Genomic DNA, 70,222 nt, shown 5'->3' on the forward strand with positions numbered 1-70,222 from the left:
CTGGGCTGGGTGCAAAGAGTCCTTCTCCTGCTGCCAAGGGTAGAAGTGACTGTGGACTTTCAGGCATTGTATTAGCAGGGATGTCTCAGGAGGGGACTGGGGGACATGTCTGCTCTGCCCCGAGCCACAAGCTTCTCTGGAAAGGAGGACGAGAACTCACTGCGAACTTCAGACACGTAGATGCCACCACAACCTACCAAGTCGGGGTTGTGGAAGGGGATTGGGAACAGAGAGAAGAAAACAAGCGCGCCCTGAAGCGCTCCACGCCTGGGCCTGGAGCTAGCACCAGGGCTGCGCGAGAGCCCGCACCGCGTTGCCAACGAAGCACGAAGGGCACAGATGTGCGACGCCCCGACCAGCTCGTCGCTCGAGGATTTCTGAGGGTGGAGGGAGGCCGAGACACACAGGACAAGTTCTGTCCATGAAAGAGCCCCATTCCCAGGACTAAGTTCCTAGTATAAAGTATAGCTATGTCTCTGCTTACCCCTCCCGGACCTTTTAAAGGAAAATAAAGAAAACGGAGTTCACTTAGTAGAGAGAGCATCATCTTCGGGGCTGCCCAAGGAGGGGAAAGAACTTTACCCCTTGGGATACAAGCAGCACCAGCTCGTGAGTGACACCAGAGCAACATCAAATACACACACACAGAGTAAACACTGAGGCATCCACGTGTCCTCAGCAGCACCCCTGTGTCTGTCCCAGGAAGGCAGACAGCGCTTTCCATCCATACGAAGCCCAGACAGCAAAGCTCAGGTAAGGACTAGTGGCATCCAGCGTTACGAGTGGTCATTTAAAGCCCTTAAAACCTCACTGACAAGAACTCCCGTGCTCAGGCAAACCTGAGCACCCTTAGGTCAGCCTGCGCTTCCTGCTGTCTTCCCAGCAAAAGGCTGCCTCTAGCTCCCCATTCTCCCGAGCCTGCAATTAATCACCGCTGCCCAGCCCAGCGGCGCGCATCACAGCTGCGGGACAAGCACCCTGCTCCCCCCTAGGGACCTGATGCCATGTGAAAGAGGAATCGCGTGAAACAGCTGAGACAGCAAGCGCTGCGCCTTTCACACAGCTCTACAGCAGCGTTCTCTTCCCAGCACCGTCAGAGCGCGTAAGGACAAGAGGGAGTACCGTCCCTCCGCCCCCAGCTCCTTTTGTGCTTCGTGGGGCTGATGGCGGAAGAGAGGAAAAGTATTGAAGGTGGATGTTACAATCCGAGATTAATCACACAATATCAGGCTGCTCCCTCACAAAATTCATTAGCAAGGGTTTTTTAGCAGAGCGCGGCTCTGCTTAGCTCCCTTCCATCTCCTGGGGCTTAATATAATTCTAGTAAAATCTTAATAGGAAGGGGAAAGCCTAGAATAGCTAATCCTCTAGCAAATCACTGGAGTAGAGGACAACTACACCTAGGCTGAAGGGGAGGAAAAAAAAAAATGGCATTCAAGTTTATTTCAGGCATTGAGAATATAAAGTGTGTAGCTTCAGCACATACAGCAACTCCTCCCTTTCCTCTCAGCGTGCTTCCCGCAGCAAGTGTCAGTGGGACACGCAACTCCGGGACTTGCCACGACTGCTGTGGGACACCCGCCCTTAACAGAGGAGCAGCTTCTAAAACACGTCTTCAAATTGCCCCTTGGCCAGGGAAAACATGAGAGGCCTGTTTAGAGAGAAGGCGGCAGCCCGAGCCAGCGAAGGTTCGCAGCCTCTGGAATTCTTTCTCTCCTGGTGTCCCACGAGGCTGCCTGTTCCGAGGATGCTGGTGACCAGCCCCGTTCTGCTCCCGTGCTCACAAGCTCTTGTCAGGGGGCATCTCGCAAAGCTCAGGAACCAGCGCCAGGGAAACGGGCAGAGCCGAGATGGCTGTCAGCTCCGGTCGGAGGAGAACATCTCAGCAAGGTACTCAAGGGCACAGATGTAGGTCAGGGAAATGCGCTCGCACAGTGCAGCTACAGCACGGGACTCCGAGCAGAGCAGAGTTCAAATGCAGTTCAGACTCAGAAATAGAAAAAAAAACAACGACCAAATTTTCCGACGTTCTGACACAGACAGAACAAATGTCAGGCTTGTGTTCATGACTTGACAATGGCACTTTTCTCAATTGTTGCAGAAATGCAGCAAAAGGCTCCCATAGCAGGAGCAGCGTGATGGCAGCAGACGGTAGCAAACCACTCATATCTCCCTCTCTTCAGAGCACGGACACCCGTACACCAGCCAGGCTTACTGAGCCTTGTCTACACACCTCCGTAGAGAGCTGATGTACTTGTGGGGGGGGAAAAAATACCTAGGGCTGCTCTCAGAGCAGCTGCACCTGGCTGGAGAAAGCCAAGAACACGTTGTGGGCTGTACAGTCCCAACAGACACACGGGGACCTGGGAAGCAGCAGCTCCTGCTGCAGCTCAGCAGCGTCTGAGGGGCCACCCGCACCCTGAGCGGAGCCTTCTGCTACAGCCAGTGCCCGTTGCTCCACCTCAGTTCAAATCACCTTTTGTGATCCGGGGAGCGCGTGCAGTTATTCCACAATGCTACACTAGAGGAAGAAAAACTCTCAGGCTGGAACTCCTAGTGCTTCAGCACTCAGAAACCATGCTCCAGAGCTTTTAGTCCCTCGCAGCGTCCCACCGCAGGCTGGCTCTGCGGCCATCCTCCAGGAGACTCCAGCGCAGAGAAGACAAAAGGCAGCAGCCAGCCTCCAGCAGGTGTAGCCACACCACAAGGGAAGCGCCAGTGCTCGTCAGCCAACCCACTCCACAGCTGTGACTTACCCTAAGCGTCAACTCAAATTTAAGCAGGTGCAGCTGTGAACCGCACCTACTACACCGCTGTAACACAAAGGCTACCCTGGGTCTGTGAAGAAGTGACAAGAGAGCGATGCCATACAGAGATGTGAGCAAGGAGGTATGTCACAGGCAGGATCTGTCGGGGAAAAAAAGATGAGAAATACCTCTGCTGGAGCTTACACCCTATAAAGTTAAATATATGGGAATAGCAGGCTCGGACAGGCCCTGGGTTCCCACAGGCCCACGTCACTGGGACACGCCAGAATAACGTCGAATGGCTGAGGAGGATTTGGAGTTTGTGCCTCTCCAGCAGGACAGGCCATACAGACTAACACAGTCAATGGGATTTCAGCAAAGGGGTCCTTTAATACAGCTGCTTCTGCCTTATTTAAACCACTTTTTTTTTCCCTAGTGCACTTTAAAACCATGAAATCCAAGGCAGACTGAGGCAGTACCCCCTCCCTTGCACCAATGGACACATTTCAACACATGATTCCACCAAACATTTGCCTAAAAAGCCCTCCCCGGCTTTCTCCCGTGCCCACTTCCCCGCACATGCTGGTCTGAAGCCTGCAGACTTCTCACACTGGCGTTCCTTTGGGGAAAGGCAGCAGCGGGTTGCCGGCAGCCCCTTTGCTTGCTTCGGCCCCCTCCGTTTTCAGCCATTCCATCTTCTGTTTGTGTTGCTGCACAGCATCAGCGACCCGGGCATCGATCATGGCCTCCGTAAGAACACCGTCCTCTGACGCATAAGCTGCAGCCTGGAGAGGCAAAGGCAGAAGAGATATAAGGTAGTGATGGCAATTCCTAGGATCAGTGAAGAGCTGAGACTGGGAACCCTCTTTTGTTTTCTTCTCCAGGCGTGTTCGCCCCCACTCTAGCTAGCACAACACCCGGTCTTGTTCTCCGTCAGCGGCGGTGCCCAGAGCGACCTGCAGGACAGCTAGGACTCCGCCGATGGGCGTTTTGCAGATGACAACACAAGCAGCCGTACCCTCCACGGAAGGGAAGGATGCTGAGGCTGTTAGCTGCACCCATCTCCAAGGTAACAAAGCAACTCCAAGCTGCAGATTTCTAAATCTGGGTACTCCCCGTGCAGGCGCTCCCGCAAGCGACTCGGTATACGGCTCTTGTGCAGCCATGCTAGCCAGCGAGCTTGACTCTAACGAGGGTGGGACCCAGCTTCTCCCATCCATGCTGCCTGCCCCAAACAGCCCCAACCTTCCGTCTGCCCCCCTCTCCTTCCACAGAGCTATCACATCATGGATTGCCACATGCCAACCCTTCCGTCTGCAGGACGTTCCCCAGGACCCCAGTTAGGAACATAAACTCCGGCCCTCATACAGGCTGAGGTGTGCTTCTAAGGCATTACATACGTAAATCTTTAACGGTGCAAAACATCAATTAAACCAAGCGACGAGGTTTACTGCAAAGGCATCGTGGAAAGAAATTACAGCGTGACCATTGTAGGCACCCACTGTCCAATGATGAAGACGGGAGAGAAGACAAACCCCAGTTTGCACTGGTCAGTATCACCACAGCGCTGACTAGCCCAGACCTGCCTATTGGATTACGGCTACCTCACTGCAGGAGGAATAACGATTTCGAGAAGTGGACAAGAGGTTACCCAAGCTGTTTTTCAGCCTCCTCTAGCCTACTTCCCAGCCCTTACTCGGCAGCCCTTTTGGGGGAACCGGTTAGGTCACAAGAGGTCTCACTGCACAAGCCACACGTAACCACAGAGCTGGCAGGCACTGGCTTTTACTGCAAGGAGCATCAAAACAGATCCATCCCCGTGCAAAACATCTGTAATCCTTCCTCAAGGCAGAAGTGACAAGTTCGGCTAACGCTCATACTTCAAGTTAAGAGTAAACACCGGCCGCAGGCACGGAGCGCGGGGGAATGGAAGGTCTGTAAATAGAGAATTCACTTTGCATAAAGGCACTGGTGCTCCGCATTCAGCGAGGGAGCGGGAGGCACCCTGAACACAGCGAGGCGGTTACTTCCCACCGACACCAGAAGAGCACTGCTGCCACAACCTGCCGCTGCCACGAACACCGCCACAACACGTACCGGGAACGTGTGCTGCGACCTGCCTTCTCTCAGCACGGCACCAGGGGCATGGTGGAAAGGGTCTGCGCAGCTCCAGCACCCTCTCCGACTCACCCCCGTAGCCCACCCACCCGCCTTGTTATTTATTTGTTTGCAGGACACGACCCGGGACTTAAAGCTAAAAGGAGCCAGCGTCCTTTTGTCAGTGCAGCCCTCCGGCCAGGAGGCTTTGGTGTTTTAAAAGGGAGTAAACGCTTTCCTGGGATGCGCGAATAGAGAGGATGTCTTCCCTTCCTCCCTGCCACCACACAGACCATAAATTCAACTGTGGAAACTCCTGCAAAGCTGTGCAGTTCACGCTCTGTTGATTTTCTCAATGACTTTCTATTTATAGCAAGCCTCAGGCCCCGGCTGTCAAGAAAGCAAATGGGGGAAGCAGCTGTCCCTTCTGGGAGTAGCTTGCACACACACAAAAATGGTACTGAGCTTCATTTGTATTCATACCTCTGCCTTCCGCATGGACACATTTTAACCCATTTTCTCCAGTGCAACTATTCGTGTTTTATAACTCAAATCCAATTACGAAATAATCTGAAAACAAAGCGTTTGGGGAGGAAGCAGAGGGATGGTGCACAGACGACAAGTCCAGCCTAGATGATCTAATGTTTAATTTCAGCCAAGAACTGTGGTTTATTTTAACTTGGCCAAACTAATCTGTATCCTTTGAATCCCATTTATAAAGAAAACAGCCTGCTCAAAAAAACCCCAAAACCACACAATCACACCCTCACTGATAACGTCCTTATAAGTAATTCCACTTCAGTATGGAAACATTAAATCCTTCCTGTAACTTGGTCAGGCAGATGATTTTTTTTTTTTATTATTTTTTAAATATAAACAAGGTTCAAGGAGCAAAAAGGCATTTTGGCAACAAGGGCAAGGAAATGTCAGGAAGCTCACCTCTGCCGTTAACACTGGGACATAAAACTCCTGGGAATTCTCTCAAAGTGTTGCCAAAACAATTTTCCAGGGATTACAGCTTGGAATAGTGAAAGGTTGCTTTTTTGGCATTTTATCTAAAACACATCAGTGGGTTTAAGTCCAGGGAGCAGAACTACAAAGTCTGCACGTTACTAGAAACGGATCTAAAGGGAATTTTTAAGTGTGTAAATGCATCTAAGCCACGCTATACTCATCAAGGATTAGAGATGAGGAATGGAAAAGCACAAGGACAAAAGGGAATGCTCAGTCTTCTGCAGAAGAGATTAAAATGGATTTCTAGCAGGCAGACTATTAGCTGTGCCAGACAGCAATATTTTTCCCAGCGCTAGAGGTTACACCCTCGGGTTTTCTGCATCTTATTTTTTCCGTTTGGTAGATTCAGGACAAACGGAGCCAGACTGAAACAACAGAGAACTAGAACTTCACGTAAACGACAGCCAACCAATTTCAAGCCCAGCTTATAGCGGAATTAAGCCTACGAACGCTGCAGCTATCGCTCAGGCTTCTAGTTTAACTGAGATGGTTTTGTTAAAAGCAATATTGGCAGAGCGCTCCAAAACAACAACGCAGAGCCGACAGCAATGATGGTTTCTCCTCCTACTGCTTCAGAACTTCAGTTTTCCCCAAACTGTCACTGAGGTTCAAGTTCTGGCCACGAGAGGTGACCCCAGGCAAGCCAAGGAGAGCTGATGAGGACCCATCTCAAAACTCCATCAAGTCCATGATAAATACCTTCTCTGTCCATCCCCTCCAGCCCTTCTGCAGGTTGAGGGATGGAAGCAGGAGTACCCATGCAGATCCCTCACTGCCTTTCCTAGCACTGCTGGTGCTTCGTGGGTGATTTAATCAGGTTCCATCACACAGAGGTTAGGACTGGAATTGCAAACACCGAGGCTTCAGTCAGCTTGAGGTAGCAGGACCGATCAATGCTTCACCATAGATTAAGCCTGCCTTCCTGGTCCCTCTGCTGTCCAGACACTGGTTTTGTTCCAAGACATGTCTACAGAGGTATAACACACACAGACAGCAACACCGCAAGTGACTGTCGGAGGAACAAGCTAATTAAGAAAATACATATATACAAAGCTGAGGTGAATTAAGTGACAGGCACATTGCAGTTAAGCCTACACTTTGAGGATTAGCTCCAAGTCACATCACGGCGCTATGCGAAACAGCTGAAAACAGAAGGCAAGCAACATGCTCCCATCCAGCTCTGTGCTCCAGCACTCACAACCAGTGGTTTTCGCTAGGGCTTTGTGCTGTAGTCCTCCCCAGAACGGGTCAATTGGATTTATTAAACAGAGACCTTAGGCATATTGCATTTCAGCAGCTGTTGTGACGAGCCTATCTAGAAAAGTGTTGGAAGCTTAAGCATCTCAAGACATAGCTGTTTCAAGCCTGCTTTGAGGACTTCTAAGGAGCACCAGGCTCACGACATCTGCTGTTTACCAGCTCTGCAAGGTGTTACTAAGATCAGAAACAGAACCATTAAGAGATACCTCATTTTTCCCTTTTCTTGGCTCTTCCTGCCCTTCATCTTCTCAACTTGTACATTACCTCAAACTCTTCCTGCCTGTGTTAACTTGGCATAATGCTTCAGGTGGAGAGAGGGGGGAAAAAAAAGAAAAAGGCAACCGCAAGTAGGGAACCGAGTAGGAAGTGCGGACGTTCACCTTAACTAGAGTCACAGAAGAAGCTCCCTAAATCCTCAGGTCAAGCCCTTTTGCAGCTTCCTTATAGCTCCACACATCCAAGGCGGAGAAAATTGTAGCTTGCAAACTGATTAAAATTCCAGTGTGTGTTCATAAAGGCGCTGCTCACATCAGGCTCTTTCCCACATCAGCCTTCTTTGTCACGCAGAATTGTGAATCAAAAGTTCAGTCATACAGGAGTTTAAAAGACCAACAGTTGCAGAGTTAAGTCTCTTCTGTAGTATATAACCACCTCAGAGCTGCTGCCTCCAGCTGAGGAAAGTCTGAGAAGCGTTTTCTTGAGGCAGTTACGCTGGTCCGTACAGCCCCTGCCTACCCCGATCCACCTCCTCAGAGGTGCCAGGACGTAGCTATGCAGTTAACTTGTCTTGCCAAGCTATTTTTGGTTCTGATCAGCTCCCTGACCCAGTTCACAGCAGAGCCGTACAGAGAGGCGTACCGGCGCGACGGAAAGGACAGCAGAAAGGCAGGAATATGAGGCAGGACTAACACTGCCAGAAATGCTTGTCAAACTGCAGCCTTAATCCCTCCTTGATAGGGGCAAGTGTTCTATCAGCTACAAAGCTACCGATAACAAGCCATCTGTTAGTGCTGAACAGGCCCCCAAACACCCATACCATTCAAGAGATCACAGACTGGTTTGGGTGGGAAGGGACCTTAAAGCCCATCCAGTCCCACCCCGGCCCTGGGCAGGGACAATCCCCCTGGGCAACCTGGGCCAGGGGCTCACCGCCCTCACAGCAAAGAATTTCTTCCTAATAGCCAAGCTAAATCTCCCCTCTTTCAGTCTGAAACCGTTACCCCTCGTCCCATCATTACACTCCCTGATAAAGAGTCCCTCCATATCTTTCCTGTAAGCTCCCTTTAGGGACTGGAAGGCCACTGTAAGGTCTCCCTGGAGATCTTGGGTTAAGATCAACTTGGGTTCAGACTATGTAACACACCTGCTTACAAGACAGGCTTCTAACCACAGCTACTGAAGTGCCATAGGCTAAGATTTACATAGGCTAAGAAAAAGGCAGGGGTTAACAAGTCTTGCCACAGCCAAAACTCAGTGGGCCATATCCAGCATCAATGCAGGCCGCTGTAAAGCTCCACTCAGTTACTGCTCCAAACTCCTTGACCCAGTGACTGAAAAAGAGCCCGACGGTAGCACTTAGGTTCAACAGCTCCCAGGGTGGTGTTTAATACAGAAATCTTCCCCCTTTTCAGACTCCTTCACAAACCTGCCAGTGGACTGTGTCCACCCAGTCATCTCCTGAGGAGAGACGCCCACGTCGAGCCACTGCTGCAAAAAGCCCCGTGCTATTTTAACACTGACCCATGACACAGCAATCACACTTCCTTTCTTCATCAACAAGGGGTAAGACATGAAGTCCCTTGCTCCAGAACACCAACAACTTTGATTTTGACCCAGCTGAAGCTTCTTGCAGCTTCTACATCAAAACAATTTGTATCTTTTTGCCCACCCTCTCCTGCATCTTTTCTTTTTTAAAGCCCTTGGACTGTTTCTTGACAGCAGAGAGGAACATAAACTCCTGCTGCAATTTTACATAGAACCTTGTTAATAGTTCTGGAGCTATAAAGTACATTTTAAAATAAGTGATCAGGGCAACAACACTAGGGAATTAGTCACTCCCACCTTCCCCTTCCTTCAAGATCACTTAAAGGATAAATGATAAGAGCTGAGGTCATTGCAGGGAGTAATGACGAGCTAGGAGATAAGGGGTGATAAACAGCCAAGCTGATAAAAGGCAGAGGATCATTTATCACAACTTTTTATTACAGGAAATGCCTGGCAGCAAAGCCTTTCACATACATGGGATAAGGGGGTTCTCGTGTAAATGAAGAGAAATCAAGAAATTCTACAACAATTAGTGGCCTGCTTTCTCTCCCACATCACCGTCGCTCAGTTTAAGATAAACACCCCAAGTCTTCCCTCCTGGGTTTCAAAATCAGCCCACAAAAAGCATAGGCGTAGTTGGAAAAAGATGATCTACCGGCTCCGTGAAAGGCAGAACGGCCCAAGAGTCTGGTCTTTCCTTCAACCTGTCAGCTCTCCAGAACACTCTCTAAACACGCGCTAATTGGACACCACGGTGGTCCACCTAAACCCGTCAAGATGCACCACCTCCCTCAACCTCAGACACTTGCCAAACATCTTGCTAAGCTTCTTGACCGAGCTGGTAACGATACTCATCTGGTATGTTTGCAGGCAGAGAATGGGAAGAAATTAAAAATAAGTAAAGCTTCATATACACTTTCAGATGACAGCACACATTCTTGAAATACATTTCAGCAATACAAAATTCACATAGTAAAATTAGCCAGCTGTGTGCTAGCATCCAAAGAATAAAATAAGGACTAACAGCCCTCCAATGGCTGCTTTGGATCTCAGCTCATGACTGCTGCAGTTAAATGGATTAGAAAAGATAAATACTTTCTGTTCCTTGAAAGGTGGAAAAACAGGAGGAAGAATAAAATGCGAACTTTGCAAAATGTGTTTGTAAACGGCTAAAATAAACAAACAAATCCCTTTGTTTATACAATACCTGAAAGGAAGCTGACATTAGTAAGTTACATGACACACAATTTGGAGCATATTCCTTAAATTGATATTACTAGGTTGGTTTATATACACAATCCAGTAAGAAACTGACAGCTGTGACAAAACAAGATGAAAGCCTGATTAAAAAAAAGTGCTTATGGTTGCTGAGTATGTGAACAATTGCATTCAAAGTGATTGCATTTCTTATTTCTAGATAGGTACCACGCACGCAGAAGTACCCGCTCTTTTCAGCTCCATTTTCCAGTTAGTTTTGTGCCTTCAGTTACTGAAGTTGCATTAAAAAATGTGTTTAGAACAAAGCAGGGCAGAAGGATGGTTTAGCGTCCTAACGCTGTCATACCTATGGGCCACAACAGCAGGCATCTCCTCTGCTGAGCTCCTTGAGCTGGAACGTGCGCAAGGCCAGCAAGATTTGCCCAAACCCATTCCTAAGTCACTTGCTTTACTTAAATTCAGTAAGGGATTTCCCATTAGTGATTATAAAAAGCGTTCCTATTTATGAGATGAGGAATTACGCTGATATTCCGACACCTGCTCTAGAGCTGGCAGCATTCCACTGCGACCGTACGGACATACTGAAGCTTCCAGAAGTGAGACAAGACCCAAGACTCCAACATCAAACACTCAAACCTTCCAGAAACGGAAAACGAACCAAGCAGCCCAGTGACAAAAGCCCCACTTACCTGCCATGCCACAGCAAGCTGAGAGATCTCTCGGCCAGACATGCCCTCTGTCAACCTGGCAATCTCCGAGCACTTCTTCCCATAGTCAAACTGGGCCAGCTTCAAACGTCTAAAAAGCAGCAGAACAACGTTTAATTTATGTGTAGCCACATGACAGGACAGGAGAGTGAGGGAGCCAGAGGCAGGCTTTGTAAAGAGCAACACTTAGAACGAAATCAAAGATCAGACCGGCTCGATCTCTGTAGAAAGATCCAGCCTGAGTACAGAACTTCTTCTGGGCCCAGAAAGCCCAATTTTGTGGCACAAAGAAATGTGCGTACCTGAATTAAGACCAAAAAAAGTGCAAGACTGCACAGCGCACAAGGAAACAAGTAACTTGGTCTGATTTGTTAAGCCAAGCAGAGACAAGTGCTTGCACATGAGCGGTTCCATCAATGTTCCAACTTGCATTATTGCCTCCAGTGCAGTAACTGGTCTCCTAAACTTTAAGGGCACAACAAACCACCGCATGAAATTCTAGGATGGCACCTCATCCCATAACAGGACAGCAAGAGGCATCTCTCCAACTCTTACCTGCACGACTTGTTTAAAGTGGGTTTATAGGTGGTGTGACAGAAAACACAGAAAAGGAGACGAAGAAAAACCATAAAAGAAAGAGAATCCTCCAGGGTGGGAGAGTTCTGCAGGGATACTCACTGTTTACCCTCTGTGGCTGGCTTCAGGACATGCCTATCAAAATACATCCTCACAAGGCGCTCCCGTTCCTCTAGCTGGGGCAGATCAAAGTTCACCATTTCATCTATTCGGTCGTTGATAGCCCAATCGAACTGCTCAGGCTGGTTGCTTGCTAAAACAAGCATAAACCTGGAGAATGAAACAAGAGAGGAAAGAAGACTGAAAACCCCCATAAAAATAAAAATCAACGAAGCAGTGTAACCATTGGGAACTGGCCAGCGTCTAAGACCTTTCACAACCTGGTACGTCCGAAGATGCCTTAGAAACAGCTTTGTAACAGCATCTCAAGCAACATACTAAAATGCAGTGCAGTTTAAGCTATTTAGAACTGAAGTGCATTTAACTCAGTACTTAGCCTGCCAATATCAGCCTTCCCCAGTCTGCCAAAGAAGTCTAATTTATCACCTTATCCATAATCTTCCTCGGGTTAGGAACATCACAAACATTTAGCAAGAGTACAACCTCCCAGAGACCTCTAAGTGCGAAACCTTGGAACAAGGCTGGACAACGCGGAGAGACGTTCTCTGGCACGTACCTATCTCCAGTTTAAATCCCACTTTGGGGAACCGACTTCAAGCTGCTAAGTACACAGCGCAGCACCCTAGAATCACGAGGGGCTGCTTTAGTCCTGCTCTGAAGGTATGGATGGCTGCCAAACTGAAACCTCAGCCAGCTCAACGAGCTGCAGAGCACTGAACGGTCTCATCCTGGCCTACGAATAAAAGGAGTGTTCCACTGCTGGGTCTGCGTACGGGGACGATCATGCTTCAGCAGCTGGTAAAAGTCGACTTGTTTCCTTCAAGCAAGCCTGACAACATATTCCCGCTACTAAGTTTAATGTGTGCAGAAAGAGAGGCGTTCACAACGGGTACCGTAAAACAACAGCGGTTTGTTTGACCAAGCTTTGCTCCGGGGTGCAGACGTGCCAGCTTCCAGGTCATGCTCTCACTTGCTGCATTTTGAAGCCAGAAGCCCTTTCTCTTGCTTTATGATGACGCTTCTTCCCCATGCCAATTCTACTTTAATGCCTTAATTGATGTTACCAGCTTAATAGCGCGTTATAATTTGAAATGGGCTTTTAACCACAGCTATTGGAATATTGACGTTCGTGCTGTCTATTTAAATCCTAGTCTACAGGGGGCTGTGTTCTTTGCTGCCATTTCTGAAGACAACTTTGCCAACCCAAGAGCCACACAGGCATGAAACCGCTCCTCTTCTACCAACATGGAATTCCCCCAAGCCCCTCGGATAAAGGATTGACACACAACCTGATATTCAGGTCTTGCTCATTTCTATCGTGAAAACGATACAGGAGATGCAGTAACAGTAAGGTATCCAGCAAGAAGATGCAGAAAGTTCTTTGGGAAGTTTAAGCCGGCAATTCACAGTATTTAGCTACTCTGGTGACAATTCACTGGTAAAATAACAGTACTCCTCAGGGTCTCGCCAGAACAGCCAGATTTACATGCACTATTAGATTTATTCAAGCGAACTCCCCATTCATGGATACAGAACTCCTCATTGCCCAAAGCAGCAATAAGGCCGCTCAGAAGTGAAAAGCGGCGCATGAATCACCAGGACGTGTTCATTCTCCTCGGATGGCTCCCATTTTAAGTTAGGGCTGAATTCAACATCTGACAAAGTGACAGCCCAAGCGCTTTGAGCGGAGGCACAGCACCCACCAGCACCCGGCAAGCCTGCCCAGAGCTCTGCTACGGCAATTTAACATCAGGGGAAAGAACCGTCCCCTCACCAACCCCTGCCAGCCACTGGCTCGCACCACAATTATAAATCCGGTCAAAAACCATTGCTTTGCTAGATCTGCAGCAATTAGACATTACAAGTCTGAAAAGGACTATATTTCCTAGAAAAAGGGGGAAACTACCTAAAGCAAAAGCATACACACTATTATTCTTGGAGGTTCTGCAGTTCCACCTAAACATCTTTATCATCTTTGCAGGTACAGGGCAAAAGACATTTCTAGAGATCACCTAGGAGCTCAGGATATCTACAGTTTTCACCTTACATTTTCTGTCTTAAGCACCATTTGCTCAGCGTCCTGTAGAACATACGTATTTTGCCAGTATATATTTATTACATTTATTCTCGCAAGCCGCCAAGCATAACATTGTTTAATAATAATTATCCTCCCAAAGAGAAAACCAAGGACCTTGCAAGGTTCTTGCAGGCTCAACACCTTGCTTCCTAGCAGCCGACTTACTCATTTTGGAAAGGCTCGCCTTCCAAGGCACCTCACTGCGACAGAGAAGGGTACAAAGAAGCTGCGTACAAGCACCTACCAGTTAGAGCCGTGTTGGTTTTAAACAAGCTCGAGGGCCCAATACGTCCTTGTTTAAACAACGGTACGGATCAAGAAAGAAGGTACTCATTAAGACAATCAAGGTGTTTAAATACCGCCTGTTTCAGGAAAGAATTTCCCCTACAGTGCTGGACAGGAGCCACACACAGTACGGGTGTCACGTGAAAGGGAACTGCTCACCTCCACACACCGCATGCAGGGGAAGTGTCGTCCTGAGAGGCGGCTCAGGATCCCTTTTGCACATCTGCTAACACGGGCCAACCATCCTTTTTACAAGCACTGATCTCTACCCTGTGTACAGCCCTTCTGAGTTCTAATTTCCAGGTCCCAGGAAAAGATAAAGGAGGAGCAAGCTACATTCCGTATGTAAACTGAAAGTCTATGCAGATTTTTTTCCCCAAGACCTTAGTAGCACAGATAATACTTTTCCAACTCTCACTTGCACACCGCAAAACCTTTACAGACTTTCCTCAATTGAGGGGAATATCAACGGCTGTAAGGGCTGAAACCGGATACTTACTTGTTGCTGTGCTGCCCTGTTCTGTGCAGGAATGCGTTTAAAGTTGCTCTGAGATCTTCGCTGATTTTCTCCTGCAAAGATGAAATCCAAAGGAAGATGAACTGCTTGGGGACCTAAGACGGGTCACAGCTTTAAGCAGCATTACTGACAAAGTGAGTTCTGTTATTGTCAAGAATTTGCATTACAGCACAACCCAAAGCACCACAATACTATGGAAAAAAAGCATCAATTTATATACCCAGAAAAAGGTTTGGAATTAAAGCTTCCACCAGAGAGGGTAAATATTTACCCAGTCATCCAGTGATTCTCTCGATTTCCAACCCAAGGCTCTAACCGTTGGCCCAGGTGGTTTTCTCTGTTGAGCACTGTTTTAACTGACAAGTCCAATAAGACACTTACAGGAAAATAAGCCATGCCAAAGAATTCACTTCTACATTCAAAGTAATCTTCTAGAGATAGCACTTTAAATAGACCATTGGGGTTCAAGTAGCAGGACCAGATCCAACGTACAATAGGGTGACTTACTTTGAAAACATAAATCATTTGTACAGGGGAAAATGCTAGTGTCGCTTTGTTAATGTAGTAAAAAGCAGTTCTGTTATGAAATCCTCCCAAGATAAATATCTGTGGGGACAAAAACCAAACCCTGCAGGCTACCAGCTCTGCAGTGTGAACGGCCTTCTCTTGTTTTCAAGATATGCCTCTTTCTTTCCTACTGCCCCGGCACCTGCAAAACCTCCAAAAAGATGATGTCACCCATCTTTTGGAGGGAGGAATTCTCAAGTCAGCCTTGAGATGCTCATTCCATTCAGCGGCAAGACACTAATTTCTTTTCTCTGCATCACTTAATTAGGTGAGCAGTAAGGCACCTGCCGGTTTTAATCTTTCGCCTGTGGAAGCTCGCTAATCAGGTTAAACAAGGAGGCTGTTGGCTGACTAATTCTGCAGCACACACAGATAACAGACAGAGAATTTACTTACTGTTGCCCTCTTCCGCAGAAATGCATCCGCTTCATCCACAAATAGCAAGAGGCTGTAAAAGGAAAGCACTACACAGTAACAGGAGACAGGTAAGTGAGGCTCAAATGGCTCGAGGATTCTCCTGTCCCGCTACCAGGCACCCGCAACTGCCACCAGCTCTGAGCCCGCAGGATTACACAAGCAAATTCATTTCTTAAGGCAACATTTCTCAGCTAAGCTACAGCAACGTTTCCATTGCATACACCCGGCCCAACAGTTAACGAAGAGGCATTAGCTTAAGACACCTGAGGCCATAAATCTGACTCCAGGCCTCTGGAGTTTTGTTTCCCCGCTGTTGAGAAGGAACTGAACAGAAGCAATTCTAGGGCACACAACCTTAACCTTCTCTAGGTTCTTAAATCTAGATGGGAGTTCTCCAGGGCACGGTTTGGCAATGGGCTTGTATCTAGCCCTGCTGGTATGTTATTGCCAAGTGGGAGCAGATCTTGGAAATTTAGACCGGGCTGCCCATGTATTTGCCAGAGTGCTTATTTTAGCATTCCCTCCTATTTAGAGAAACGTGTGCGAGAGAGGTACACAAGCACACAAGAAATCTCGGTGACAGTGGCATCCTCCTGCCATTTTTCTTCCTTATACCTTTCTGAAAATCTGAAACCAGAGTCCTCTCCTGCAACTCGCTTTGCTATTTTGTTGTGTTTTTCCTTTCCAAACCACACTAGCAATAATATAATGGTTTTATGACCTGTAGAGAAGTGAATTAATAGAGTCAATGAATAATTCACAAAAAACCAAATTCACTTATAACCCAAGGGTAGTGCTCTTCCCAAGAGACGAAGCATCTAAAGATGTTTATCAATAACAGAACCAAGTTGCTCATAAAGCTGTCACGGCACCTTCTTGCCTAGCTTCAAACCCAGCTTTCTTTCAAGGGATTTCAGGGCTTATTAACATCTTTTACTCAACTCCAGTTTTTCTGAAAATATTCTCAGCTACAGTCTCTGCAGAGAAGCGTCTTTTATCACAATGGCTTTCAGCTAATAAAGACAATGCAGTACTAACAGCTAACACTGGATAGCCAGAATAAAATCTGCTTAAATACTTGAATGTTACTGGAGCTTAGAATATTGATGTACGCAGACACATGTAACCTTTGATCACCACTTTCGTAAGATGGCCATCTGGAGCGTATGAAGCTCAAATGAACAGAAGTTTTTATCAGGACAGAGAATAGACTCAGACCCTGAGAAAGGGCATTCTTCAGTGGAAGATCCAACAATATTCATCCACAGTAGAGTATCCTCATTATCTCTTCCAACCTCTTTTTCTAAGCTCACTTAAATGCTTACACCTTTCCTTCTGTAGCTCCTCAGGGCAGGAGAAGCTTAAGGAGTTTAAATCCTTAAGACATTTGCTCTGCAAGTTTTGGGGCTTTTTTTTTAAAAGGGAAATAGAAACATTCAGATGATGAATGTTAAGCAAGGATTAAAACAGACGCTGCAAGATAACGTCCATCTAAAGCAATCAGAGAACACGTAAATCACTGGTTAGTCACATTTACAGAAAACCTGCAATCAAAACAGCACAAAACCCCCAAACTGATGCCCACTGCAAGCTCACTATTGAATTTTAATGGCCCGGCTGGACAAGCAACTACCTCTGGACTGCAAAAATCCATTTACACTAGCATGAACAAGTTAACTACGTACTCTTACAAAATCAGAGGGTGAAGATTTAGCCTCAACACGAATGCTTTTCTGCAGATAAAAGTTCGCTTTTAAAGGTGACTTTTATACCTATCTAATGTCATTGCCTTTAGCACCCACCTCCCCCTTATCCTCTTTTATTTCTTACAATTCAATACTGCTGTTGAGATCCAAAAGTAAACAAGAAGCTGGATCCAAACACTACCAGAGTCTAAAAACTGAGCAACCGCAACAGGGAACATAATATCCAGAGACTGTAAACACCTGGTTACACCTCCTTCTGCGTTCAGTCTTCTAACTACCGTCAGAAAACTGATCACTCTGAAAAACACATGTCTCAGCCTTCAAGTGGGCAATATCTGCCTGGTGAGATCAGCAGAGCGTCAAGCTATGACTGATCTGGAAAATCTGAAGTAAACAAGGAGGGTCTGAGGGAGCAGAAGAGCAAAAGCTTTCAGCCTTTTAAATATTACTAAACTGCAAGAATTTATCCATGCTAGGAGATGCTGTGGCTGGTCAGCGTTACCCCACCCACGAAAGAGTATCGTTTAATAACAAACAGCGATTAGGGGGCTGAACTACATCGTTGCAGTGGGTTTCTTTGAGCCAGAAACCAAATTCAGGACTCAGAGGAGCCTTTACTTACCCTCTCCTGCTGGTGTTTGCCCAGTCAAAGAGTTTATGCATGGCAGTCACTCCCTCCCGCCCCATGGGGGCAACATCGCCACCGGTCATGATGGCATAATCCATGCCAGAGTGCACAGCTAATTTCTGGAAGGAAACAAAACCAGCCAGTGAAGCGTCCTCTTCCACCGCGAGCCCACGGAAGGTGAGGAGGGAAACAAAAGCAGCTTAGCCCTATGGGCATGCCTATTTGCAGAGGGTAAGTATGCTCTGAGAGACAAGAATACTTCTTTAGTCACTTAGGGGCAGCTTTTAGTATTGCTCTGAAAGGGAACAAGATATGGAAGATTAGTCTTATGGCAACGTACGAAATTTTAATGCCAGAAGGCACTGCTGAGAGCGCTTCGACCTTCATCTTTATCTTGTGCATTGTTTATTTCTTCCACCGTTTTCTTCATGGTCTAGTTTCTAACTTGCTTTCTCTGTGCAGTTGAACAGGATTCTGTTCTCTACTAGACGCTTAACTAATACAACTCAAAATTTTATTAATTTAAAAAAAATTAAAAGCCTGGAATTAAACAGCCAGTGAACCCAATGAGTATTCAGACAAAATAACACAGTTTTCCCTTTGTGTTTTAAAGCCTGCCACAACTCGTTGGTCCGGTGGCTACTAAACAAAGGGTTTTGATGAAGCTCCTGGGCCATGCTGGAGACATCTCCCTTAAGCCTGCAGGTAAAAAAAATAATCCTCCATGATCTTTTCATAGGACAGAAAACGCAAGTCTATCCGTAAAGCAAGTTTGACAGGATGTAGCCAACATCAACCAAGCACATCAGAAGAGCCTACGGCTTGCACTGATCAAAGTTTGCTCAGGCTGTCGTGTCGCTGCAGGGCAGAATTTTAGCCTTGGCAAAGCCGCCTTCTACTTCAGCCCAACGAGGTCTACACCAAGAGCCGTGTAACCTTGCAATTAAGCTCCCAGCTTAAACCTGCTCACCAGCTCATTGCAACATCTCAGTGGTGAATTAGCCCACAAACGCCTGTATCTGAAAGAACAGGCTTCAGCAGGATTTGAAGCCAATACACGGGAAGATCTCTCTCCTCTCCATTTTAGCAAGCAGTTCACACAGCAGCCACCAATCGAGCCCTGCCACGGTGACAGCCAGCAAGCCGAATTCACATACCATTAGCTGACCCAGACCTGGCCAGCCAGTTCTGTTGAGCAGAGGAAAGTCATCTGAAGGTTAAAATGAACAAGTCAACCCAAGTAGATGAGCAACAGCCCCAGCGAAAGATGCTTAGCTGAATCCAGCCAATTATCTGCTGTGCAGCAGGAGGCTGTAAAAAGCATTGCTCTGACCATTAAAACCATCCAGTTCCTGCTACTAATGTTTAGTGTTTTGTATCAGTCCACAGCTGGAAGCTTTGGCAGTTGCATCCACGTGTGTTTACATCTGTCTCAAGAATCCTGTCATACGGCATTATACTTATCACAACAGACCCACGGATGTCTTTGCCCCCCAGGAGACAGGCCACTGCTATGACATGTTGCCTTTTTAGAACCGCAGTAGCAGCAATCTACATTGTCACTGACATTAACCCAAGTGCAAGAGTTACAGCTCAGGAAACACCCAGCTTCCCAGCGTAGTGTAGTCTCCTCTCTAGAGGATACAGGCCTGATGTGCTCAGTCCTTTCCTCACCCTCACATCCATTTTCCTTCTGACCCACTCCACTCTTACAGCTACCACCAACATCCCCTTGGAATTCCTATGCTATTGGGGAAAAAGCATTAAGAGGTAACTTCTGGTCTGTTTAATAAACTTCACCTTCCTCCACTGCAAACCACTTGGCTCTTACACTTCTCCCTTCTCCTTATGCTGCTCGTGCCATTTCCTAGACCTGTCCCTCTCTACTGGCTTTAGAAATCCAAACTGGGTGGCATACTGTCAGAACAGGCAGCAAAAAATCTACTGGGATATGGGTTTAATGTATTGATAGAGAAAAAAAAATTTCAACTTGCATCAGCACATCAAATCTGCCACTGTTAAACAAGTATATGAAACCTCGCATCTAGAAGAGCAAGTTAAAAATCAAATCCTGACTCAAATCAATGCAAAACCCACCCTGGTAGCACACACGCACAGTAAAGCTATACCTGTCTCTTCCCTGCTCTGGGATTAGTACGCAACAGCAGGAAAGATCCTATTTAGACAAGCGCATAAAATTAACAGAGGTGGAAACGAGACAGCAGGCTGGTGTTGCGATTTCACAAGTCACAGTTGCCTTTTCCAGATGGAAGGGCTCTTCTGCCTACGCTCAGCACTGGAATCCAAGCGACTGCACTAGAGCTGAAGCAGGCTGGATGCCCTTTCCTCCTTTCCCAGAGACACGAGAACACAAAGTTTATGCAATACTACAGCAATAGATTTCAGACCAGAGAGGGTGCTTCGACCCTGAAGTTTTCAGAGCACCCTGCAACATGCGGGTTATCAGAATCTTGGCAGGGTTTTACCTTGGCAAAAAGCGTCTTTCCAGTGCCAGGGGGACCGTACATAAGAATATTCCTGTATAGGCTTTTGTTCTTTTTTGTATTTCTTGTTGCTATGGCAATGTCTCTCACACGTGCTTCTAACTGTGGCTGCAAGAAAAGGGTTAAATGTAAGGAACAGAAAGTACCAAGAGACTTGCACCTTGCAGCTCCACAGATGAGCACCAGCAAGCAGGCAGCACTCCTACAGTCTCAACTTTTTAAGCCTTAACTTCAGGTGCTTATTTCTTCAGACCAGGGACATTTCCGCTTCTGTGTCAGGATTTACTCAATTTGAAGTTCTGTCCACTTGGCTACAATTCTTTTATAAGAAAAAAGCAGCAGTGCAGTAACTACTGTAAGAATTGAAACCACCTAAATATTCACTTCCTACTGGATGCCCTGGGATACATCAAAACATAAGCAGCTCTTTACAGTGCTAATTCTTTCCTATAAGTCATAAACATTCCTGTTCATACTTAATACTGCATTTGTAAAGATACTGGGAGGAAGCTAAATTTGCCTGATATCCAGGAGTCAAACCGAGAAGCAAATACAGAGAAGCAGCCCTAATTAGCAAGTTAAGGACCACTCACAAGATGGGCAAAAGCATACGCTTCTTCAGCTTTTTGGCTTACAAGCAGATCTAGATGGGCTAATCCGCAACAGATCAGATGAGACAAGTGGAACTGTATATTAACGTGCTGACTGCAGAGAAAAACTGCAGCAGGACTGAACTAAGAATTCCAACTGCTCTGCAAAGAGGAAGAAAGGTTAACAGAGTGCTAAATGCATGTCACACTGAACACAGGAGCTTATTTACGGTCTCAGTGCCCCAAGGGTACTATGTCTGCAGGATTACTGCAATTACACCTTTTGAAGTGAGTGTAAGGAAACAGCCTTTCTTATTTAGATTCCAAAGTCATCTTTCACAGACCAAGACAGCAAAATAGAGTACTCACACTGAGAACAACTCCTTCAAGGGCATCCTGAGCCTTGCTGGTAAGACGCTTACCAACCTAGAGAGGACAAATTCAATTAACGGCATGTAGAAATTAACCACCGTTTTGACAACTCACATGGACAAAAAGGTCGTATAAAGTGACAATGAGCTCAGCCCACCTATGCTATCTCTTAATAGCACATTTACCCGCAGACCCACAAACAGCTCCCTGCCTGACACAACAGCCGCAAAAGGAGTTTTGCATCCTGGTGTCTGAGCGCAACACAAAAACAATGCTAAAGCTTACCATGATAGGATGCTTCAGTGCCTCCAGCACAGTAATACGCGATGTTTCTCTCACCAGGGAAGGTTTGCCCAAACGCGCTTCGATGTATCGCCCTGCTACTGCCGTGGCATTCTTGGCAGAGTAAACACCCACTGCCAACAGGGTTAGGCCTGCCACCTGCAAAGAAAACGGCGAAGGATTAGGAAAATCACTTGGCAAGGAAATGGTATTGTGTGCAGCATGCCCTGTGGTGCGGAATTAAGATTCAGGACAACTGCTGACCAATAGGGGTTTATTTTTGGTAAGATGTTTTATCCCTGTTCAGGCAGTCAAGCTCTCGCACTCCCTATTCACAGGGCATTTAGTGCTCTCGCATCTCGCGGTGTGAAAGGCAAAGGAAGCACAAGTAATGCATATAGTCCTGTACCCAGAAGTACGTACTCTTTGCTCAAAATGTGTGTGGCTTTTCAGACCTTTATCCGAGTATGTATTAAGACAAACAGCCATCAGGCTTTGCTACAAACTGGAGATATAAATCTCCTATGAGAGATCAGTATCTCCCATAATGCTGAAACTTTAGCTTCCAGCCTTATGAACAACAGCACACGGGGAAAGTGGTGTGGTTTGGGTTTTTTTTTTTTCCCCAGGTATTCTGTGCAGGCAGTTAAGAATAAGCCCACATGAGCCAAGCGCTGTCTGCCAGATTACCCCATACCATATAAGAAAACTTATGCTGAATAAAAGATGCCAAGACAAAAAAAAAAGTGAATTGTGACTGCCACCGAGGCAATGCACAACAGGGAATAAAATGGGCTAGCCAGGGTACATCCCCGAAAATGAAGTCATGCCAGACCCAACGCAAGAGGAAAACATGTACTCAAGAGGAGCTTCAAAGCCAAAGCCACCGTGAGCATTACCATCACTGCATTAGAGACTGTTCTTTCAGAAATCGCAGAACACGAGACATTCCCATCCATTTGCCAGTGAAGCAGAAAGACTCCAGACTCCTCTGTGGTTTATGGCTGCTCCTCGGTTCAGCACTACGTCGGCTTATATTAAACCAAGAGCCCCGCAGGCAGCTTTTCCCCACCATAGCTCGCTGTCAGAATAGACAAGAAGCTGTTCTGACAACGCTAAAGACGCTCCAAGAGGCTGCTAAGAGTAACATTTCAGGACAGGATTTGAAAGGAAGATTTTACAGAAGTGCTTAGCATGTATAGGTTTGTTTCCTTAATTCTCAGAGACTGACAGCATTGATTGATAACTTTTATAAAAACTTTACTTAAGGTGCACAAACATACGCCTCCAGTTCCCTCTGTTTGTACATATGCAAGCAAGTCAGTTGGTTTACTAGAAGTCCTATTCACCTGAAAATACAAGGGAACAAGGGGCATTAGTTTTAAGCTGAGAGGTGTTTGGGAAGAGGCCAACTGTTCCACGCGGTTCTGAGTGCGAGTGATGAGTCGTGCTCAGCTTACAGCCAGATGCCAATAATTCACATCAGAGCAAGCCCAGACAGACAAAGCAGCGCGCTGCAACAATCACTTTTAAAGTAAGCAGGGTTTTTCTGCACATACAGAACAAGGTCAAAAGCCTCAAGGACAACAAGGATGGCATGGTTCAATAAACCACGAGACACCATCTGCTCGGTTTCCCTCCGCTTAAACGTGTGACATCACGTGGATGGAAACATGAACGGTTCGGAACTGCAAGCTCTAAGGTGCAAAGAATTAGACGACCTCCACACCTGATTCATCCCAGCTTACAGGGACTTTAGAACACAAGAGAAACTCCACCTTTTTAGCAGCCTCCCTCTAAAACAAGGTACCGCAGCAGATGATCGCACACACTCTTACACCACCTGCTTTAGCAACACCCAGTACCAAGCAAAGTTACAGGCTGGTGCATCAGATCCAGCCAGGCAGAGAGAAGTATTTCAGACTTTTGGACTTCACTGATATTCATCTTACAAGATACAGAGAAATACAGCTTTAAGACCGACAGCTATGTATCAAAAGAGGAAAATTACTCAACTCGCATTCACAGAAGAACCCAATTACTAATCTAACTCCACAAATCAGTCTGATTACAGCGCCTATCTGTTTATCATGAAGTATCTAGCAAAGGAATGAATCTCTCACTGATAAGCAAAGCTAATTCCACTAAAAAAAAAAAACCCAACAAACCCCAAAAAAACTTTGAGCAGAACCTTTGGGGTCGCATGGATGGGAAGAGGTAAGAAAAAAAGCAGCCCTTACAATAGGCGGGAAGAACTGAAAATCCAGGGCTAATTCAGAGGAAGCCTAAAATAACTGGCTAATTCTTACCTTGTAGCCATTTTTCAAAGCAACAGAGAAAAAAAAATGAGTTCCAGCTGTGTTATCTCCTTTCCAAAAATATACTTTTAAGCTAAATGTCCCAAATTCACAAGACAAGAGTTTGTCAGAAGCAAAAATGACCATAATGCAGGAAACTGGTATCTGGGTCAAAAGAATATGCAGCTAAAAGCACCAAACGCTAATCTGCAAAAGGCTCTGAATACTGCAGCCATTCCAGGTGCAGCCCACAGATTACAAAAGGATCCACTAAAAGCACGTCGTTCTTCTCCCCAGTGCCCTCAAGCAAAGCATCCTTTGTATCAGCCTGTGTGTATGAAACCGGAGGGTGGAGCAGATGGTGGTGAATTACTTGAAGCAAAATGTCCATTTTAACAAGCCACGCTACTAAAAATATATTTTCACTGTAAAGTTGTGTTGTTAAGTAGCACACTGAGAAACAACTTTATGTCCGTAAGAAGCCATTGCCATGCTCTTTTGTCCTATGAAGAGATGTCGGTCCAGCTTTTAATCAACTTATTTAGCACGCACAACAGTTCTCCAAGTGGTTTCTAGGCTACATCAAAAATAGGTATAAAGTTGGGAGATAAGCAGCAAAGAGTTTTAGATCATGTGCTGCAAAGTCAAAAGACAACTACATGCTGTTGATCAGTCACAGCCAGAACTTTTACACGACCAACGAGAAACAAGTTATCTATACAGAGAAGACGAGTATTAATTTGAATAAAAAAATCTGAAGCACAGAATCTCCTTAAATGAGGACTGCAGAGAGCACTAAGTGAGCAGCAGATTCCCACCACGGTTTACAGTGTATAAACACAGCAGAGCAAAGAGTGAGCTTCACACACATTTACAGACAGACTTTTCTGGAAGTTATCAATACCCATCACAATCTTACCGTGGCTGTAACTTTGTCCCAGTCTGTTACAAAAGCACGGAATCCTTCGCCAAAGAGCATCCCAGCTGTCCTATGGTAAGCAAACAGCAAGGCAGGCAGGAGAAAAAAAAGAAAAAAGGGGATTTCAAAGACTAACTTAAAACAATTTGCAAAACAACTTTATACTCTATAACGATCATCTTCAGAACCAGTCAAATCTAACTGAGTGCTCAGGTGGGAACTGAAACATGACCAAGCACGGCAAATACATTTACAGTCATCTGATGTCTACACCTGATCTAGGATTAAACCCAGAAAAGCGTTTGGCACTAAGATGATAACAAGTTATTTCTTTAATACATTATTGGTGCTGAACTGCAATAAAAGGTATTTAACGCTAAAGCTTTTTTTTAGTCAAAATCTAGTTACGTTCAGACACTGAAATAACTCAGAGTAATTTAGCAAATAAGCCTTGAAGTAATCTGTTAGAAAAACTGTATAAAATTCACAACTCTTTAAATAGTCTCTTTGTTTCACATTCAGATGACAATGTAGCAAGACAAGTGAGAGAGAGGGTTCTCTTTAATATAATTCCTATTTTTCAGAATACAGGGGCATACAAACTAACTTTTGCTATCCCTCAGAGCTTAGAGGAATAAACAGCAAGGTTTCCTACAGGAAGGGAGAAATCTGCAAAAGCACCAAGGCAACCCATGCCCTTTTCCTGGCTTGCACCTACTTGAGGGACTCTAGCACTGTTTGGCGATGTTCAGCAGCTTTTAAGCGGATCTGCTCCCGAATGATGTCTGCGTTCTCCCGCTCAGCCTTGGCACGGGCTCTTGCCTCTGCCTCGACACGCAGCATTTCATTCTTATGCCGCAGCTCCATCTCTCGTTCTACGGTAGCTGGGGAAAGGAAAAAAAAAAAAAAAAAGGACAAAAGAGGACAATCTTTTGGGTTGGCTTTATCCCAGGTAGCAGGCAGGGGAAAGAGATGCATTGCTTCATCCTGGCTTCGCAACAGCTGTGTATGGTAACACAGCAGCAGACTTCAAGATCTTAATTCCCTCCCATCCTCCCCCTAAAGGCAGCCAACCAGTAGGATATTACAGAAAACAGCCAAGGAATTTTCCCTCTGTGCTCAGAGGGATCATACACCAAATAGGTGGCCTTCTCCAGATGGCGCACCGCAAGACAATAATCACGCTTCAGTTCTGGAGGTTCATTATCAGAAAAATTGCTCAGGGCAAACTTTAGTCAGAGACGAGCCAGACAATAAGCAATAAAGCAACAGAGGGAAAAACAACAGTGCTCGGCACTGCTGCTGCTCATCAACATCATGTCAGAGAGGCAGGGTGAGATGCTACAGACAACACAGGACAACCCCGGGCAAGTAACTACACACGGCTTGTAAGGAAGAGAAACAAAACTGAGTTGCCTGTAAAATGCTGTTCCAAACAGGATTTTGGAAGCTCTGTTACTTCAGACACACAGAATTACAACAGAAACATTAAGATTGATGTGAATGGAGAATGAATAAAAGAAACCTAAGAACCACCCAGAAGATGAGATGAGGACTTCACAGCCAGCACCCTCTATCTTCAGTGTCACTGCAAGAAATCCTGGCCGGATCACGCAGCTACTGACACCTGGATACTCATCTGAGCGCTGGACAGGCTACTTTGACACTTGTATCTTGGTGCCAATGAGCAGGTGGATGCTACAAGAGTAAAAATCACGCTCTGCTACAGGGTTTCACCTTTGAGCTGTGTTATGCGGTTGCTCCAATACGTCCCTCAAAGACACCGACAAACGGTGAGAGTACCCTAGATGGCAGCAAGGGGCGGGTAACACTGGAGTCCACCTCTGCGCAGGGAGCAAGCCAGCCTCCCAGTCCCGCTTGGTCACACACAAATTGCCCTACATTTCCAAGACTTGTGCCCTAGTGGAGTCCCACTGGAGTTCTGCAAACTCAGTGATTCTGGCAATTCCACAATAACGGAAAGAAACAAAGCAAGTTTCAGACTAAAACATCGTTACTCACCTTTTATTTTCCACAGGAAACAGTGAACGGCAACTAAGCGACACAGATTCAACCGTTCCTCCCAGGAGCCAGTCTGTTTCTTTTCCCTCCTCAAAACTGGTTCTATTTTAGCTTGTCCCAGTATAAAAATCAGAATTCTAGCTGCATCAGGAGACGCTGACAGCTCATGGGGAAACCCAAGTACCACTGACGTTTAGGAGCGCAGCCACTTCTAAAACTTATCTTGGAAGCAACCAGTAGTTCTAGTGCTATAAGGATTTACCTGTTACTTGCCAGTATGTCATTAACAAGTGACTCCAACAGAGCATCAACCAATACGGACAAAAATCAGTACAGAGAACTCATCTGCCCACCCACTCTGTCACTAGATAAAGAAAAATTACTAGCTTACCCCGCCTCATGGCTTCCTGCTTTTGTACAGATTCTTCCTGTTTCCTCAGGTTCTCTTCATTAGCAAGTTGCTGCAGGGAGAGTGACAGCAGAAAATGCGTTAAAGTTGTAAGAAGTCGGTCAAGCAGGTATTTGTGTAAGCTTCAGTACTACAAATGTTTTCAAGAAGCTAGTGCTTAGGTTGAAGTGCATTCGTCTTCTCCCCATCTCCCAGATTCATACTCTTAATCCCATGCTCCTAGCCCCTTTGTCCTAACTCCTGACCTTTGATTTGCCTGGCCAGCAGGGTTGATGCCAAGCAGATAGTACAGCTGAAAGCAACTGTGCCCAGCACCAGCCACCTGCCCAGCAGGACAGGGCACAGCTCCAGATCACCACTTTGATTTAAGCAAGCTACTATACAGTCCCCACCCGGGTTAGAAAAGCAAGTTATCGTACCTGCTGTCGCATCTGTTCATCATAGCGCTGCCTTGCCAATTTGTCCTGGTATTGGGCTCGCTTCAAACAAAAGAATATTCAGAATATAAAGATTAAGCATTAAGAGAGACCCCTAGTCCTGAGGGCAACGAGGTTTGGAACATGCAGGGGGAAAGAAAACCAAAACAAAACAAATACACACAAGCCAAAAAATAATCCCAGACATGAATATGAACAGGGCAAAGTTTGGGGCAAAATATCCTCAGCTAGCACCAAAAACTCCTCCATGCTAAGAAATCTATATAGTCTGACTTCATTTTAAGGTATCACAGACATAAAAACAAAGAACAAGTATTCTTTGGCCCAGAAAAGGAGACTTGCTTTACTGGGAAAAGCATGTTTTTCACACTCTAAAACACATTACCTGGACTGGCGATCGCAAGCAATAGAACCATCAAGACATGCTGCCTGTCAGATGAGCCCTGCTTCTGACTGATTTTCTTCTTCCTCATTAATTTCTCTTCAATTTTCCACTGCAAGTGGCAAATAAACCCATGTCATCTACACTCAACTGAAAGTGGTCTGAGGGCCCATATCCATCAGCAAGGAGGACTCTGTGCTAGGGATGATATTATTCCCTATTCTGAAGATACAGAAGGCGGAACCGCTTGCATGGTAACTCCTCAACAAGTGTAGAGCATGGCACTTCAGGAGTAAATCATGATCGAGTTTGCTTTGACTTCAAACGGCACCCTGTGAACTGCAAGAGTTCAAGAGCTAACTCACAAACGGAGCAGATGACTGAGGCCCGCTTCCTGAGCCAGCCCTGTTCAAAGTCCAAACGCGGATGGGATAAAAAGCAACATGTGCCAAACAAGCAGTTTTAGCTATCTTCCTAAGATAGATAATCAATTAGAACTAATCAATCACCTGATTTCCTGTGCTGTCAAAGTAAAAAGTCACCACATGTGAGCTATTAGCATAAAAGCTGATTTCAGTATCACTGCCACTTCAGTAGCTCATGCTAAAACATGCCAGAAAGTGCCAACATTGCTCAAAACCCAGCCTCTGTAATTCCCAGATTTGCAACGCTTCTCCTCTTAAGGTATTTTTTCCTGTCTAAGAGATCAAACTTGGAAGAAACAGGGCTGCAGGCTACTTAAGACTGACATTCAAATAACTTGAGAGACATCTAATTACCCAGGCTAACACATATACTTGATAAGCCAGTACCCTTCGGCTATTAGGCACAAACAAGTGTATCTCAGCACATTCAATAGCACTGCCCAGAAAGTTCCTTTAGGAAAATTTCAAAGAGCACAGAATAAGAGTAACTGCTACTACCGGTCCCTTTGGATGTTCAAGAATTTGGTAAACAAAAATTTAAGACAACAAAGCTGCGTATAACTGCAAATCAAGGCCAACATTACAAAGCCAGGGTAGAAAACGGGCTCAGCCTCACATCTATGACTCTCTCTGTTCCCCTTTCCCCCACCCCCAAAAGGGGTAATTAACGCATTATTGCCTTTTCTATAAAAGAGGACACAAACAAGGTCTCCCAGCACTTGGCTTCCCCCTCATTCCCTTACTGCTTGATGCTGTTTCGTTTCTTCACTGAGCGTTTTTCGTCTCTCTTCTGCTTGTACCCGTATCTGCTCATTCTTCAGTTGTTCTATGGCAGCTTCGTACTCCTGTTAAGACAGGGAGATAATCATCACCAATGAGCTCAATACCTCATCCTATAGAGAAATGCTAGTGACAATTGTATTCCAAGAAATCCGCCTGTAATCAAAGTGGTATCCTGCAAAGCTGGCTAACACCACAAGAAAGCTAAAATACAATCATAAAACATGATTTTAAGAAATCTCATAATTAGCCATTTCGGGAATAAATACTATTTAGAAAAACCCCACAAAACCAAACCAACACCCAAAAAATTCTGCAAATTCCTTCATAAAAGAAACAGAAGTCTGTCCTCCAACCAAATACTTTACAGTTCACTGCAGAAACCCCTTGAAATTCCCTAAAAATGGTGGTGATATTCGAAGAGTTACAAAACCACTCAGGACAGTCAAGTTGTAAATAAAGCCATAAAATATGTCTGAGAATAGGCCAAATCGGCAACACTTCCCCTTCCAGAATTACTTTTTTTTTTTTAAAGGCAAATAATTATGACTTGCTGAAGCTGAACAGCAATAAGAAACACTTAGCACCCTCTGCAGATTGCCAGAAAATGAGACTTGGATTTACACGCCCCCCGGCCCCAAATCTGGCAGCTGCCTGCGGCAGGCTGGCCGTACAACGAGTGCCAGCATACCTTAAGTTTCGTTTGCTGTTCCAGCTGCAAGGTCTGCTCCTGCATCTGGGCAAGGCTGAGAGCATCTTTCGCATGGCCTGAAATTGAGCGGGAAGAGATTATGGACAGCACAAAGGTTTTTTTCCTAGAATTAAGAAAACGTTGTCTATTGAATCATCCCGGCGCCGGCTGAGGCTGCCCCGCGCGCAGCCCTGGAGCCGCACGCCCAGCCCTGGAGCCGCACGCCCAGCCCTCCCTGCCGAGGGACGCCCAGGGATCCCCTCAGCACGCCGCGACCCGAAGGCGGCCGGTTCACCCAGCGGGGACGGTGCTCCAGCTCCTCCCTCCCCCTTCCCAGGCCCCGGCGGGACCGCTCCGAGGCACCCGGAGGCCCGACCTCGGGGCCCCGGCAAGGATCAGCGGCCCCGGGCGAGCCCGCGGCCGCACAGGCGGAGCCGGGACCTGCCCGGAGCCGAGGCACCGACAGAGAAAGCCGCCACCCCCCGCCCCGGCCCCTCACGTACGGGAGGCGTCCAGCTCCCGCGCCGCCTTGGCCGCCCGCTCCAGGCCCGTGGGGTCGAAGTTGCTCCATTTGTCCTTGGGCGGTTGCCGGTCGCCGGCGCCCCCCGCCGAGCCGCCCCCGCCGCCTCCCGGTGCCGGTGGGAGGGAGAGCCCGGCCGCGCCCGGCGCCGCCTCCCCACCGCCCGCGGGGGCCGCACCGCGGTTCAGCCCGAACAGCCAGGACATGACGGCGCCGCCGGCAGCACGCCCTCCCGCACGCACACACGCGGCAGTCGCGCAGCGCGACGTCGCGGCCTCCTATTGGCCCGGGGGCGGTCGCAGGCATGGCGTCACCGCCGAGGCGTCTTCTGATTGATGGAACGACGCGGCGGGCTCGGCCAGGGAGGGGAAGGCGATTGGCTGGGGAGCGGGGCGGTGGGCGGTGCCGCCGGGGTGGCGACGGGGAGCGGAGAGGGACAAACTGGGGCGGGCGGCGCCATAGCAACGGGAGCGCGGCCGCGTTGCTAAGGGCCGAGCAGGGGGAAATAACGTCCGTGCGGCCGCTGGAAAAGGTGTTTTTCGCCGGCAAATCTGCTCCTCCTCAAAGGGCTTCACGCGGGAGGCGGCGTAAAGCGGATAGAAAAGGGCAGCGGAGGAAAAAGGAAGGAAAACGGCTGTAAAAAGCCAGAAAACTCGCTAAAGCTCACAGGCGTTAGGAGGAGCGGCTGAGGGAGCTGGGGGTGTTCAGCCTGGAGAAGAGGAGGCTGAGGGGAGACCTTCTCGCTCCCTACAGCTCCCTGAAAGGAGCGGGTACCCAGCGGGGGTCGGGCTCTTCTCCCAAGGAACAGGCCATGGGACAAGAGGGAATGGCCTCAAGTTGCCCCAGGGGAGGTTTAGGATGGATATCGGGAAAAATTTCTTCACCGAAAGGGCTGTCAGACATTGGGCCCAGGGCAGTGGTGGAACCACCATCCCTGGAGGGATTTCAAGGCGGGCAGACGTGGTGCTGAGGGGCACGGTTTAGCGGTGGGTTTGGCAGTGCTGGGTTGATGGTTGGACTCGATGATCTGAAAGGTCCCTTCCAACCTCAACAACTCCATGTGAAATCCTGGAACTGTGTAAAATGTAGAATTGTCCTGGTTTCAGCTGGGAAAGGGTTAATTTTCTTTCTGGTGATTGCTGTGAAAACAATGTCAACGATACATGCTGTTTTAGTTGTCGCTAGGCGATTTTTATACTTTTCAAGGACTTTTTTCAGCTTCCCATAGAAGCCGAGAAGGATCACAGGCAGAACCGTGGAATGCCCAGTGGAATATTCCGTACCACTGGCATCATGCTTCATATAGAAACGAGGGTTGGTCAAGGGGGGTGGAATCCACGATCACTGCGCAGGACAGAGACAATTCACCAGGTGGTGAGAGTGACTTGTGTCATCATTATTATTATTATTGTTATTTTCCTTTTCCGATACTGTTCTATTAAACCCTCTTTATCTCAGTCCACGAGGTATTTTTTTCCCCCTTGCCCTTTCCCCTTCTTTTCTCCCTCTTCTCCCTGCCGTTATGCGGGGGCGGGGGGAGAGGAAGAACCGTACGAGCGGCTGCGTGGCCCTACCTGCCGGCTGGGGTTAAACCACGACAAGAACACAGCCTGGATCAGCGTTCAGAAGCGGGACAGGGGCAGTCCTTCATGCGTCTTTTTTTCTTTAAATGTTCGTGTTTCTTCCCAAATGCACACTTGAGTAAGTCTCTCAAAAAGTTCCTGCAGAATGCTTGATTTTTCTAGCAGACTCCTCTCTCTCTCTCTATTTATTGTTATTTTAATTGTTGGTGACCTAGCAGATTCATCACGTGTTATATAAATCAGTGTTGGCTCTGCTGCGTGATTCCACAGTGCCATGCACACATTTTGGAACACCAATACATTGGCAACGTCGTTAATGTCTGTTACATTATTGAGACTTATATATTTCTGAAACATTTTTTGAGGGGAGTGGGGGTAAAGTTCCCTGTAAACCAGACTATGAGGTCACGGGTGGAATGCTTACTTTTCGTATGTTTAAAATCAAGATGAATACCAGCTTTTCAACCCATACCTCTCCTTAGAACAAAAGCTACACTTAAGAGATTTGCCCATAGTGCCCTTAAGAACGAAGTAATCATTCAACAGCTCTCGTATTGTATATTTAATTGTCTTCAAAAGGATGCATTACAACTGGGGGGAATGACACATTAATGTATTAGTAAACTATGCAGGGAGTTGTGCAAAATTAATTTCTGCCCTACAGCAAGAACGAACAAGATTATCTTATTGCATGAGAGATTCCAGAGGCTTTATCTTCCCCCCTTAGCACAGAGTCTCCATTAAGATTAATCAGTCACAAACGCGCATTCCAAAGGAGAACACAAATCATGGGAAATCTTCTTATCGAGTTAATGAATGACTCGCCTCCCTCCTCTCCCTTCCTCCTGCACAAGAAGACAGCCCAGGGGAAATGCTCCATAAACCTAGACATGATGAATTGGGCACTTGGGAGACAAGGTCGGTGACAAAGTTCCTCCCAGCTCCGAAAGGAGTTGGTTCAAGAAGTCCCTAAGCAGAGCTAAGGGAGGGTCTGCAGGATGGAGCGACGCTGTATGGGGGCTCTCCAACATACAGCACAGCTTTGGGAAAAAAAAAAAAAAAAAAAAAAAAAAAAAAAAGAGTTCCACGTGTAGGACAAATAAGCAATAAATTTAAAATAGAGCAAGCGTTACTAGGGGAAAGTGTTCCCACCGACGCTGGGGTTTGTTACCAGAAAAGTATATACATTTCTTTACAGCCCTAAGCCCTGAATTTGGCAACCGTGCTGCTCTAATGGCTTTGTCACTAGGTATTAAAATTGTGGTGTTTTTTTTCCAGCTCCCCTTTCCGAAGAGTAGCTTCGTGACAGCAAATTCAAGCCTGGGGCCAAAGGGAAAAAATCAGATTTACTCTTCTCCCCTAAAAACCTGATTTTTTAAGCGTAGCTCAAGCTTAGCGCTAGGTGGAAGCCCAGAACGAGACACCGAAGATGTGCTAGGTGTTTTCTAGAGTGCAGAGGATAGAGCCTGGAATGATAGTGGTGGAGACTTGCTGTCCATAATTAGTCACAGGACAGGTTGATTAATCTCCATATAGCTTCTCTGGTAGCGGAACTCCCGTCCAATTTGGTGAAACTGACTGCAGGTATGCCACAGTAACTCAGCGGTCACGATCCAGGCAGGACCGCACCGTTCTTTGGAGGTGTGTATTTGAATGAGAAACAACAATAATAACTGCTTTAGACGGTCTTGCTGTCTGGCTTTTCTTGACTCACTGCTGCTCCTTGAGCTCAGCGGAGGGCTGAGAGCTCTACACTACTCTGCCGGGGAAGCCAATTCCCAAGTTTTTGAGTTTCCTGCCCTCTCAAGACTGATACCAAATCCCAAGGCAGATGACTTCGGGGAACTGAAGCCTTTGATGTCCAGCTGTAATCTGTAAGTCATTACAGCAGATGACTTTAACGCCAGTGCCAGAGGGAGAGCGGAACAATGTTGATGAGACTCAAGAATTCAGCAGGCAGCCAGTGAGCAAACTTTTCTGCTGGAGCGCTCTGACAGTGCTCCTCAGCCCTGGCCTGGCACGGCCCTATCGTTCTGCTTCTCAAAGTTCACCAGCCAAGCTCTGCCATAAACCAGGGACCATCTGGGAACACTACGCTGCCCCCGCACTTTATAAGGATGTCTTTTATAAAGTGTCTCCATGTGCTGGCCAAAGGCCAAGTGGGTTAACAACGTCTTTTCCTCCTCTTCCCAGAAATCCTGCTGGCTTTGACCCCATCTCCTCTGCATGCTGGGTATTTTTGTGTTATTTTATTCTTCTTTCTCCTAATGCTTTTCCCTTTCCACCCCTGAGATGCTCTACTTTTTGGGATGCCTAATTTGAGCTACCGGCTGAGCACACTGGGTGAGTTGAAGGAAAGCTGCTCTTTATCCGGTGTACCGGTTCCAATGGCTGTTGCCAGCAGGAATGGATTTGGCCACACGTGATCTTTCTCTGAGTGCAGGTGCCCAGAAGGAAAGGCCAGGACAGCCAACAGCCGAGCCTTGAACACGCTCATAAGCTGCAAAAATAAAACTGTATCAACGTTTAATAAATAGAGAACAGGCAGTAAGCAAGCAATAGTGAGGATTCATCACTTCTTTGCCTTCGGTTTGTTATGTGTCAGGCATATTTATGGAAAAGAGGGTACAGATTTGGGATCTATTAGTTGGATTGGTTGTTCCATCCAGCCAAGCCAAAAACCTTTAAGCTTTGGGAGAAACTTGGCTGAGGACAGCCTTTCGGCTTGACAACCAGGACACCGCAAGGGACAGTCCAGGCTGGGAGATGATCTGTGAGCTTTCTGGTTTCCTCCCCTGATCCCTCCTTTTTGTCCAAGTCTTTGTCTAAGCAAGATTCCTTGCTCTGCCGGGAATCAGTTCACTCCAGAGTCTGTCATGCTCTCTGTCTGTGCTTATATCCTTGGGCCTCTGTAGCTGGGAAGAAGAGAAAAAGGACAATGTCAGCTTTATCCACCCGTTCTCCGAATTTGACTGAGTCAGAGATCTCCCCATGGTCATCTTCACTATCATGCCAGCCTCCTGCTGGGAAAAAGGCTGTGCTTCTGCGCTGTCACGCGGCTGCTTTCTAGCTCTTCCTTCACTTCAGCCTCTCAAGGATCCCTTTGTGTTTCATGACAGTAAGCGGCTTCTGGGCAGTGGAAGGAGGAAAGCAGACGTGTTGTGCCTCAGCAGCTGTGTTTAATACTTAGCTTGTCCCTGCCACGTTGAAAGTGAAGGGTAGCCAAGGCTTCAAATGACTTTTAAACACCGCTTCCAGTGCCCATGCCAGCTTTTTGCACTCCTCCCGCCCTTGTTATCCCAAAGTAATTACACGACTGTCTCCACTCCACACTTTTTCTCCCGCCTGCAAACATAACGCCACTAGGAGGAGTATTGCTGCTAAAAATGGGGAAAAGAGCCCATCTTTGGACAGCACCTTTTGGGCTGGTAGCTGTGATGAAGCCCTGTTGGCAAGCTAGCTGATGAGCAGGGAGCATTTCAGCCACGAGAGCTGCTCTGTGTTGGATCTCCGTGCCCTTCAGGACACTTTCCCTTGGCTAAAGCGCCCCAGGACTCTGCCTCGCGCCCCAGCTCACCTGGCTGCATGTGCACCATGCGGCACAGCCCTTTGCCTGCCTGGTTCTTGTACATGGGCTTCACGCACACTTTGTTGGTGGTGCCCGAAGCCAGGTCTGTGAGGAGCACGCTGTGGATCTGCGGCGAAACGCTGATGACAGACAAAGGGCCAGTTTGCCGTCGGCATCTGACTCTGTAACCAAGGACTTTGCCATCCGCGGAGTCCCAGGAGGCTTTCAGGGTGTTGGGGCCCATGTCTTCAAAGCGAAGGTGCCTCACTTTAGAGCCCTCTAGAGAAAGAAGATTCGTGTTACTACGGGGCATTTGTATGGTGTGGTCCTTATGGCCCAGCTCCTTCTTCCTCCGGAGGGGACCGCTGAGAAGGGGTTGCCAGCCCGCCTGGTCTTTCTCTGCTGTAGAGACGCAATATCCCACCACTCTACACCTCCGCGCTGGAGGAGCTCAGCCTAATTACTCCTTACCTTTGTCCTGGTACCAGCAGGGAATACTTTTGTTGGCACTGTTGGAGGCTGGCTGGCCACCTCCCACACCCTCAGCTGCTGTTCTCCTCTGACCTCCTCACTCCCGAGTCCCCATAAGAGCTAGATTTTGCCTCCTGCAATATATCTTTACAGGTACCTCTTCAGAGCACAAGCTTCTGCTGGTGAAATTTCCGCCCCTCCGACGCTAAATCACACCAAAGAGGAGATAGGAGGGAAAGGCAGTTTTCTTTCTTCCTTAGGGAGATTCAGGGATCTCCAAGTCTGTTCTCCTTGTGGCCGCACCACCAGCTTGGCAGCACACACCCTGTAACAGCACTCATATTGTGCGTGGCTGCTTTTCTTTCAGCTCTATGCCGTATACATCTGCTACATCCTAATGGCACGTAAATGCTGTTCATCAGAAGCTGCAGCTTCCCCCTTCTCTCAGCCCTCCCCAGTAACCGGGCTGAGTTCCCTGCTTTCACCTACAGGCGGATGGTCTGTGCAAAGAAACAAGAGACTCCTCGTGCCCGCGGAATTTCCTATCAGCAGAGCGCTGCTCACTCACCTTCCTGAGTGCACGCTTTAGCAGACAGGGACTTCTCCTTCCCCGATTTGTAGACTGCAGTCACCGTCACTAGATAGGTGGTATTGGGTGCCAAATTCTCCACCACAGTGCTGTTGTGCTTGCCGTCCACCTCCAGCAGCTTCACCGAGTTCCCAGGGAGCGGTCCGTACAGGATCTGATAGCCCATCACGCTCTCCAGTGTAGGAGCCCAACTAACATGGAAGCTGCGTGGCCCGGACTCCGAGATGAGAACCTGAGCTGGGCTTATTTCCTCTGGAAGAAATGTAAAAAGATGTGAATGAGTATGTAATTGTCATGGACATTAATTCAAGGCATAAGGATTCTGTTAGCGGCGCAAAATTGACCTGCACCATATTTGGCTTCCAGGAGGTGGAAGAAAATCCATCCAGCAAATGGATGGTGATAGTCATCCAAATCAGCACGACCCAGCTCAGCCCTAAGAAAATGGTTTCTCTACCTGTGCAGCCAAAACTTTTCTTGCATGCATTAAAATTAATATTGGGTGCAAGTTCATCCTGACTCAGATTTCTGTGGGCCGCGTTTCTGCATGTTGCGACCCAGCATAGATCTGAGTTGCTCTTGTGGCCCAAATGACCAGTCTGCACCAAGGGGCTGGCTTCTGCTCTGAGTGCTCCCCCTCTCCTTCCCTCTTACACAGGGGCTCCCCAGCATGGATCCACCTGCCTGGAGAAGCAGCATGAACCCGCTTCAAGAGCATTGCTCTCCTCCAGCTGCACCTGCAGCCTCAGGTAGGAGCCAGGGATCTCCTTCTTCCCATAGCAATGAAGGCCAAAATTCCCCTTTGGCACTAACCCACACAAGGCAGCGCTGCTCCTGCCTGCCCATCGCGCTGGGCTGGTGAGTAAGTGCAGCAGCCCGTGCTTTACCCCACCTCAGCCCTGTTAAATACTTGCAAGCTGCAGCTCCTGCCGCCTTCTCCCAGGGCAGCGGGCTCTGCTTTCCTCCAGATTCATAGAGATTTTGAGGGTTGGAAGAGCATCTCGTGACCATCAGACCTGCTGCCCTGTTCTGGGCAGTCCACAACACCTCTCTAAGGAAGGAGCTGGCAGCTTATTACGTTCTGTCCCGACCACGACCATCTGCCTCCTCCAATCGGGCCACGAGGCTGTGGGATGCAGACCAAGGGCTGCCCTGTTTGCTTTGTGTACGTGAGGCTCGGCACGGTGGAGGCTTCCCCCTTGGTCACGACTGTGCCCGTTTTACCTGCCAGTGTAGTAACCCTCGTTGTCTGGGGAGGGAAGTAGTGGACGTTGGATTCAGGAATGAGTGCCACCTCGTAAGTAGTTTCTGGTGCAAGGTTGCTTAGCGTGAGGCTAGTGTGAGCCCCGGACACTTGCTTTGTCCTCTTCCTTGCTAGATCACCTCTTGGGCCATACTCTATGGTGTAGTAGCCAGTTTCTTGGGAGAGAAGTTCAGGCCACATCAGGCGGAAGCTGCTTGAGGTGATATCTACTGCATGGAGCCGATTTGCTTGGATAACATCTGGAAGAGGAACAGTAGCAAGAAATCACTACTGACATTAACGTACAGAAGGTGGCCCACCTAAAACAGAGGCGCTTCTGGATGGGAGGCGTAGGCTACGACAGCTGAAGTCACCCAGGGGTAGCCAAGCCCCTTCGTAGCAATTCAGCTCTCTTTGAGAGGTTCAGGAACACAAAGCCAAATCCTGGAAGACAAACATAAAGCTAAAAAAAAAAAAACCCAAAAAACGTAAAACACGCTTCAACTGAAGCAGCAATATTTGGGTTTTCACACCACTCCTACCTCTCGGACAAGACCCTTTCGCTGAAGAGAGCTTGCAAAGGGAACACCTACGTCCCAACCGCCACGAGGTGGCATTTTGGCTAAAGCAAATTGCTTATGTGTGTCTGCACGACAGGCTCCAGCTCCAGAAACCTACTGCAGCCTGCCTCCTCGGCATGTCCAGCCTCAAACCAGCTTGCCACAAGCCTCCAACTTGCTCTACGAAGCCCCAGCTTTACCTCTCCATCCTCTCTGCCTTGTCCTCTGTGCTAAGGCCAAACAGTGCTGATGATCTGCTGCGACAGGGAGTCCGGGCACAGCCAGGAACCGTGTCCCTGCCCACCCAAGCCTGCCTTCTGCCACCAGGAATTAATCTGGAGCGGTCCAGCAAGTTCTGGGCCGCCGCTGCTGCCGGGCAGATGCGTGGGAGTGACTGTCCCTGCCCAAACAGCCAGCTTCCCACGCCCGGCAAGACATTACCACGTACCCGACATGGCAAGCGGCAGCGCTGGCACCGCCTGTGGCAAAGCTGGAGAGAGAATTTGGGCACCCAGGTCCCAGAACTCCTGAGGGGAGTCATCCCGAGCTCCCTGTGGAAATCGCCTACCAGTGAAACCAAACCACCAGATTTTGTCGTGCACGCGAAGCAGCCCAGAGCGTGAAGACACACTTTGCTCCCTGCTCTCTTGGGCCAGCGACTGGGGACTGCCCGGGATTTGCTGGGGCGGCTGCATTCATCCCAGCTGAAGTCACTCCCTGCAGTGTTTCACAGAGCTCCGTTGTTTGTGACATTCGGCATTCAGAGACACTTCTTGAGCTATTCCTCCCCTCTCTCTCCCCCTGCACAGAGGCTTCTCTTCAAGGCTCGTGCTACCTTTGAGTTTTGGACACAAACACCTCTTCGGACGCTCTGCGATTCCCCAGCTTCCTTTGCTACCTGTCCCTTCTTCCTACACCCGTGGTGTCCTGAGCTCATCTTGGGCACAATTCCACCATTCTCTGCTCTTCCAGACGGGCAGAAACACACAGGACTTTGTTTCTAGCTCCAGGGAAGTGGCATACAAAGATGTAAAGATGCTTTTCTTCTCTCTCTCTCTCTTTTTTTTTTTTTTTTTTTTTTAAGGATTTTTAAAAGCACCCTGACCCTTAAAGAAGTGCATTTGCTCTGCGCAGTGGAAGTCCTGAAATCTTAACGATAGCACCCTCTGTCTCAAGCTGAAATACTTCAGAACACCATAAGTAGCTCTCGCTGGCTGCCCGTTACACGGAGGTAAAGGGAGGCACGAAAGTCTGCCCAGACCTGCAGGAGAACTGAGGGTAGCCTTGTGCTCTCAGACTGGTCCTTTAACTGGGAGAAGATCAGCTCTCCTCCTCCGAGCTGCTCCGAGTCCCTGCCAACTTCCCCGTACCAAAGAAAGCAGCCTCAGTTTTTCCTCTGAGCTGTTCCTTGGCTCTCCCAGGCGGGCAGGAAGGTTTCCCTGCCCGCTGCCGTCCCCAGGCGCTGCCAGCAGCACTCCACCCGGCCGGAGCTCGGAGGAGGCAGCACCGCGGGGCTGGGATGCTGCACCCTTCCGTGAGCCCCGCGACTACCACTGGCCAAGCCACAAAGGAACAGGGGAGAGGCCTCAGTGCCAAAAGTCCTGCCAAAAACTCAGGGAATGGAAATAAGTCAGCTCGGAGGCAGGGCCCAGGGACACCGTGAATAAATCAGTCAAGATTTAAGTGACAGGGTGCAACACTTGAGGGACGCGCTGCAGGAGCCACAGCACATGGCTCTGCCCCTCGTTGCCAGATTACAGATGTCTTGAGTTATAAAGAGGGCAATAAAGCCCCAGAAAATAGATGCCCGTGGTATGCTTGTTATGCTTCACGGCACCTCCTTGTTCCCAGAGGGAAGCAGCAAGTTAATCTCTTGTATTTGACTGCCGTGGTTTAACCCCAGCCGCAGCGAGGACCGGGCAGCCCCCTTGCACCCCGAGAAGGGCAGGGAGAAGAGGGAGAAAAAGAGGGGAAAGGGAAAAAACTCGTGGATAAAAACAGTTTAATAGAACAGTAACGGAAAAGGAAAATAGCAATAATAACAATGTTAAAAGAATATACGAGACATAAGTCACTCTCACCACCCGGTGAACTGGCACCATTCCCAGCAGTGATGGCGGATTGCCCCCCCTGCCAGCAAACCCCCATTTCTGTACTGCCCGTGACACCTATGGTATGGAATATTCCACTGGGCGTTCCACTGTTCTGCCTGTGCTCCTTCTCAGCTTCTGTGGGAAGCTGAAAAAAGTCCTTGAAAAGTATAAACATCGCCCAGCAACAACTGAAACCGCATGCGTTATTGACGTTCCTTTCATACCAAATCTGAAACATAGCAGCCACCAGAAAGAAAACTAACCCTATCAGGACATAGACCCAGGCAGCTTCTGACACACTTGTCTTCCACCTCCTGCCTCTGGGTGACTTGAAACACCGTTTCACGGTGACAAGTTTTCTGGCACCCCATGAACACTGGCGAGGCCGAGATGAAAGTCGCAGCATTCCTGCGAGTCTAACGATGCACATAAGAAACGCAGCCAGGCAGCAGAGGAACCTCGTCGAGCCGCGGGTACGCGATCCCCTCTCTGCAGAGGCTTCAACTAGGACTTGGGACAAATCACTTTCGCTTCCTGGCTCTATTTCCCTACTTTGATATGGATGGGAGGAGGGTTCTGACTCTGGGAGGGGGGAACACGCTTCTCCATTAGCAGAGTGGACATTCAAGGTCTGAGATCACTCCCTCTGGTCACCCGCTTGTATTCAGTGCTAAGTGAGAATGTCAGAGGACTCTACACTCAAAGCCTTCACTGCAGCAGAAGTTATCCAGGACCTTGTTTCAGATCACACTTGTGTTGCCCCGAATATGCACTGGAAGCAGCTGATGTTTTGTGACTGCTGGGCAGGTGGGCTCCCGCAGAACTTGGTGCAGAAGATGGTGCCAAAGGATGAAAGAAGTCAGCTGCTGTCTGTTCAACTGGCTGAGTGGAGAGCAAGTGGATGCTAGCACAGAACCTGGTGTCATCTCAAAGGAATGCCTTGGTTTCACAATATTGGAAGGTCCTTCCCCAGAAGGAGAGCCCCAAACGCCATACACAGGGTATCTAATATATAAGATGTAATGGAAGAAGCCTGAGATAGTGTCCCCTTTCCTTCACACTAGGAAAGGCAGCAGTATTTGCCAGGAGCCGGCTGTGGCCATGGCTGGGAACCGTAGCCTGCTGCATTTGGAGACTCGTTGTGCCGGGACCACGCGCCAAGGAAAAAGAGAGGGAGTGAACATACACATCCATCCACAGTCCCTGTCTTGCTCCCTTCTGCAGAGCAGCATCACTGCGGCTATTTCAGGTCCGCCATGTCTCAGAAGCAGCCCATCTTCTCTGCTCTGTGACACAGGCTTTTCGAAAAGGGAGCTGAGGCAGAGACGTCACGTCCCTTGGCTTCAGCAGAGCCTGTGGCGGGACAGAAGTATAGTTTGGAAGTGTAGGGCACCTTCCTTTTGTCTCCTTGTCCAAGTAGTGGCTGCCTTGGACTGAAAAAACCCTTGTGAAGTCCACGCTCAGCCCTAACTGTTATATTATTTCTCTGCTCAGATCTCTGATCATATTCTGAAGGCAAAGATGCTTCTTAACTGAGCAACCCCCACGTAAAGGCGTCTGCCTCTGTATCACGAGGTACAGCTGCAGGGACCGAACTCTTTCAGGGAGGGTTCTCAGCCCACCGGCGACAACAGCAACTTGGAAGCCAGAGACCATCGTGTTGGAATATCTGTGGAGCTGGCATGAAACACCCCATTCCTGGAGAGGAGGTGGAGGGAGGAGAGCAGCTCTTGACAAAGCCTGTTTGTGCACCTACAAAAGGCTTTTTAAAAACAGTAGCAAGAGATGAAGATAAGATAGCAGTGGTAATGAAACCAGTCTGGGCCATTCCAGAGTTGGAAAGGCCTAATTTCTGCTTGCCAAGGATTCTGTCTGTCCCTGCTACCCCAGGGGCCAGGAGCAGGAAGGGTGGTGGTGAGGGCTGCCTCTTCCAGGCAGGGAAGAGAGGACATATGGGGCTTTATTAAGGCTAACTCGGGTGATGTTACCAATGTCTGGTATTTTGCTTAAAGCACCAGCCCCTGGATTCACGTGGGAACCTCACATTCCATTAAAATCCCAGCCTAGTAACTTCTAGACCTGGTGGATGCGCAGAATACTGCCCTCGGGCACAGGAGAGTATTTATTACCTTTGCAGATCTCACGAACTTCAAGCCAATCTTGTGCTGCAAGGATATGCAGGCGATTTCTCATTTGGGGATGCTATTTTACACCATCTGGATTCAGGATGCGCTAGGAGCTGAAACAGCCACTTGAAACGAAACATCTGGAGGGGTCTGTGTGGCATCTGCTGCAGTAGAAGGACCGGTGGTACTGCCCATACTCACACTGGAGAGGGCGGAGATTGGAGGACTGGAGGAGAACACAGTCCCTGTGCGTGATTTGTTAGGTGACCGTGGTTGGAAACAAGAAGAAATTGCTACTTGTAGAGGATTTTGTGGAAAGGGTTACTTGGACACTCCAAAGCCAGCTCTAACCAACGCACGTAGCAGAAGCCAAATGGGGAATTAAAACAGGATTTCCAATGGAGAGAGAACCTCCAGAAAATGAATGGAAAGTCTGCAAAGTCATAGTAACTCCCTCAGCTTCCCAAATAAATCCGGAGGCATCTGGGAGGCTGGGGCTTTACAATGACGGGCACTCCCACCGTGATGACATTCAAAAAAGAACATGCCTTGTGCAGTGCGGCATGCAGATCAGCGGGAGACATTCCCCTTGGCTTCCAAACGCCTGTCTGCTGGCCCAGAATATGGCCTTGGGTCTCCTCAGACCCTTTTCCTGGATGCTTTCAAAAACAGGACTGCTGAAAAAAAAAAAAAATATTAAATCTGGTGTTTGTTCCTGCTCTCTGCACGGCAACCGCCACAACCATGCTAGCAACAAGGAGGTAGCAGTTGGCCTGCTACGCCTGACAAGTTGGGGCTGGGATTTTCTTCCAAGGGCTGTGCTAGCCAAGTCGGGCTATAGATCTGGCGGATGCAAGAACACGTTACAACAGGGGATTTATGGAACAAAAACATTCCTCTCCGACAGTCTTCATGCTGATAGCAACCACCATCCTTAATTGCTCTTTGCAAGAGGAAAAAAAAAAAAAAAAAGCCAATTGCCAGCCCCTCGTAGGCAGGAGTTTGGGATGTCGGTGTGTGCCAGCCACTGCGCCGGCACATGATGATATATATAGGAAATCACATTTAGCCTAGAGAAGAGTTTAAAGGAGCTGACAGGACCAAACCCTTCCCAGGCATACACGTCCCATTTCATGTATTCAGGGTCTTCAACACATTTGTGTCCTCCGCCTCCATCAGATGGCAGAGAGCCAGGCAGCACTTCAGAGACAAAAACGCACCCTGAATGTGAAAATCAAATTCAAGGGGCTGAGGCACCTTGCTCCCGCAGCCAGCAGCCTCTTACTGCGGTTAAAGCGAGCCTTCTCGGGAAGCCTTTGGTTAACAGTTGAGCTGTGCAGGTGGGAGCATTTTCATGCCATGCTCGATTTGAACGGATGCCTGCGACCTGCGTGACTCATTTCAAAGTCTTGTGGGTTTCTAAGGAATCCAGACAATATGCTGCCTGAGCCTCCTTCCTTCATTATCAAGTGAACAACTCGTTACAAACACAAGTTCGGCTCACTAGCAGGTCTGCAGAAGGGAATTTGTCCCAATCAGTCATGGGACCTTCCAAGGAGAATAACGATATTTGTCGCAGACCTCCTAATGTCCTTGGTTTTTACTGGGACCTATAGCTTTGTGGACAAAGCACCTCACGCTACCTGCCCTGCAGAGCCGGGCACTAACTCGTATTCAGCCCGGTTGCAATCTCCCAGCGACCCAGCCCAGCCCCGCTGTACCTCGGATAGCATCTCGAAGCTCCTCTGTGATGATGGGTAGGTCATCAACATCCACAAAGTGCAGGTGCTTCTCAGGAGGCTGGCTGGCAGCAGCAGAGAGTTCCAGGTAATTCCCCCGTCCAGTGCTGACAATGAAGACCGTTACTCCCATGTCCTTCAGGAGCTGCATGGGCTCGGAGATGTCGTCGGTGGAGAAACCATCTGTCACCCAAACCAGTACCTTGGGCACATCTGGCCGGGCACCAGCTTCATCACTGAAGAGCTTCTCCTTGGCATAGGAGAGCGCTTTGCCGGTGTTAGTGTCGCCCATGAGCTGCTGAGTGTCCCGGATGGCTTGTTGCAGAGTCCCACTGGACAGGTACCGGTCAAAGGGGAACTCCATGGTGGGCGTCGTGCTGATATGGATGATGCTGGCCTGGACATCTTTGGGGCCAAAAGTGAAAGGTCGCACAAGGTCCCACATGAATTCCTTGACTCTGGAAAACTCATAGTAGGAGACGCTGCCAGAGCTGTCCAGTAAGAAGAGGAGATCTCCCTCTGAATTGGAGATAGACGGCTGGGGACCTACCAGGGGAAGAGAGAGGGAGGTGTGTTAGTGAAATGGTGTGAACCCCTCCCTGCACAGCCATCTGCTGGGAACGCTTGGTTATCCGGTGCCAAATCTCAGAAATCGGTGAGAATTTTGCTGGGTAGAGACCCAGCTGCACAGCAGGACTGTGACCCGTGTTGGACTGTTTGTCTGCCACTGCTTTCTTTGGGTTCCGTCTCACTTTGGGACGTCGCAGCTGTTCAGCCTGACCTACACCCTGCCCGGGGAGAGAAGGCAAAACACTGCCGTGGAGCTGGAAGGAGCTCTTGGAGGCACTGCAGCACCAGCAGCCTCGTGCTGATCTGCCCATGGGACCCTCTCAGCGGCACGCGTCAAACACACCACCCACCCCACAGGGTTTCACGTTGGCCAAGAGGGTGAGACACGTGCAAAGGAAGAGTTGGAGCACCTCAGCGACACAGCAGCAGCAGCCCTGAGCACTGGTGGTGTGCTTGGTCCATCACTGTGAAGGATGGCACAACATCCAAGCCCGCAAGTGGTGTAGCTGCCATATTCCACGTTTTTCAGTCGGCTGAGACAGCCGACAGAGACCCCCAGCAGAGTCAGCACACCTCAGCCCTGCCGCGTGCAGCTTGCCCTCTGGCTCTTGGCAAAGGCCGCCGCCGCAGACAAGGTTGGCCTTTTGGAGCTCGCTCCTTTATCAGGTTCTGCACCTCACCCAGATCAATCGCCACCCAACGGCGGTACGGCTGAAGATGCATCTCACCTTCCCGCTGTGGTGACCTCTCCAGGGGCAGGCTGGAGTTCCCCCTGCCTGCATCGGCTCCCTGCTCCCCAGGCTTTGTTGCCAAATTGGTTTTAAAGTCATGTTTTACAGACTTGCGGAGATAAAAAAAGACAGTGAGGAGGACTAACAGCTACTTTTTTCCTCCTTTCCGTTCACATGCATGATCCCTACCGTATCGTAAGGTCCCTACCAAGGATCCCTACCAAGGAGCTACTTGGACGGCTACAGAACAGACCCCGTGTCTCAGAGGAAAAAGGCCAGTCGTGGGAGAGGAGAGGCAGGCCAAAACCCTCTGAAAAACTGGGATGAAATATGCCTGACTTCAGGCTAGTGCCTGACTCCTGAGAAAATACAGCGCCTCATGGAACGAGGGCAGGATGAATGCCTGATATTCGTCTGGTCCAAACTCAGCCTCGATGCATAACACGTGGGAGCAGAAAATACCACGGCAGCAGTGAAGGGAAGTAATTTCCCAGGACACTAATCTCACCTCCTCATGCTGGGATCCTGCCGAAGCACAGGGGGCTGGAACAGGGCAGGAACGGGCAGGGGAGAAGAGATGCCCTGGACCTGGCACTGCAGGAGCAATGGGAGCTCTGGCTCTGGAGCACGCCTTGCACTTCCATGCACACGAAACCGCCTGACAGTCTTTCCGGGCACAGGCTATTAACCCAGGACAGATAAACTGAACGGCCAGGGCAGTGGGAAGGGGCAGGAGCTCAGGAGCAGGAATCAGGGCAGAGCCAAAAGTACAACCCGCAAGTCCTGGATCCTGCTCTCACCGCAGGAAAAAATGCCTCTGAACTACATCAGCTTGTGCTGACACCCCTTCTTGCACAACACCAGGCTGATCCCGAGTGCTTTCTGCTCCAAGCTGGAGGTGGACATGTTCCAGGAGCTGGGAACATTCCTCACCAGCCTGATCCGTGCCCCGTGCCAGGGAGCAGCCTCTGCCATCCAGGGCGGCAGCCCCAGAGGAAGAAGCAAACGGCTGATGGCAAGACCGAGACCAACTGCCAAGGTCAGGAGCAACCTCTGGGCCTGAGACAACGTACAGGTTTATCCCATCTTCTGACAGCGGGAGAAAAAAAAACGAGCCGTATTTGGAAAAGAAAGACATGATAAAGAAACTTGATGAGAAAACCTGCTGGCTGCGCTCCCCCAGGAGAGGCGGCTGGTTCTCAGAACTGGCTGCCTCTTGGTCCAAAGGCTACGGTCCACACGCGGCCGGCAGAAAGCTCCCTCATTTGTCCCGCTGCTGGCAGGGACGCCTGCAGCGGAGGGACCCCTCCCTAGATCGCTTTTTAAGAGCTGGGCTAATGGGATGTTTTCTTGCTCTTCTGAACACATACTGACCTCCTTTCCCAGACAGCCTTCGGAGCAGCACCTCAAAGGGGCTCTGGGACAAGGTGTCTGGGAAAGGGCTGCGCAGACCCATGTGTGCGGAAGAATGGCAGGAGGAACGTGCCTGTGAAGGTGTTGGCCTGGAGTCCCGCTCCATTCGACCCATTTTCTTACCGTTTGGATTAAACTGCTGTGTGGGAAGCACAAACACATAAGGGACGACTCCTTCTACCACTCTCAGAGCTTGGGAGATTTACAATAGCTGGAATATCAATAATGAGTTTGGAATTCTTTTAAGCACCACCCTGCTTTCTGACAGCTTCTGAGGTGCAAGAAGGGAGGAAAAAGCCTTCGACCAGAGATCCCTGCCAGCACATTTGGGCTCCTCTGTCCGTGAAGGGATCGGGAATGTGGGATGGCCAAGAAATGTGGGATGGCCAAGAAATGTGGGCTCTGGAGCAGGGACGGCCGCGGTGCAGCACGCAGTGGGTGAGTGCTGGAGCCACGCGTGGGAGCCAAAACCACAAGGCAGTCGACAGCAGAATGGAAAGGCTCCCATGAAATTAATTGCTCCAAGGAGACAGCTCGTGCAAACAGTTCTCCCCCTGCAGAAAGCCATGTCAGGGCAGGCCCAGAGATAGCAAGGAGCCTGGCAGAGATGAGCAGGGGGTTGCCAAGCCCCCGCTGGGGCACTACGCCGAGAGGCAGCCGGGAGATGGCAAAATCCAGAGGAGGGAAAGGACCAGGGGAATGGTCTGTGGGCACAAGGGGCGGATTACACGTCCTGACGGCGAAACCTAGTGACCTGAGCACAGAAAAGACCACGAACCAGCAAGAGCACAGCCATTCAGGGCCCAACACAAGGGCCTCAAGGGGGAAAACAGAAGGTGGAGAAGTGGTCCGGGCTTGAGCCACAGGGAACTTGATCCTCTTTGCCCAGTTTTCATTTGCACGGTCTTTGCCCTGCTATTAATTTCCCTCACCGAGCACCTTTCAGATGCCTGTCTGTGCAACTAGGGATGAGCGTCCCGTCCCACGGCAGGGATGGGGATGTCTGTGTGCTCAGGGACGTCACGGGGAGGTACGCCGGAGAAAGGGCCGGGTGTGCGGGGAATGCCCACAGGCCGGGGGACAGAAGTGACACGTGCGAGTCAGGACCGCACCAATTGCACGCGCCACAGTAGAGGTGTGCGCTGGAAGAAAGCCAGAGCGCTTGCACACACGGTCTGTAAACACGCACATAAATGTGCTGCCCACAAGTCACCGTGCTGCTACAGAGACCGAGCCAGCACAGGAACCGCTCTCCCGTAGGTGCAGAGACATCCCAGACCTCCCCAAACAACAGCAGAAATCAGATGGAGCCTTCAGAAACGGAGAACCTTAGTGTTACTTGGAGGTGACTAAGCAAGAGCTGCTAGGAGGAGGCCGGCGTGGGACCTGCGATCTACACGGATTACAGCCAATTCCGCGTGACCCAGCAGAGCTCAGCCCTGCGCTGCAGACACACACACCCCCCCGCCCCCAGCAACTTGGCACCCACAGCTGGGCAGAAAATAAAAGTGAAGTCCAGCGAGCTTCCCTGCTTGCCCACAGCAACACGCAATTTCATCACCACATCACACAGCAGAGCTGAACCTGTGACCGACACCCATTCCTAGAGCTCCCTACCTCCTGACGGCATTCCAGCAGGGCAGAGCAACGAGGGCTTCGTTTATAGCTTCTGGCGGCGTGAAGCAAGTCAAACACACGTAGCCACGGCTCTGTGCTCTCCCCCCCTGCTTGGAAGAAGTACAAGCCACTTACTGGGCTGGCAAGCCATAGCGAGAGATCTTGGCAACGTGATTGCCGCCTCCCAGGAGGAAATCATAGAACGGTTAGAGTTGGAAGAGACCTTAAAGATCATCTAGTTCCAACCCCCCTGCCATGGGAAGGAACACCTTCCACCAGACAAGGTTGCTCAACCATTGTTTCTCCCCTCTGCTCCTCACCAGTTTGAGGAGCATCACTCCATTCCCGAATGTCGCAACAAACAGCCGCGAAAGCTTCTGACCCTGGCAGGGCAGGGATCAACGGCCAAAGGACATGGCTCACAAGTGGTAAACGGGGTCACGCGCACCAGCACCCTGGGAACTGGGAATTCACCACCAGGGGGAAGATGCAAGCAAAATCCCACTACTGCCAGGACTGCCTTCGTGGGTGAAAACCAGCATGGAACACCTGCTCAAGGGAGAAGAACATCAAAGGAGAGTCAAGAGCCAAGCCCCTGTCAAGCCGCACTCTTGACTGTGCCCCGCAGCTCAGGGGCGCCAAGATGTAACGTCCTTTAAACACTGGTTTACGTAAAGTTAGCGTCCAGCAAGCACTGGTTGACCCATCATAAGCTGCTGGAAATAGCTGTGTTAATTTGAAGAGCTACAGCTTGATACCACAGTGTTCCGCCTGGCGGGTGGAAAGCACTGGTTAACGGCAATTGGTTAACAACTGGTTAACAGAAGCAACAGTTAGACTGTTGGGCAGGTATACATATTTTGGAGCTACAGGGATTGTCCGTGGGTGGAGCTGAAGGCTAATCCTTCATACAGGCAAATACCATCACAGTTACCTCTGCTTGACACTCAGCCCCCATAAGATGGAAAAAAACTCCTCCCATTTAGATTTTGTCAGCAGAAAGGATCAATAAAAAAAAAAATCTCGACCAAGGATCTCACTACATAAGGAGCATGACAACGCTTATAAAGTGACCGGACACTCCATCGTCCTTTTCTTCAGGTTTAGGTTTTCAATTCCTTCATCTTTCTTGCTGCTCTTTGTCCTCCATCCAATGCAAACATGCCACCCGTGCCAGAGGTGGGGCTGAGGAGGTTCGTTACCAGTAAATCCCCGACATTACGCAAGCGGCGGCTGTTTTCAAGCCGTTTTCCCGTGCTTTACAGCAAAAAAAAGAAGATCGGCTGTTTGGCAAGGTGCCAAATGAAGATTTCTCACTTTGGGTGGGATTCTGAGAGAAGGGGCACCCATCAGCACCTCCCCGCCTCCCCCAACGGCAAGCCTTTGCTTCTTGAAGGGCTGGGGAATAACTCTGCAGACCTCACATCATTGTGCTCTGCTTAAGTCTAGGTGTTGAGATACTAGCTGTTTAGCTTAACTAAGTAAGTTTTAATTAGAATAAATTACTCAGGGTTATAATATGGTGTGATTTATGCCGTTTGGCTCCTTTACTTGGCACGAGAGAGATTTTGAGATTTGAGATTCAGAGATTTGCTGAAGCCTTTAGGCCACGATAGAGTTAATTTCCTTAGTAATTTTCCTCGCAGCGGGCACAGTGCTGTGTTTAGTCTTTTAGCAGGAGGAAAACGTCGATAGCACACTGAAGTTTTGGTAGCGTTTTCCCTAAGTCTGGGACTTTTCAGTTCCCCACGTTCTGCCAGCCAGCGCAGGTGCACAAGAGGCGTAAGCCAGAAGATAAGGAGGCGACAACCCTCGGCAGAGACCGCACATCAACAAGGTAAGAGCAGCCAACGGCCGGCCTGGACACAGAGAGAGAATCCAAGAAGGTGTTAGAAGATCCCACACCAAAAATCACCGCCGGACTAACAAACAGATGCATGAAGAGCGCGAGAGGGGCGGGGGTAGAGATCGCAAGGGTATCAGTGTTTGACGTCCCTCCCTGGAGACACCCAGCCCGTCCTGACCCCGCTGCTGGACCTTTGAATTAAATGATCTATTTTTATAAAATCCAACGGCTGCGAGTCTGCTGTGGGAAACCCGGGGTCGAGCCTGAAGAAGGAGGGAGCGTGGCCGAGAGTAAGCCTGTGTGTGATGAGTGGAAAGGGGCACCCATCGGCTCTTGGGGGTCACCCACTGCAAAGGCACCCTGGTCCTGGCAGTTAAAGACTCGGGTGGTGAGTGTGGGATGCCATGGCTGGGGTGTGAACGCTGGGGCCACGGCTTCTCCTTTAGGGAACACCAGAGAACACCTGGCAGTACCCGGTTGTCACCCTCCAGCTGGTAGGTGGTCAGCAGACAAACGTTAGTCACACAAAGAAGTGTTTTGAAGGGATCGATACGGGAGCAAAATGTCACCGTGGCGTCGCAGTGCTGCCGATTGAAACACTTGGCTTTTCCAGCAGAAAAGCAGCTGGTCGGACTTCCCTGTCTGACACCGAGATGCTGACAGGAGACATCCGCTTCGAGAGCCCTCTGCACACTCAGCTGGGACCTGAACACATGCCTGATTTACACGGGACTTGGAACTTGTAGAGCGCAAAGGATTTAACAGCCAAAAAGGAACACGTCCTGTCTCGGTTAACTATATTTGAGATCCCATGTTTGTCTTCCCTTCTCGCTGTTCGGCCAAGCAAGGGAAAAAAAGTTCTGCTCCGAGGGGAGCCAGGTTCGGAGGCTGGAGAAGGCAATCGGCTCTTCCCTGTGGCCCCTCGGGATCACAGTGAGAGGCAGGTGGAGACAGGAACCACCTCTCCCAGAAGGAGGGGTGTCCCACCAAGCCAGCCCGGAGGTGTCAGACACATAAAACCACGTCAGAGAGAGAGGCCCGTGCCACGGGAGGTGGCTACACCACAGGTCTGTGTAAGGAGCCGAGCTCCACCAAACAAAATATACCTGTGTGACTAAAAGCCCAAACGGCCCGTGCAGGTTCCAGCTCGTCCGTGCCACAGATTACAGGCTGTAGGTTGAGGAACGGCCCTTCAGACAAATTCCTCTGGCAGGAAGGAAGCTGGGTTGCCATCTCTTATGATCTTTTCAGGAGTTTCACTATCTCTGCTCATTTATTTAGAGCCTCAAGGGTCCTGGAATCATGGAATTGTGCCAGGTACGGAGATGTGCTTCAGAGATCAGTAAGTGCAGGGCCCTCTGCAAAGTGCGTACGGATGGGCCCTGTCTTTATTTTTCACTTGCTGCACCCACAGGGACGCCAACGTCCCCATCATTTTCTGCTGACGCTAGTCCCGGGTAACCAGGTAATGACAACCTAAGTCTCATTTATCAAAGCCCGAACTATCCAATGGTCCTACTTTACACTGATGCAACAGAGCTCTGAACCTGGACCCAAAGGGGAAAGCGGTGGAACTGGTCATGCGATGCTCTGCCGTGACTTTGTGCCTTGGTGCACCTCATCATTCCTGAGCACGCAGAAGCACCACAGTCCACCCCGTAGCTTCCTCGCTTTGTCCACTGCAGCTGAGAATAAAGCCACGATCATTCACATTCAGTCAAGTTCCTCGGAAACAGTCACGAGCACGCATCCCTGCCTCTCAAGCAGTCCCTCTCATGGTGTGATCACGACACACCACCACGGCACCTCCAGACAAGAGCCAGCCCATGCCCAGGAGCCCTGCCAGAACGGCTGTTTGCTCAAGGGCGCTTTAGGGAGCACCCGGGAGGAGCCGAGGAGGTCCCACATCAAAGCTGCTGAGGAAAGGGCACCTTGCCCACCAGCAGGTTCCTTTCCTCTAAAGGAGCTCGGCAGCATCCAAGCCTAAGTCAGCGCATCAATAACACAACACACACAGCTTCGCCTCTGGAGCAAGGCACGATCCTTCTGGAAAGCCACGGCTTGCTTTTCCACGTACTCTGAAGGTCTCAGCATTGTTCTCAGCCTGGGCTGGGGAGCTGCCACACACACTCCCCCGGCAGCAGAAATGCACGGCAATAGGAATGACTGCCGCCTGCGTGGACATCGGGCACTGCGACAACGCCAGCGGTACCATCCTGAGCCGGCCTGTCTCAGAATCCAGGGACAGAATCCAGCACCCTGTAAGGGGATCCGAGCAATAACACCGCCTGCTCCACACCAGAGGCAGAATCAGACCCCAGCAGCCTGGGCTGCTGTCTGAGGACCTCCCGTCCAGAGAGGCAAGAGGTTCACTTCTCCTTTCACACTGGATTACATTTCCCAGCTGCAGTAAAAACCAGCAGTCAAAGAACAGACCCTTTTTCTGCTTGTGAACACAAGGCAGAGCAAAAATCATTGCATCAGCTTAGCCATCACGATGTGGGCTACGTCTTCTGCCCAGCACGTACAGCGCAGGGACCAGAGACGAGACGTTCATCTCCTCCCCATCCCTCTCCCCGCTGCCAGTTCTGCGAGACTGACCCATAACCATTTTCCCTGAACAGTAGCCAAGAGAAATCATTTTAAAGAGGAAATATAAGGATTGAATTACAGAGATTAGCAGGAGAACAAGACGGGCAGGTATAGTACCAATCCCTGGTTTTACTTCTGTTAATCGCTGTGCCTCAGTAGAGAGGTAACAGTGCGGAGTCAGGACTTTCTCCATATGATCGCACTGAACTGCAAGTTTCTGAAACAAATACCTTTCCTTCTACTGGAAACAAGCAAGATAAAATTTCTTTCTAATGTGGCAATTTTAGAAAGGTTTTTTGTTTGTTTTGTCCTCGTGCCAGCAAAGTAACATACAAGTATAACAAGGTTATATGTTTTTTATATACACGTAGGTGTTTATACACACCTAAAGCAGCAATATAACTTCAGCTTTTATTCTGAAAGGCATTTTACGAGAGGCTTTAAGGACCAGGAGATATTAAATGGGGGGAAAAGCAGAAAGGGAACGCCTTGCCTTTTCAGGCACTCACCGCTCTCAGGTGCGTCCTGTCCCGCCGCCAACTGCAGCCACAGACCAAGAGAAAGCACTGCCTTGGCCAACATAGCAAAGCCTTGTCCCGGGCAAACTACCTTAAATCCAAAAGCTTGGCTCTGTGAAGGCAGATGAGAGGCTTAAGATCAGTCATATTACGCACAAGGATCCACCAGATCCCAGGGTGCCACTTCTATGCCGCTCATGCTCTGAGATCCCACTGCTTCTTTACGCGTTTTGCTGGGCTGTGGTGTAAGCTCTGGCTCCTGAAGGCAATTTTCCTTCCACTCCCACCCACCCCCCCACACCCACCACCCCCCCCCGTACACACACTCCTTTTAAAGTCATAAATCCATCTTGACAGGAATCGCTGGAGGAGAGGCACAAACAGCACCCTCGCCGCCGCTGCTCCTCTCCCCCGTTCAGCTTGCCCCAGGAGCGAGGATTCAATTGCAGGCAGCCTGCGTGCAGCTGGGCTGGTTCGGGAAAAAAAACCCCAAAACCAAAAAAAAAAAAAAAAACCACCATAAAAATATATCCCTATAGATAATACTTTGGCCCTGCAAGACGCTGGCAGCAGTCCAGCTACCGGGGGGGGGGGGGGGGGCGCGGGGAATAATAAAAAAAATAAATAAAAGCTCAGAGAAATCCAAAGCTGCTCTGCTCTGGAATGAACTAGAAGAAGGAAAAACACGTATATAGAGGAAAGAAAAAGTAGAAAGGCTGGGGAGCCGTGCCCTGCCCTGGGAATATTGGCTAATCTTCTGGGAGGAGGAGGAGGAGGAGGAGGCTGAGCGTTCCTCCAGGTCCTAGCGCTACCCAGCGTGTCCCTTCCCCTCGCTGCCCCGGGGGGACCAACCGAGGCCACCCCGCGCTCCATACCCTGGCGCAGAAGCCCCCAAGGAAGGCAGAGCCCGCGGGAAGCGGCCGCTGCCGAGGTGGGCGTGCGGGAAAAGGGCACGGAGCAATATCCTCCGGCGCGAGTGGTACACGCGAGAGCCTGCCGCGTGCCCGCTCATCATCTCCCTTCAGCGCGGCGTTACATACGCTCCCAAGTCTGCGACTTCTGAGTCAAAGGGTTCTCACATGCCTGAAAATAAGCCCGTGACAAATCTCTTACTGGATGACGGGGCACAAGAGCGTAAACCAAAGACCCCGGGCTCAAACTCCCCGGAGACGCAGCCACTTTAATTCCCCTGTGTGCGGGAGGCTTTTGCCAGAACGAAACCGGACCAAACCGAGTTTCCCTTCTCACGGCTGCCCGTGTACCTGCTTTTGGCTCCTGCTCATCAAGAGGGAGGTGACAACAGTCCCTTTCCCTTTCTTCACTGTAGGTTTTAACGTGTGCTACTTCTGGACAGATCCAAGACATTCCTGGTGGAGAAAAGCTGGAAAGTTACACCCCATTACGAAGAGACCAACCAATCATCACCTCCCTTAACACCGGGAGTGCCCAAATAGACAAGCTAAAAAGTAGCAAGAAGGGAAGGTTTGGAAGGCTGTGGGATTTCTGAACCCGGTGAGCAATGTTTCCTCCTATTTGATCTTCCTCTCTCCTGGGAACCGTAAAACAGCGAACAGGAGTTAGGAGCCAAGGAGCTGTGCAGGGTGGAAAAGAAGCTGTATCCCAACTCACCAACCCAATGGAAAGTCAGACGAGGCCCAAGAAATCAGATCCAATTGAGAAACCACGGATTCAGTCAGCTGGTTCCATTTCCCGGGCACTTGCTTGTGTTTCCCCTCCCAGTTTGGTACCCAGCCGCGTCACGAAGGAGCTTTGCAGCATCAGGCTGTCCGATGCCTCAGCCCCACGTGCCATAACCCCATAGGAGCGACAGCCCCACATGCCATATCCCCACAGGGGCGACAGCCTCACCCACTGACTCACACAGGCTGGAATAAGCCTTATTCCAGGCACTCAAGTTAATTAGATACCCCTGCTCTCATACCGAGAGCATGTCGCCTGTGAGATCCCCTCAAAGATGGCACCTGGATCCTGCTGCAATACTGTGACCAAATACTGTTGCTAACCGGTTTCCCTGACACACGGAGCAGGGCTACAGCCCACTGAGCGAAGCCTGAGCTGCTGAGTTTTGCCTGACCATGGGCACAGTGGGCTCGATCCTTGCCTCTCGAAATCTAAAGCAGACTTTTTCCTCTGAAATCAGTGCCGTTTGGGGCTGCCCCTCTCAGAGTTGTGCTTACTTAACGGCACGCGTGGTGAAGTGCAGGTCCTCTAGCAGCGAGGCCGTCAGTCTGTGGTCTCATTTGGCGAGCAAGCTTCCAGGGAAAAAAAATTACACTGCAAAGCAAATCACAGCGTGGTCTAATTCACCGATCTGAGCAAACTCATCGATTCCCATCCCACAGCTTCACGTTCAATTCGTTTGCTGGGGCATTGACCATGAGGGCAGCCAGGAAGGCAAAAGGCTTTCCAAATGGCTGTTGAGTGAAGCGCCCGTTCAGTCATACCCTTGTTCTCTGCTGGTGAGCGTGTCCTCCTCGCTGTCCTCCCACCGGTCGCGTTCCGGACCTGGGAGGTGGAAGGGATGGGCTGGAGGCAGCAGGTGTTGCCCCACTGCAAACCATCTGCTTCGCATCAACGACCCTAGACATCCGTCCGCTCCTGTCCTTGTCTTCTGCCCCGTTGCCCAACAACCTGCAAAGACAGCGGGCTAGAAACGCTACGGGTCTGGAGCCCAGGGCTCACGGATTCGTGTTCGGAGCCCCTTGGCTAAGGCTGGTGGGTATACAGAGATGATTTCCTTCCATTACTCACTTCCCAAGGAAGTCTTTTCACAGAAGCGTTGCTCATCTTAGAATAATTCCCTTTTTTGCCAGTTTGTCAATGCAAATGCCATTCAGACTCGCAGCCTGGCGAGATTTGAGCCTTTATCTCCCAGCAAATCATGCTGGGATAGCTGGAAGCAGGAAAAAACACCCTGGAAAATAATTATATCTTACACAATTTCGTTTTATTTTTAAACTTTACTGTAATTAACAGATCCTGTTTCCAGTAAGACCAGTGCATGTGTGTGCTGGTTCTTCCCTAGTTGCATCCTGCGCTCCGAAGCCAGCGGCATCCCTCCGGATCTGCTCCTGTTTAAAGGCGAGCAGGGTCTGGCCGCGGATCTCAGCTTAGGCTCAGCTCCCTGTCACTGCCAAGCTCGTGTTCTCCAGCTGACATTGACTGTAATTCACTCGGGACGATCATTTTCTTACCATGCCAAGTGACAGAACAGCTCAGGAACAATTAACTATTGTAAAAAGAAAAAAATTAAAATTAAAAAAAAAAAAATCCAACCAATCACCACCAACCCATCTACCGTATTTTGATTGGGATATTCCTGAGTCTCAGCCGTGGACAGACGGATTCTGTAGAGTACAAACCCTTCAGTGGTCTGTGCAGGGGATTAACAATGGTAAAAAGGAAAAAAAAAAAAAGAAAAAAAATAAAAGTCAAACCAACCACCAACAACCAGTCTACCGTAGTTTGACTGGGATATTCCTGAGTCTCAGCCGTGGATACGCGGATTCTGTAGAGCACAAACCCTTCAGTGTCTGGGCAGGGGAAGGCTTCGGTGGCGTGCTGCAGCTGCCCTGACATTCCGGGGACGTAAACAATACGCAATTTCTGAAGAGATGCAATATCCTCTCCGAGACAAATTACCGCAGCTGGAACAAACAGGCTTTTGGGAACACAGCCCTTTTTTTTTTTTTTTTTTTTCCAGCTCTACATAAAAGTTTTTGTTTGGAGGGGCTATCTATATATGGCAATTTGGAAATTCCCCATTTGGAAAGGAAGCGAAGCAGCTCTGCAGCACTGGGAGAACGACGTGGGTCAAAGCTCCTCCGTGGACTCCAGGGAAGGCTTGTCCCCAAGGTGCCAGGTATCCAACTTGGCTGCGCGTGCCAGGGTTTTTGGGCTGGAAGGCAAGACCTCCACCAGCTCCTGCCGAGACACCAGCTCGATTCTGACACGGAGGATGTGGAGAGCAACCGAATCACCAACACCATCCACAGCAACGCCAGATGTTCCTCCAAACACCGACCACAGCTGGCTGGGTGCTGTGTCTGCATCTCACACCTAACTTTTAAGCTGACTGCCCCACCGTGTCACACTCAACTTTCAAACCGCTCCAGGCTGCAGGGCTGGAGGCATGAACTCGAACTCCACGGACTCCAGAAATGCCGTTCGGCCTTACAGCGGGGAGGATCAGGCCCTGTGTTGACAGTTCTCAGTTAACAGTGTGTCACGCAGTCTCCAGCCTCAAGTCAGCTCTTATTTTTGTTTGACTTGGAAGACAAACTACAAAAATAGACGTGTTTACACCCTGCATTCACCAGTTTTGTTTTTCTCAAAAGTCGCCCTGTGACTAGCAATGACTCCACGGTGAGGTAAGGTCTAGCTTATAGATGACCTCTCATCCCAAAGCATCCTAAAAAGTCACCCGGCACAAACACACAGCCACTTCTGGGGTGAAATGCAGTAGCTTTTCAACTACTTGCGGTATTATGCTAAAGCTCAGGATGTGTGAAAAAAAAAAAAATTTGCAAGATATTCTCTGGAAGAGCGCAACAACCTAAATTTTCATACTGGGAAAGGCTGCTTCCCATCCTAATATTGAAGAACTGGCTGCAGACTTATCATGACCTTCTTAAAAATAGCCTGGTAACATCCAGCGACTCGATTTCCCCTCCAGCATGGGGTCATGCCAGGACACGGCATCCTAGTTTTCTCTTTGGAATACATTTGCAGCAGCCTACTTCAAAATGAAGGCATTTATGGAAATAACACACAGGTAGATGCAAGCACGTCAGATGTCTAATGCAGAGAGGGAGGAGGTTCTCTGAGCAATTGCCTCCTCGTGCTAGGAGCTTCCATTCCCTCTGGCTCCCATACGATTCCTCTGGCAGCATACAATTTGCTCCTCAGGTTTTATGAAATCTGGACAATGTGTGCTTGGGTGAGCTCTGAAGGAGTCAATTTGTCCCAAAGCATCAGCTCTCGGACACCAGAGTGACTTACAGCCTCCAGGGTCCTTCTGAGCTGCGATGGGATGGACCAAGTTCCTCTCCAGCTCCGCATCCTGGGCATCTCCTGGTCTCTCCATCCAAATGTGCCTTGAGGAATTCCAGACAGTATCAGCAGTGGTCAAGGGACAGTGGAAGCTGGACATCTGCCCAGAAAGGAAGAGAACCTGGTCGTTCTGATAGATAAGGCCACAAGACAGCCTTCAGTGCCTTTGAACTCCAGCTTCCCGAAGGAGTTCCTAGAGCAAGCCAGCCTCGGAGCTGACGCAGAGCTGTGACTCCGCAAACTCCACTGCCTCTTGAAGCTATCCCGGCACAGCTCGTGGAGCAAAGCTGCTGGTGCCAGCCCAGCTTATCTCCAAGCCACCCCCAATCACCAGCCAGTAAAATTGCCCCAGGCCTGAGAAAGCGTGCCCTAAATGTGCAGACCATTCCCATATTTAGCCGCATCCGATGTAATCCATACCTAGAATCATAGACTGTGTTGGGTTGGAAGGGACCTCTAAAGGCCATCTCGTCCCACCCCCCTGCAGTCAGCAGGGACAGCTTTAACTAGATCAGGTTGCTCAGAGCCTCGTCCAGCCTGGCCTTGAATGTCTCCAGGGATGGGGCCTCCCCCACCTCTCTGGGCAACCTGGGCCAGTGTCTCACCACCCTCAGTGTGAAGAACTTCTTCCTAATGTCTCACCTAACCCTGCCCTGCTCTAGTTTAAGCCATTGCCCCTCGTCCTGTCGCTACCTGCCCTTCAGGGCAAGGGATCACATAGTTCTACTGTAGGGTGTACAGGAACCTTATTTTAATGCTATCGTGCTCCTACTGTCTTCAAGACAACTGGCCCAGAGCTAACAGCAGCTGCCGCTTCTTTCACATTTGTAATTCACAGCCCTTGAAGTAAAAACCGCAGTGATGGACTGGCGTGGGGCTCCGCACCGTTGTTTTTGAGCCAGCCGGAAAACCAGACGTGACTGTTGTTAAGAGCTAATACGTACAGCTTCGTTATGGGCTGAAAGCGATGACATTCGGAAAAAACAGACCTCTGTGTGCAGCAGCACTTTGTGTCAGACGCGTTTACGGCAGAGCTGTGCAGCAGCCCGGCTTTCGGAGCTGCAGTTGGGCCAGTGGTAGTTCACAAGCTCACAAAAGTCGCGTGGAGTCCAACCGGCTTCTTGCTTTTTACCTTGCCTCTGGGTTCTAGAGAGTTTTAAGCGTGTCGGAAAGAATGAGATCACTTGCAGAGTTCCAGGGGCAGGTCAAAGAGCAACCTGATACAGAGGGGAAAGAAAAAATAAAAGCGGGAGGGCCGGACGCCAGCAGCGCAAAGCGGAGCTGAAACACTGATTCGCCTGCCGCAGTCCAGGCTCGCTTACCCATCCGATGGCCCAGAGATTTCGTTTTCTCCTTGCTCCTGCCTGGAGCTGTTTTAATTCCTTAGACCCATCACAACTGCTCATAACTAGGGCAGGCTACCCCAGCAGGTATGGAGTAGGGAAGGGGTAAAACGAGACACAGCAGAAGACAATGGAAGTGGTTCGCTGCTCATTCAGGGGCTTCCGGATTCCTCCTTTTGTCAGGTCGGGCAGAAATGGCTAACGCCTCTGGCCCAGTCTCTCCCGCTTGCTGCGGGGGCTCCGCTTTGGCGCCCGGCAGGCCGAACGCAGAGCTGTTGGGTTGTCATACCGCATCCTCCGCCCCGCTGCCAGAGGCCGTCCGCGCGCATCGCCCTCGCCGCCGAGGCAGAGCTGCCGGAGAGAGCTCTGCCCTTCCCCGCTTTGGCCCCGCCGCAGTCCCACTTGGCTTGCCAGGGACCAGAGCGGCTCTGAAAATCCCACCCACTTCTAGGCAGGAGCCTGGATGCAGCAGTTAATTTTTAACCAAAGGCTATTCTTTGGAGTGGATCTTTTCCTTATTGCTTGACTTTTATCCCCTATCTCTATCCTGTTTGGAAAGACCAGACAAGTGGGAAAACTCAAATTTAAGATAACCTCCTTTGAAGCAGGTTTCCTGAGAAACTTCCAGCGGTGCGCGCGTACACACACACACACAAACACACACACACCCTCTGCAGGAAAACAACCGCGCCAAAGGACATCAGCGTCTCTCCTCCAGGAGCCCGGGCTGTCATCTATTTTGCTTATTTCAGCCTCTGTACCCAATTCCTTCGAATCGCAGCAGTAATTGTTCAGACAGTTTTACAGCCCAATACCCCATGCAGCTCTGCAAGGCTCCGACAGACTGCTGCGGGGGGGGATTTTGGAAGGTCTGAGTTAACTCTATCATGACTTATAGTAGCTTGCTTGGATGAGAGCACCGTTCCATCCGCCTCTGGCTCACCTTTCAAACAGTGGCAAGTCGTGATTGCCCAAGGAGAGGCTACCAGGGCAACAATAAGTAATAACACAAGCTCACACCCTGGTGCTGCAACGCACCCACGGCAGGAAGAGAGCAAACCAGCAGCTCAGGACCGTTTCTGTTCCTGTCAGCAAAGCGGCCGTATTTCAGGTGCGCTCTGTTTTTAGAGGCTTGTCTAAACCTCGCCAGGCTCTGCTGGGTTCTTCGCTTGGCGGGGGCGGGGGGAAGCAGGCAACAGCGTGGATGCGCCCCCATCGGACCTGCATCCCGTCGCGAGGGGAAAGGGAAGCGGTCTGCGGCTGCGGGTTCCTATCAGGAGGGGCCGCCTGGCCCCCACTTCAGGCACAGCTGCAGGAGTGCTGGCCAAGCTCCGCTCTCTGCTCGCAGCCCGGAATTTGGAAGACAATGAGGCTGATTTTCCATAAAACGCAATACCCAGGTGACAGCGAGAGCCTCTCCGCTCGCCGCCTCCTCTGATGGGGAGCAGAGGAACCGGTCGTCTTACTTTTACCCCCACGCCAGCAGCCTCTGAGACGAGAGAAGCTTAGTTTCAGAATAAGTGTAGCCCGAAAGCTGGGATGGAACAGGTTCAGCGCTTGTTTGGCAACAGCAGAGGAGCACGACTGGACCAGCCTGGGACTGGGATTTCCAGAGTCCGGCTGTAGAGGTCATTTCTCTGGTCCAGGCTGCCAGAAAGGAACTGACCCTCAGGGTTCAGAACGAAACTGCCTCTAAGGTAGGCTTTGCTGGGGGCTCCCTTTTCACCTGAAGCTTTTCATCCCCCTCTCCAGAATAAGGCAAAAACCATCTGAGCAGGAGCAAGGCTTCAAGCGCAAAAACAATCGCCCTTTTTGTCTGAACGCAGCAAAGCAGCTGGGGAGTGAGTGGGAGGAAAGGGAATGACTCCCCGGGCTGTCGGCAGGGCTCCTCCAGCCCAGCGACCTTGGCGAGCTCACTCTGTGCTCCTCCAACACTGGGAAACTTGTCCCCCCTCATGCTGGTTAGTCTCAGAGCGGGGTTTTTCTCTCCGGCCTCCACACCAGCCTGGAAAGCCCTTGGTTTGTGCCTGTTCTCGCACATGCCCAGCCTCTCCTTTTCACAGGGCATAGCTCTGAGTCAGATCTGAGTTTCTCCTTCAAGGCATTGAGTCTTCATTTTCCGCGTGTTCAGCAAGTTCTAGAGACGTGGATGCCTTGTGGAGGCAGGCTTTGCTGCCTACAAGCCACAGACAGGACGAGACAATCCACGTGCTGCCCCCACCCACAGCAAATGCTGGAGAAAAGCACTGCCTTCCATCACAGTAAAGCCAGCACCGCGCGGAGCCAACATCAGCAGAGCCAAGCATAAAACCACCCAAGAGGGTGCCACCATCCCCTACCCCATCACCATCTCCCACAGCCTTTCTGAGTGGGAATCTGACTTTTCTGGCACAAAAGAGCAGGACCAGTCTGGCTTCTGGAGTGGAGGAAGACCCTGGCGAGCTCAGGAGGGGCAGCACACGCTCCGTCCCCCGGCAAGGCTGCCACCCCCACACAAACCAACACTCAGGAGCTGGAAGGAGTCTCACACATCTTTTTTTCACCATCACAGACTCAGTTTGAGGTCAGTTGTTTTATAAATGCAGAGGGTGGAGGAGGGCTGCATCCTTCTGCAGGTAACCTTGCTGCTGGGAGTCAGGGACCAGTTCCACCACGGGCCACCTGATGTAGGCAGAAGCCTAGCTGTGTCTGATGCCATGTGGCATCTGGGTGGCCTACAGCGGACTGTATTATTCAACTTGAACTCGTTAATGGAAAGAGGCATAGAATCACGGAATCATAGGGTTGGAAGGGCCCTCTGGAGGTCATCCCGTCCAACCCCCTGCCAGAGCAGGGTCACCCACAGCAGGTGGCACAGGAACACGTCCAGGCGGGGTTGGAATGTCTCCAGAGACGGAGACTCCCCCACCTCTCTGGGCAGCCTGTGCCAGGGCTCTGCCACCCTCACAGCAAAGAAGTTCCTCCTCGTGTTGAGATGGAACTTCCCACGGTCAAGTTTGTGCCCGTTGCCCCTTGTCCTGTCCCCGGGCACCACTGACAAGAGCCTGGTCCCATCCACCTGACACCCAGCCTTTAAGTATTTGTCAGTGTTGATAAGGTCCCCCCTCAGCCATCTTTTTTCCAGACTGAAGAGACCCAAATCCCTCAGCCTTTCTTCACAAGAGAGGCGTTCCAGACCCCTAATCATCTTGGTAGCCCTTTGCTGTCCCCTCTCCAGCAGTTCCCTGCCCCTCTGGAACCAGGGAGCCCAGCACTGGACACAGAATTGGTGTGCTAAGATCTGAAAGGGTGGGGCAAACTTGCTGGAATCTCAAGGTAATGAGAGGGAAGGAGGGGAAAAAGGACTTCTTGGCATCAGCAAGTTGCTGTTCATAGTGGAAAGGCGGCAGGTGGGACTTGGATTCCTAGATTGGAAATCCTGTGGCATAAACAAGCTTGAAGGAAGCAGAGGGTTCTGCTGGAAACTGCTGTTGCTGACAGCTCTCCTTCCCTTCTAGCATGTCCTGCCAGCCCTATACTCCTCCCACGTCAGGCTAGGGAAATAGCTGCAATTCCCGTAGTCCATAAAGAAAGAGGTGACTTGACTCATGCAAAGCAATCGAAACAATTCCCATCTATTTTGGGGACAAGAAACTTTTGTTCTAGAGTTGGGTGCTGTAACGCCTGACCCAATGGTGAAAGAACAATGAGAGCAAAAATATTCCCCCACAAATAAGTAATACTATTAGAGAGAAATATCCTCTCTGCTCTCCACCCTGCCGTGGAGCCACAGGCTCCCTCTGCAGAGCTGAATTTGTTTCTTCAGGCAAGAAAGAAGAGATGGGTGATGTGAATGCGGAGTCCCATCCAGCCATCCACCCATGGAAACGTCACACACTTCTTCCTCTCTGCAAATATTTAACCAAAGCCTCTCTTGTCGAGCAGGCTCTGTCCTTAAGAGTTCCAGACCTCACACCCAGGCCTGGTCCCTGCTCTTCGGCTTCCCACAGCTACGACGGTCAGCACGGAGGGCTGCACCACGGGCTTTCCTGAACACTCTCCGCAAGCCACTGGTCCCATACAGAGGTCTACGCACGCTTGATTTAAGGGCAAGGGATAATTGTCATTGGTCATGAGAAAACAGGTGGCTCTGGGAAGCTTGTAAACACTGGGGCGTATGTTATCTAGGCACTTGGACATGAAGTGTGTTGGGAGAAATAGAATTGGGATTGCAACCCATGGCAGTGGAGTACCTCTCCTAGGTGCCCGCTCTCCTAGCTGCCCACTCTTAACGATGACAGTACTTTATTTATGTTTCTGTGGCTTCCTAGTTTAGTTTTTGATATCGGTAGGCTTATCCAGCCCTCTTCACACCCCTTACATCTATAATTAGATCTTGCATATAGTCAGCTTTAACAGCAAATGACCCAAAGCTCTGCCACTAAACACCACTATGTCCCATGCCTTGAAATCGGGACACCGAGAACTAGAAAAACGCTGCAGATATTTCTCACTACGTTAGTCAGTAAATATGTGGTCAGAGTCATTCCAAATTACCCTGAAACAAGTGTACTTGTCTTCGCAGTCTCCCTGGGTGAGCACTGACTCCCCCCTGTAGCCTTTGCAAACAAACACACCTTGCCTCCTACCCCATCACCTGCCCAAGGTACCTGAGGACCGCCCCTGTCAGCCTTCTTTACTGGGTACTTCTTGCCCACATCTGTCTCAAGAGATGCACGAAGAAGCATCAAGTAGCACTAAGCAACGGGTTTATGTTGATACCTGGGTCTGCGACTGCACTTCCCTACCAGAGAGGAAAGGGGAATCGATCAAATAAGAAGCATTGCCCAGGTCTGAAAGGAAATTCAGTCCATCGTGGGGTTTCTAAACAGGTTTCTAGAAGGGAAATCTCCACTGCAGTGGATTCCTAGAGAATAGTCCTAGAAACCCCCTCCAAAAGGTGACGGGTCACTGGGAATACTGCTAACCATTCAGGGAAACAGCACGTCAGAAACAGCAAAACACGCAGTAAGACAGACCTGCACCTCTATACGTGCTTACACTCAAATCCTGGTCTCTACTGAAAACGTGAAAATTCACAATTCCGGCTATTCCTCCCCTTCCCAGCTGCAGAACTAAACCGAGCAAGCAATGAAGTCATACATACCACTTCCACCGTCGTTTCCACTCCTAGCTCTCAGGAGATGAGGGTAACCCAAGCTGCGCATATAGAGGTGGACTAAAAAGGGGAGGCAGCAATCCCCCCCCGGCACCCTCAGCCGGCCACCCCAGGCGGTGCCGCTGCCGTGGGAGAGAAGTGGCGGGGGAGCTTCGCCCAAATCGGGCGGCCCTAATGTCTGGCCCTGCTCTCGTCTGTCTCGCAGAGGAAGCCCGGCAGATCCTGTTCGGCAGGGCTCTCCCACACACGGGGCTTTTTTCGGCCCCTGCACCGCTTCCTGGCACCTGTCAGGGAGAGTGCTGTTCTGGTCTTTTCCCCCTCCACGAAAGGCTCTCAGGAATCAGTTCAAGCTTTTCTTTTTGTATCCTCTCCCTCTTCCCTCATCTCTCTCTGACAAACTCCAGAGAGGCCATTGCAAGGCTTTCAGGAACGAAGAGGACGCACAAAACACGACGGAGAGGTGCCATGGAGGGGAAAAGAAGGAAAACAGATGCAGAACGGAGCTGGGAAGGGAAGGGAAGGGGAAGGGAAGGGAAGGGAAGGGAAAAGGGTCTTTTGTTTTCAGCCTTCCCCCGAGGCTGTTGGTGCTATTGCTTGTACCATCATGCACGCAGGCTACCGAGACCCTCTCTCCTTGCACAGAATTCGCTGCAAATCCGCGAAGCAGTGGGAGTTCTGCAAAGTTCTGGGAGTTCTTCACTCCTCTCCCCTGGGCCTTCAGACCAGTCGGTGGCTAGATGTGAGGAGAGACCCTTTGCCCTGCTTTTCATCAGCCTTTGCTAGCTGGAGAACCCACCAAAACCGCAGCCTTTTCAGCCCTCTGTCTCAGACCTCTGACCCTAACTGGGATCAACCATTTTCCAGGATTTTAGATCAAAAAGCAAGACACTGGGTTTTAGCGTGGTGATTCCTGGACTCTTTCTTGTTACAGTTGTTCATTAATCAGTGCTGACAAGACTTTCCTGTGTTGCAGTTTTGGAAGGAGCATGAAAGCTGGAGGCTGAGCCTGTGTCGTGTCTGCTGCAGTAAATGTCCTAAATCCTTCTGCCGCAGACACAACCCTGTGAAAGAGGATGCCAGCAGGAACGCGAAGACAGATACGTCCTATATCCACGGCCAGGCACCCTGCACATGAGGGGGCTCAAGCCCAAAGAGAAATGTTTTCATTTCTGGTTGTGAATGATCGAGACGGCGGGAGGAACTCCAACAGTGACCTCATGAGAGTGTCTTATGCCAGAGAAACACTTGGCCAAGCTTTGGAGAGAGGTGTTTTTTTTGGTTTTTTTTTTTTCTCTAGAATGTTCATGGGTTTTTTCTGAATAGCCACATCCAGCAGGATTGACAGTGAGATGGTGCATCTGTTCTGAACAGCCGTTGCCCTGGGGTACAGGCGGTTACACACGAGAACAACCCCTGGTCTGTGCAAGCCTCAGACAGACCGCTTTCCTGAATCACAGAGTGGTGGGGGCTGGAAGGGCCCTCTGGAGATCATCCCGTCCAACCCCCGACCAGAGCAGGGTCACCCACAGCAGGTGGCACAGGAACGCGTCCAGGCGGGGTTGGGATGTCTCCAGAGACGGAGACTCCCCCACCTCTCTGGGCAGCCTGTGCCAGGGCTCTGCCACCCTCACAGCAAAGAAGTTCCTCCTCGTGTTGAGATGGAACTTCCTATGGGCAAGTTTGTGCCCTTTGCCCCTTGTCCTGTCGCTGGGCACCACTGAGAAGAGCCTGGCCCCATCCTCCTGACACCCCCCCTTCAAGTATTTATCAGCGTTGATAAGATCCCCCCTCAGTTGTCTTTTTTCCAGACTGAAGAGCCCCAAATCCCTCAGCCTTTCTTCACAAGAGAGGTGTTCCAGTCCCCTCAGCATCTTGGTAGCCCTTGGTATCCTTCTAGGCATTCTTGGGACAAGAAAGGGGATGTGCTGGTCGCTAGGTTTTCCTTCCAACCACTGTTAGTAGAGTCTTTGAGTTACTGTGAAATGGTTCAGCATAGATCTTCATTGCTCTATAGCTCAACAGAGAAGCGGTTGCGGGCACCAATATTGTTGCCTTGGGATTTCAGCTTTTTCTAAGCCCACAAAACCAATGTAAATAATCCCTTTTTTGCACCAAACCTCTGTACTGAAAAGTTAGCAGCTACGCTGGGATGAGGGTTTACTTCCCGTCATTGACAACCATGACCCAAAGCACCCTTTCTGGTGGAAACGAGGGAATTCAGCTACTACAACGTTGGTACCCCAAGAAACCCCAAAGAGTACTTTTCCAGCTCACATATAACAACAAACTCTGTTCTCAATCACTGCTGTCTTGACGAGACAACCCCAAAGGTGCGTCACACCCTTTGGCTGCCACATTTGCGGGGCTAAAATTATGGCAAGGAGCAACAAGAAGTTAAATGACCGAGGGCAAGCACCAAAAAGCCCCATCAACAAAAGGCCCTTGATCAGAGAAACCAAGCGGTGGAGGCGAGTTCCGCCCCCAGAACCTGTGCAAACCTTGCAGAAACCTCATTTCCCAAGTGCCAGCAGGAACGGTCCAGCCCGTGCCGACAGGCGGGCGCAGAGCCCTGCCTCGCTGCTGAGATTCTCAGAAAAAAAACCCCCCAAAACCAAAACCAAACAGAAAAACAACAAAGCTATCCACACCCTAACTCAACAGCGTGACATCCGTAATCGCAACAAGGCAAAAGGGTTTTCTGTCATACCCCTGCTCGCTCTATTCACGTTGGATACGGCGTATTGCATTATTAAGAAGTAGTAAATCAGAAGGCGGAATGAACTCTTTCCCTGCAACCTGAACTAAAAACCTCTCCTGCTCTGAAGAAGCCTGACTGATTGAGTTCTCTATGCTGCTTTTTGGTTTTGTTTTTTCCTCTGGATTTCTAAGTATCTGGAGTCCAGTTGTGACTAGAAAGCAAATGCCGGGAGATCACAAGCGGAGTGCTTGCCTGGTGTGCTTGGCTCAGATGGAGTCAGGAAGCGATGGCAAATTAAACGGCACCTGGGTGTCCAGCAGCAGCGTGAAGCGCAGCTGGTGCCTGCGAGAAAAGCGCTCTTTGGCAAAGTATCCGTCCCCAAAAGCTGACACAATCCCACCCTCCCTGCCCACGGGTCAAGACCTCACGGGGGGAAAGGCAGCGTGAGAAAGGAAAGCCGTCTCCAAGAAGAAGTAAGAGCTATCTGAAAGCAGTTTGCAGAGAGCTGGTGGGATCTCCTGCCCCTCTCCCATGTACTGTGGTGGTGAAGCCGGAGGCTGCAGCAGGAGAGCCAGTCCCCGACCGTGCTGCATGGATGAGCTCCGTTCCAGAGATAAGGATGTTTATTTTCCAGCTGGACTTGGCTAACACTTGTTCCTTTGAAACGGCGAGTGCTGTGTGATGGAGGGACTCTCTTTGTGCCTTTTGCAGATGATTTAGGAAGGCCAAGGGATCCGGGATGGCTGAAAAGGTGGGATGCCGAATGTAAGGGCTGGTGGCCATCCCGGGACTGTGGTCACCACAGCTAAAATAGAAACCAAAAGGCCAGGCTCTCCCTGCTACCACTGACCTCAAGGACAGGCTGGGCCACAGCAGTCTGAGGCCTTCCTAAAGGGTGTGGAGGTGATGACCGAGGCCTCCATGTCCTTTTTCACGGCAGTTCTCCATTTTTAACAGCCCTCCCTCTAAGCTCAGCCACTGCCCAGCTGCGGTGGCCTCGAGGAAGTTTCCCCTGGGTCCCCCTATGATACAGTGCAGAGTCTTACAATCCTTTGCTCCTCGCATGTGCCGTAAAATACTGCTGCAGACCAGGCACTGTATTTTTTACTGATAAACAAATGGGTCATATCAAAACCGTATCCAGAAGAGTTAGTCCTGCTGCTGGAATATCTCTGCCTCCATGTACGCCCACACACGCAGATCCACACGCAGTCGGAGTGAGATATGTGGCCTCGGAGGAGCCCTGTTTAATCATAGAATCATAGGATGGTTTGGGTTGGAAGGGACCTCAAAGGCCATCTAGTTCCAATCCCCTACCATGGGCAGGGACACCTCCCACCAGACCAGGTTGCTCCAAGCCCCATCCAGCCTGGCCTTGAACCCCTCCAGGGACGGGGCATCCCGGCATTAATGCTCATGCATGTGGCACCGAATGTCTAGATAGGGACAGTGTCTTTCAAACTGGACAATAACCACTTCTGTAACTCTGCTAATGTCTGTGGGACTGGGCTATGACCAGTTTACCCAGCAGGTCTTTCCAAGATGTGCCAAGCAGACCCCCAGCCTCAGCATCACAACCGGTGCCGAAACCGCCCGGACCAGCGAGCGGAAGCTGGTGAAGGAGTCAGGAGGACTTTTCAGAAACAAAGCAGATATTCTTGGCTTTCAGCAACAAGAGGCTTATGTCTGGGAGGAAGTCTGCTCTCCTGGGCTCTATTTTTGCTTCTGCTCATCTGTTTAGGGTCTAGGGCTTGGTTTCCTCAGCTCTACACTACGTACTTGGGAAACAATGAAAGCAGGCACGCTGAAACCGGCGGCAGCTAAAAGCAGAGAAGCAAACCAGACAACACCACTGTTTTCCTGACCGGTTTGTTTGGGATTTTTTTTATTTTTTTGGCCTCGCTTCTTATCTCTCCCTGAGGTTCACGCAACCCATTGAAACCCATGAGCCCTGCACATCCTGTCTACTTCATACCTGCTGGACGATTGCCCACCGAGCCACGGGCGGCAGAAGGACGTCAGCGTCCCTTGGCTGGTACTTCCCAGTAGGGTCAGCTTGACCTTTACGACGCTGAGCCCACCACTTGCGCCGACGGCAGAACAAATTCCTTCACGCAGTGATGTCCTGTCCTACAAAGTAGCCCCAGAGACCAGGATGTCAAAACAATCTCCAGCACTTAAAAGGGCTGGGAATGGCTTTTCGGGTCCCTCCTAAACACCAATAAGATAACTTGTGCCAGCAGATCTCGTCAAAGTTCCAGGTTTCCAGAGCCTGACAAGTATATGCTGAAACATTGTGGGAAAATAAAAGGGACAGCTATGTTTTCTCTTCCTCCTCCCCAAACGTCTGCCACAAGAAGG

The 70,222-nt window shown here is 49.8% G+C and overlaps 2 protein-coding genes across 4 annotated transcripts; both read right to left on the minus strand.

Moving 5' to 3' along the window:
• Nucleotides 1–3,098: 3,098 nt before the first annotated feature.
• On the minus strand, nucleotides 3,099–30,566 carry ATAD3A (ATPase family AAA domain containing 3A). Its single transcript, XM_054222540.1, has 16 exons — nucleotides 30,314–30,566; nucleotides 29,811–29,887; nucleotides 29,083–29,184; nucleotides 27,515–27,574; nucleotides 27,078–27,147; nucleotides 25,383–25,548; nucleotides 24,665–24,734; nucleotides 21,452–21,607; nucleotides 21,164–21,220; nucleotides 20,187–20,312; nucleotides 17,695–17,819; nucleotides 15,346–15,397; nucleotides 14,365–14,435; nucleotides 11,486–11,653; nucleotides 10,790–10,898; nucleotides 3,099–3,532 (listed from the first exon to the last, which is right to left on the minus strand). Exons 1-16 carry the CDS (start codon nucleotides 30,534–30,536, stop codon nucleotides 3,353–3,355), a joined length of 1,812 nt encoding a protein of 603 aa, XP_054078515.1. The 5' UTR covers nucleotides 30,537–30,566; the 3' UTR covers nucleotides 3,099–3,352.
• Nucleotides 30,567–32,279: 1,713 nt separating this feature from the next.
• On the minus strand, nucleotides 32,280–54,968 carry VWA1 (von Willebrand factor A domain containing 1). Of its 3 annotated transcripts, none has more exons than XM_054222613.1 (7): nucleotides 53,914–54,323; nucleotides 53,581–53,701; nucleotides 44,285–44,848; nucleotides 37,766–38,044; nucleotides 36,521–36,793; nucleotides 35,491–35,760; nucleotides 32,280–34,822 (listed from the first exon to the last, which is right to left on the minus strand). In XM_054222613.1, the coding sequence occupies exons 2-7, from the start codon at nucleotides 53,651–53,653 to the stop codon at nucleotides 34,788–34,790; spliced, it is 1,494 nt and encodes a 497-aa protein (XP_054078588.1). In that variant the 5' UTR covers nucleotides 53,654–53,701; nucleotides 53,914–54,323; the 3' UTR covers nucleotides 32,280–34,787. The 3 variants fall into 3 exon arrangements, with proteins under 3 accessions (XP_054078588.1, XP_054078589.1, XP_054078590.1); XM_054222614.1 differs by lacking the exon at nucleotides 53,914–54,323 and adding an exon at nucleotides 54,852–54,968 and having other exon boundaries at nucleotides 32,284–34,828; XM_054222615.1 differs by having other exon boundaries at nucleotides 32,284–34,828; nucleotides 53,916–54,027.
• Between the last annotated feature and the right edge of the window lie 15,254 nt (nucleotides 54,969–70,222).

This window comes from Rissa tridactyla, chromosome 16 (genome assembly GCF_028500815.1).
Source record: "Rissa tridactyla isolate bRisTri1 chromosome 16, bRisTri1.patW.cur.20221130, whole genome shotgun sequence".
In the NCBI taxonomy this organism is placed as follows: Eukaryota; Metazoa; Chordata; class Aves; order Charadriiformes; family Laridae; genus Rissa; species Rissa tridactyla.

What these genes read in the sequence shown, in the direction of transcription:
- VWA1 (XM_054222614.1), bottom strand. Translation starts at nt 54,872, where the DNA reads ATGAGCAGGAGCCAAAAGCAG. An exon ending in GCTTCGAGATGCTATCCGAG is followed by an intron (nt 38,045 to 44,284) that starts GTACAGCGGGGC and finishes TTCCTCTTCCAG; the next exon opens with ATGTTATCCAAGCAAATCGG. An exon ending in CATGGTGCACATGCAGCCAG is followed by an intron (nt 34,829 to 35,490) that starts GTGAGCTGGGGC and finishes TCTTCTTCCCAG; the next exon opens with CTACAGAGGCCCAAGGATAT.
- ATAD3A (XM_054222540.1), bottom strand. Translation starts at nt 30,536, where the DNA reads ATGTCCTGGCTGTTCGGGCTGAACCGCGGTGCGGCCCCCGCGGGCGGT. An exon ending in ATGAACAGATGCGACAGCAG is followed by an intron (nt 27,148 to 27,514) that starts GTACGATAACTT and finishes CTCTCCCTGCAG; the next exon opens with CAACTTGCTAATGAAGAGAA. An exon ending in GCAGGAAGCCATGAGGCGGG is followed by an intron (nt 25,549 to 27,077) that starts GTAAGCTAGTAA and finishes TCCTTTCCCCAG; the next exon opens with CTACCGTAGAACGAGAGATG.